The 68,895-nt window shown below is 50.2% G+C and overlaps 5 protein-coding genes across 6 annotated transcripts in view; 2 read left to right on the top strand and 3 right to left on the bottom strand.

The window, feature by feature from the left end:
- Nucleotides 1-7,331: 7,331 nt before the first annotated feature.
- NAT16 (N-acetyltransferase 16 (putative)) lies at nucleotides 7,332-12,383 on the top strand. The gene is given in 6 exon segments (XM_054589284.1): nucleotides 7,332-7,354; nucleotides 9,238-9,319; nucleotides 9,389-9,604; nucleotides 10,354-10,387; nucleotides 10,390-10,577; nucleotides 11,185-12,383. Coding segments are annotated over 6 exon segments (1,116 nt in total). The 3' UTR covers nucleotides 11,758-12,383.
- A 5,910-nt stretch (nucleotides 12,384-18,293) lies between these two features.
- Nucleotides 18,294-20,762, top strand: VGF (VGF nerve growth factor inducible). The gene is made up of 2 exons (XM_054589285.1): nucleotides 18,294-18,409; nucleotides 18,898-20,762. The coding sequence occupies exon 2, from the start codon at nucleotides 18,918-18,920 to the stop codon at nucleotides 20,760-20,762; it is 1,845 nt and encodes a 614-aa protein (XP_054445260.1). The 5' UTR covers nucleotides 18,294-18,409; nucleotides 18,898-18,917.
- A 1,291-nt stretch (nucleotides 20,763-22,053) lies between these two features.
- AP1S1 (adaptor related protein complex 1 subunit sigma 1) lies at nucleotides 22,054-27,919 on the bottom strand. Of its 2 annotated transcripts, none has more exons than XM_054589287.1 (5): nucleotides 26,890-26,993; nucleotides 25,763-25,941; nucleotides 24,806-24,914; nucleotides 24,055-24,192; nucleotides 22,054-22,797 (listed from the first exon to the last, which is right to left on the bottom strand). In XM_054589287.1, the coding sequence occupies exons 2-5, from the start codon at nucleotides 25,939-25,941 to the stop codon at nucleotides 22,750-22,752; spliced, it is 474 nt and encodes a 157-aa protein (XP_054445262.1). In that variant the 5' UTR covers nucleotides 26,890-26,993; the 3' UTR covers nucleotides 22,054-22,749. The 2 variants fall into 2 exon arrangements, with proteins under 2 accessions (XP_054445262.1, XP_054445261.1); XM_054589286.1 differs by lacking the exon at nucleotides 26,890-26,993 and adding an exon at nucleotides 27,819-27,919 and having other exon boundaries at nucleotides 22,055-22,797.
- Nucleotides 27,920-40,468: 12,549 nt separating this feature from the next.
- SERPINE1 (serpin family E member 1) lies at nucleotides 40,469-46,173 on the bottom strand. Its single transcript, XM_054589288.1, has 9 exons — nucleotides 46,138-46,173; nucleotides 45,538-45,809; nucleotides 44,449-44,682; nucleotides 43,724-43,918; nucleotides 42,948-43,146; nucleotides 41,736-41,836; nucleotides 41,534-41,620; nucleotides 40,877-40,960; nucleotides 40,469-40,573 (listed from the first exon to the last, which is right to left on the bottom strand). Exons 2-9 carry the CDS (start codon nucleotides 45,806-45,808, stop codon nucleotides 40,536-40,538), a joined length of 1,209 nt encoding a protein of 402 aa, XP_054445263.1. The 5' UTR covers nucleotide 45,809; nucleotides 46,138-46,173; the 3' UTR covers nucleotides 40,469-40,535.
- Nucleotides 46,174-68,801: 22,628 nt separating this feature from the next.
- TRIM56 (tripartite motif containing 56) overlaps nucleotides 68,802-68,895 on the bottom strand; it is a 3,372-nt gene continuing 3,278 nt past the window's right edge. The window contains exon 2 of the mRNA XM_054589774.1: nucleotides 68,802-68,895. This exon is cut by the window's right edge and continues 2,164 nt beyond it. Coding sequence (XP_054445749.1) covers nucleotides 68,821-68,895 — 75 coding nt within the window. The 3' untranslated portion in view covers nucleotides 68,802-68,820.

Raw genomic sequence — 68,895 nt, forward strand, 5'->3', positions numbered from 1 at the left:
ATCTTCCCTAGCAAAGGATAGTTAGGAGCAAATGGTCTGCACATTCCAGACTGTCTTGGGACAGAATGGCCTCAGTCCTCATCGGTTTTCAATGACATTCCTGATGAAATTCTTTAAAAATGAAACTAACCAGAAAATAACCTCTGGCCCTTCGGTACGCACATTTTGATAAATCAATATGTTGACGTACACACCTGAAAAGCTAATGAGTATTCTGTTAAGACCCTCCCCAAGACCTCCCCTAGGATTTCATTAGGCCAAAGAAAGATAAAAAGCCTCAGCACAAAGAATGACAGTGTGCTCTTGCTATAACACATCCACAGCTTATATCTCAGCTTTCTTTCTCCAAATTCTAAAGGACCCCACGAGACTTGGAACCAGTGGAGCAGTGGGCAGAAGCTTGTCCCAGGATTACCCCTTGAACCTGCCTCCAAGGCCTCCTTTTTCTCTGACTTTCCAGTGATCTCACTTCTTTTACTGTGACTTCTATTTCTTAGAGAGCCAAAGTAGCCCACCTAGCCTCTCTACTGTTTCTTCTTCTATCTTAACCTCTTCCTTTGTTTTGTTGTCCCCAGCTTTAGTAAACATACTCTCCCAATCACCCAGACTCATGCTGTAGAATCTTTCCTACTTGAGGTCAAGAACCCACACACTGCCACCTGACCTGAGAGAGACCCACTCTGGACCCAGTCCTAATCCAGTAACATCTCCAGCCCTTGCCCTGAAGCCACATAACTCAGTTTCTCCTTGTAGGTCTCTGCTGAGCCCCTCTACTCTCCCACACCTGGAGGCCAGGGTGAGTGTTTGCAAATGAGAGTTTGTGCATGGGCTCTCTAAGGAAACACTTGAGTTTCCAGCAGCCTTCTATTTCACATGGATGAATGAAATCTCCACTGATTTTTGCAGCCAGATGTTCTGTGGGCTCCTCTTTCTGGCACTGGTATTCTGGGCTGGGGAGCCTGGTATGGGGCTGAGATCCCTCATTCATCAGGGGAAACCTCTGTTCCTGAGATATCCCTCTGAGTTCTCAACTGCCACATGTGGGCGTGGGGCCAGCCTGTTTTGTGTCTCCACCCCTCCTACCAGCCTTGATGTGGCTTCTTATTTATATACTTAGTTACAGGACTTCTGTTCCACTAGTCTTCAGATTGTTATACAGGTTGATTGTTCCATAATTTAGTTTAATTGTGATGTGGTCATGGGAGGAGATGAGTACAGTGTCCTACTCTGACATCTTGGCCAGAACCCTGTAGCCCCAACTGAATTACTTTAATAAATAATGTCTGATATCACTCTCCCCAACTGCAGAAGTAAAGTGAAATCAATCATTCATTCATGAATTTGTTGATTCATTTATCCATAACATACTTATTAAGTATCTGCTATGTGCTAAGACCTGCACTAAGTACCAGATGTACGAAGATAACTGTGATGTCAACCCTGTTCTAAAAGGGTTTATGGTCAAGCTCAATGGTTTTCCATCTTTCTGTTTCCTGATTCATGAAGTTCCTAGAGTCTGACAGTCCTGGAAGAATAAGAAACAAGAGAGGCTTCAGTTACATGTGAAGTCCAGTGTACAACCTGTAATATGCCCCATTTAAAAGTTGCTTCTCCAGTTGGCTAGATCATAATACCTACCATTAATTGAATCTTTATGCTATGCTAAGCATTTTACAAACAGTATCTTATTTAATCCTTATTGGAAGTTAGGTACTATGCCCTCTTTACAGATAAGGAAAGCGTGAGTCACCAGTGAGTGTGTGGCATCTGTGATACCAGATGATTCTTCAGTGCTATAATCCTGAGTAAGGCTTTTAGGCACTCACTGGCTCTGTGACTGTGAGCCAATTATTTAACCTTTTGATCTTGATCTCCTTCCTATCTGCAAAATGAGCTTGTGTAGGTTGTGAATCTAGAAACATCAGCATTAGTTCTGCCTGGCACTACCAGAACCAGTAAGTAAAGACAAGGATTGAATCTTTATGGGGGCTTTATTCAGATGCCAGTGAGCTGAGAAGATAGAGGGTTATATACCCTTGAAAACCATCTTAGTTAGCCCTGGCTGGTGTGGCTCAGTGGGTGAGCGCCAGCCTGTGAACCAAAGGGTTGTCAGTTCAATTTCCAGTCAGGGCACATACCTGGGTTGCAGGCCAGGTCCCCAGTAAGGGGTGTTAGAGACAACCACACATTGATGTTCCTCTCCTTCTCTTCCTCCCTCCCTTTCCCTCTTTTGAAAAATAAATAAAATCTTAAAAAAAAAGAAAGAAAACCATCTCAACATCTCATCTCAAGTTGACCTTTTTGTAAGGATAAAAAAAGGGTAAATAAGGGGTTTGGAAAAAAGGTTAATTGGCTAAGAGTTGAAGTCTATTGGTGATTTTCCTAGTATTTCTTTATCTGCTGATCAACAATTCTTTATCTGTGTCAGGAATGTTCCTTCCCTGAAACACAATGGCTCAGATACCATCTCCATAACATGCTTGCAGATCCCTTGGGACACAAAGGTTGCACTGTTTGTCAACCTCCTGGCATCAAGTAAGTCATATATTCCAATTCCTGAAATAACAGCTTTCCACATGCATTAGTCACTTGTCTATAGTTGATATAGCCTATCAACTATAACTACAGCTAAAATCTTTAACTCTTGAGTTCCTCTCTCAGTTGTATGACAGAAAATATATGAGGTATCCAGCTCAGTTCCTGTAAAGCACTTTTGCGTCTTTTATTTCACTGGTCTCATCCAAGTGCTGATGTTCCGTAAATGGCATGACTTGTAGATTGGTGATTGCCCAGATAGAGGAGGGGTCACTATATCAGGAAGAGGGCAGAAGATTAAGCTTTGGGAAGAGAAGGGCCAGTGAGAACACTAAAAATTCACAAATCTGGAGGAGGAAGTCTCCAGAAACCCAAGAGGCACCAGTATTCAGAAGACCTGGAAAGAAGATCCAAGATTGTCCGTTGTAGGGAAAGGATGGGAGAGAAAAGGGAGGATGGGAAGGGCCCTGAAGTACAGAATGGACCCAACTGAAATAACCCAGATCAAAGGTAGCACCCTGCTGACAGCAACATATACCTGGTCCAGAAGGAAGACAAACAGTAAGTCCTCCCAAATAACAAGTCCAAATAAGCAAGCCCAGCATGAGGGTCAAAGCCAATACTCAGGACCCTGAGGTACAAGACAGTATGTACAAAATTCAAACTGACTAATGGAAATCTCCAGCATTAACAGTACTGACATTTATTTGTTTTGTGTTTGCAAAGTGTTTTCATACTTTCACAAGGTACATTTGTGAGTGGTCAGAAGGGTCTGAGTTTGCAGTCAGAGGACCTGATAGTGTTCCTTGACAGCTCTGGGACCCACCCCAAGTCATGGAACTTCTCAGGACTCACTTTCTTCATTTGTAAAGTGACAAACAATTCCACCCATCCTACAGTGTTGTGAGGATTAAGCCGCAGTGCTTTGCAAACATGCTAAGTGGTTCTGTGGCTCATACATATTAACACGAGTAGTGGGCACAGGGTGGCTCTGCAATCCAGGCCTTTCAACTAGCAAATCACCCTTCCATCCCCCACCGGCCTTGACCTTGGCTGATTTCAAAACAGGTAGCACAGGGTGATGGCTCTCCTCCCTGCACCCTCAGAGCACTGAAGAATGCTGAATGCCTCTGCTTCTCTCTTGCTCAGAGGGACAGCCAGGAGATTAGTTATCTTTCAACTTCTTACCACCACTGCCCTGAATCCTCCAGGTCAGCCAGAATGGAGAAGTCTGAACATGGTGATTTTAGAACCATATGGCTTTTGACTGGCCCAGTGAGCAGAGACACCTTGCTCTGAATAACATGAATATGAGGGGATTGGAACTTTGGGAAATTTTGGTCTGATTGAGGGAACTGGAAGTTGGTGAATGTTGGACCAATTCAAGAATATCTGATGGCTGAAGGTGAAGCTTCTGGTGAGAAGGGTGGGGTTAAAATGTGACTGCATCTTCCTTCTGCTACTAGTGACTATTTCCTTTAATACCTTTAACTTTTTGAGGTGCTTTCCCACTATTGAGTGTATTCCACCTTACCGGCAGTTTTTCGAGATGCACATCATGTTAGCAGTTTTAAAAATCGAAATGGTGAGAGGGGAGTTCTATTTTTAAAAAAAGATTGAGTGATTTGTCAGCTACTTTATTGGCCGAGTTGGACCTAAAATTCAAAAGATGATGCTAGTTCCTTTACCCACTTGGTGGGTGGAAGTCAAGGAACATGATCCCCTATCTTATCGCATTCAGCCAATGGGATCAGTTTACCAGGTTATGGAATCATCACCTTGGAAAGCATAAAAATGGAATGAGATAGCTGAGGGCAGTACAACTCTGGTGGTAAGTAGGGAGCAAGGGAGCTGGGCAGGCCACAGAAGGAGAGCCAGGGAGGGGGTCCCATCCTCAGCAGGGCTTTCACATCCATCACTTTCCTGGCTCTTTATAGTGTAGAAATGCAGGTGTATTTGTATCACTTTATGGGGGTATGGGGGGAGTCCTCCTCAGGGGTTAAGAGGCTGGGCCACCAGCTTATTAGAGTCAGAGACGGTGCTGCACCCTTTCGGATTCCAGGTGCACACTTTGCTTTTCCTGCCATCCTTCCTTCCACCCACCGGCTTGGCACGGGTGCTGAGCCCCGTGTGGTCAGATCCCCAGTTCCGTGCATGTGCACATGTGCACGGAGATCTGTGAGCATGTGCTTGGTGCACACTGTGTACCTGGAAGTCTTTCGTTCTGCAGACGCCTCGCTGCCTAATGGCCCGCGAGAAATGAGCGGCTCAGCGTGAGCTGAGCCAACTTGTGCATCTAGGGGAGGAGGCTGATCTGCGACGCCTGGGGACGGTGGCCCCTCTAACCCGTCTCGGCCCGCTCCGCTCCTTTCAGCCTCTCTGCTTCTTCCGTCTCTAGGTGTCTCTTCGCATCCCAGTCTTCATGGGTTTCCAGTGTCCTCTATCAGTTTCTCCGACCCGGTCTCCAGGGCCGCCAGCTCCCTTTCCTTTTCCAGCTGCTCTTACTTGGAGGCTGGAGGTCGGAGAACGCTGATTACGTTCCAAGGGTGGCCTCGCGGAGGGGGCCTGCGAGGCGGTAGTGACTCCTGGACCGAGCATAGGGGTGTCGTGTACAGGGGGCGATAACTAAATCAGTATCACCCCGTCCACCAAAACCCGAGACACCTCCCTACCCTCAGGGCTGCTCCCCGGCCAGGACAAGAGGTGGAGTCTCGTCAGCAAAACAAGGCCACCCGGCTGCGCCCGCCGCCAAGACCGCACCCCCAGGGGCAACTGCCCCTCTCCACCCCACCCCCCAGCGCCCCGCCCCGGTCAGCCCCCGGCCAGACCCCAGTCCGCTCCGAATCCGAGCCGGGTTTCCTCCTCGTCGCTGGGGTCTCCGCCCCTCAGAGCCGCACACCCAGGCCGAGCCGAGCGTCACCGCGGGAGCCACACGCACCGCCCGAACCCCCAGGACTAAGTGCCGAGCCCGCGGGCGCCCCGGAGCTGCGGCGCAGACCCCACCTGCGCCTTCGAACTCTGAGTCCGGACCGGTGCGGTGCCCGCGCGTCACCCGAATTCGATCTTCGGGACTCCGAAGTGACCTCTCCTCGGCACCGTTCTGTCTGCTCGGCCGCCCAGCTCGCTTCTCAGCGTCCCCGCCCGGGCTCTGACTTCGGCGAGGTGAGGGGGCCGTGGGGGCCTGAGGGGGCGGGCGCGCTCCTCTGCCGAGGAGTGGGGACAGTAGAGGCCACCGTCCCTCGGGGGAAGAAAGCCTCTGCACCCCTAGGCAGAAGCCCTCCAGTCCCGTGACCTAGATAACTGAGACTGCGATTCACCTCAGGTGTCCATTGTGCTCGCCTGTCATCCCTCCCCCACCCCGTCGCCATTTCGCTCCCGCCAGCCCCCAGGACCAGGTGCCTGGGGGCACCCCTGCCAAGTTAGACAGCTTCCTTGTAATCTCCCTCCCGCCTGCTCTCCCCGCCCCCACTCCGGAAAGAGGCCGAGGGAAGAGGGGAAACCCCCCCAGCACAGGCCCCGTCTTCCATGGCTGTGGCCCTCTGAGGCACCCCCTTTTCCCCACTCCTTGGTCCGTCTTCCTCATCCCTTGCCTCTATCCCACTTCTTCTTGCCTCTCCTGTCTCTTTTTTCCAGATCTCTGTTCTCTTCCAGCCTCTTTTCTGGCTTTCTCCTTTTCTTGACCCCTTCCCCCATCACACAGCCGGAAGAAGGGGGTGTGTCACGCTGCTTTCTATTTCTGGTCTCCCGGGGGGTTAGGGGGCGGGGTTCAGGGCTCCGACCTTTTTGGCGTCAGCTGGGCCCTGAGTCACAAGGTGTCATGTGTGTGATTCCGTATCCATGCCTCCTTCAGCTCCCCTCTCCCATCTTCACTCAACCTAACCTCCCTGTCTGCCTTTGTCTCCTTTCTGCCCCCCTTTATTGTCCTTTTTTGCTCAGTGTTTGGGTGCTTTGTGTAGCTGCCATCTGTCTCTGCCTCTCCGCTCTTTGCTCCCTCTTCTTCCTTTTCCAGGTCCCAAACGCTGGTACCTCAAGAGCGTCAGTATTTCAGGTGCGTGGAGTGCTGCGAAGGTGGAGGGAGGCTCTCAGTATGCCCAGCGATGACTTCAATCATCCTTCTCTCCCAAGAATGATCATTCATACTTACCAGATTGAAAGAACAGATACAAGGATGTAGGGATATGGATGGCAAGGGAAATGCTGCCCCTTTTCCTGGAGCTTGTTCGAACTACATTTCCCACAGTGCTCTGGACACACAGGGCTACCTCTGCCTAGACACTTCATGCGAGTTCAAAGAGCCAGGTTGGAGGGCACTATACGGGCGGGTGGGAAGTAATCAGAGTGTGGAGCGAAGATTGTGGAGCTGGCTAGTAGCTTTGGCTTGGCCTGGAACCCCTGACCTATTTTTTCCCAGCACCCACCTTCCCCAGAGCTGAAGAACCTTGCAACCTTTGTGTTCCCCCAAAAGAAAATGGAAGTAGAGGAGTGACTTAGAGAAAAACAGAGGTGATGAATTGGCAAGCCTTTCCTTTTTCCCTGTGACCCTGGGAAACTGCTCTCCTTCCCTTACAAACAACCTTATCTGAGATGTAGAGACTCCATTGGAAATAGTCTCCCCGTCTTGAAAGCAAGGGAGGGAAACAACATTGAATGTCTTAGATCTGTTTGGATGTGTTCCAGTTTACAAGTTGCTCACCTTCTGCCCTCTTTGGGAGCAGTGGGGAATTGCTGAGATTACCCGTAAACTACCAGTTTGTATTTTCCAGGGACCCATGAACAGCTGGTGAGGGTGCCTGGAGATGCAAATGGAGGCTACATGTTAGTTAACCTGCTTGTCTCTAGGACACATCATCCCCAGAGCTTGGTGCAAGGAGTCTGATGCTTGAGCTTGTTATTGGCCTAGAATTTGCTGACAGTAAGGGGAAGGCAGCGTGAGATTCCTCCCACAATCCCACCTCTGGTTCTGAGTCAGCTCAGCCCCAGGCTGGGTTTTGCCCCTAGCAAAAACCTAACGCTGGGTTTTTTCTTTTCTGCAGGGTAATGAAGCTGGAAGCATAGCCAAACTCAGCCTCTAACTCCTGCTAAGGACCCAATAATCCCTATCTTCACTCTTCAGGCTGAGTTTGGAGATCTAGATACTCACCCGCTGGTCTGGGAGCCAGGAAAACATAGTCTCATGTTTCAATTTCCTCACTGTGAAAGGAATGGATTGAACTGGGAGGTCTCTAGTGGCCCTAACAGGGACTCTAAGATTCTCTGGGCCTGTGCCTTTGATGATACTAGCTTGAGCTGTCTCACCTGGAGGAGCCTTAGGCATCAGCATCAGATTAAAAAGAAAGAGGAAGATGGTGCTCAGGTTTTGAAGCTTGTTTGTAGAGCAAGCACTCTGTGTTTATGTAAGCACTGTTTATGGAATGGAAGCTAATATCATCCCTACACCACCCTTTGGTACCCCTCCCAAGCCTAGATCATGTTCTTGTTTTAAAAAAAAAAAAAAAATCCAACCCAGCCAATATCACCCTCCACAAAGTAGCTTGTCTGTGTGTCCCCTGAGGTTGGTTAATGAGGCTTAATGCAGGTTACTCAAGGGAAGAATTACAGTTGGCTGAAAGAGAGAGGAGGGGGATTTGATTGGTTGATTTGGTTGGTCTGGAGGAGGGAGGTCTGGAAATAAAGACTCATCAGGACTTGGGGAGGGAGCTTCCTCTTTGGCCCTGTTTCTGGTCAGGGAAAAGAGAAAAGCTGGAGGCCAAAGAGGTTCAATATCCACAGGGGATTGACCCAAAAAGGAGACTTTGAGGAATAGAAAGGGCAGGGAAAGCCCTGTGTGGGAGATGGGACAAAGGTTACAGGGACAAATTTTAAAGGGAGGGAAAGGGGAGGATATAGAAGAAGAGGGACTTTATCTCTTGAGGGAAGGAAAACGAGGAGGGGGCATGGGTGATCTTGGTGGATATTTTGTTTGCTGAAGCTCCAATAGAACCCTTTTCAAAACGGTTACCTCACCCTGGAGTGGAGCCAAGTCTCGCTCAGAAGGAAGGAAAGGGCAGTTTTGATGAGCCTGGGAGGATCAGCTTGGAATTTTTTAATGGAGCTGTCCATCTGTCCACTCCTTTGGTTTATGTTTGAATATGTATGTTGGGGGTGAAGGGCACTGGGGCAGCAATATGAAGGAGATCTGGGGTCTACATCCCCCTCCCTTCATCCTGGTACGATAAGTGACAATGGCAGGAAAGGGGGGCTGGCAGTTGAATCCTTCACTTTTCCCAGAAAGCTTCCTGGAGGGGGAGTGGAGATGATGGAAATTTCTTTCTCACGCTGTTCTCAGAGAGGTGGTAGGGCCCTTGGAGAGGCATCTCTCCATTATTTACACCACCCACTTTCCCCCTAGAGTTCTTGGGCTAACTGCGGGGGGAGGGGGACAGAGGCTAGTCTCTGGGGAGATCACAGAGTCCTGAGTTTGTGAATGTTGAGGAGAGTCCTGGTTAAATGGAGCAGGATAGGATTGAGAGTTCTTGGAGCTGGTGGGAGAGGGTAGCTAGAGGCCTTCTATCCCTAGGGTCTGTGTGAAGAGCAGAATAGAAGCAGTGTTTGTGTAGGAAGGGGTTGTGGGGACTGTTTGTATGTAGGGGACCAGATGTGGAAACAGCAGGCTCTGACCCCACGCTGGGTTTTTTCTTTTCTGCAGGGTAATGAAGCTGGAAGCATGGCCACCTCAGAGGCCCCTAAGTCCCAAAAAGAGGCTAAGCCAGATGCAGAGCCACTCTCAGAAAACCTGCCGCAGGAGGCCAGGCCTGGATCAGGGTTTGAGGCTGAGGACAAGCCTCTGGGGGCTGAACCAGGGCCTGAGGCCAAGGCCAAGTTCTTGGGGGCCAAGCCCAGGTCCGGATCTGGGCCTGAGACCAAGGTTGAGTGGCTGGACTTCGTAGTGGCCACAGAAAGGGAGTTTCAGGAGGTACTGGCCATCTCAGGGGGCATCTATGGTGGCCTCGACTATCTTCCTAACCCCTGTTACAGCTGGCTCCAGGACCCCAGCCGCACCACGGTGCGGGCGAAGCGCCGTGGAGGAGTGGTGAGAACTGGGGCCCAAGTGAAAAGGGTGCTTGGATCCTAGGAAGGAGAGGAAGCCAGCCTCTCCCTCAGCCCATGTCACGTTGCTGAGGACATAGAGCAGCCTTTGGAACCAAAGAATAGAGACTTCAAGTCCAAGGGCCCAGCCAGTGAGCATGGGGTGGCGGACATGTAGAACTCTAGGAGAGGAACCAGAGGGACTGGTGAGAACTTCCATATTTGAGGATTTGTTTAGGGAGTTTCTGAGTGCAGGAGCACAAAAAGAGAGGAGCGGGTAAGTGGAGGTAGGCTGGGGGTGGAAGCAGGGAGAGTGGGGGCCAGGACCCCTGAGTAGACTGACCTGTCGCACAAAGAAGGCCTGGTTGTGTTGTGGGAGCAGGACCCCTGAGCGTGGGCTCCCGGGAAGAGCCAAGAGGAAAGAGGCGTGGTAGGTAACTGAGGGCGTGGCAAGCCCCCGGTGGTGGAGCCAAGGAAAAGGGCGTGGCGAGTGGCCAAGGACCTCTTGCACCCTGAATTACGAGCAGCTCAAGAGGTGGAAGCGACCCCAGGGGATGGCCGCTCTGCCAAGTCCGGAATCCAAGACCCAAGTGCTGAGGAGAGCGCCCTGAACCGGCTCCAGGTGTGGCCTGGCGCCAAGAGTGGTGACGAAGGAAAGGGCTCGAAGAAGGGCTCAATGTTTGGGAAAAGGCGAGCCTGTGAGCCGAAAGGGGTGGAGTCGGGGAAGGGCCCCCTAATGGCCTTGGTCCACAGATCGCGCTGGAGATGGTGCACTTGATTGACTCCGGAAGACTGCGCTGGTGGAGGGGCTGCACTGGGCGCCCTGGGAGTGCGGCAAGGGCGTGACCAGACTGCTGCAGCGCTTCTGCTTGCAGCTGGTCAAACGACAGTACCCGGGGCTTAAGGTGGCGCGGCTTGCCCGGGAGGAGCCGCTGCGCCTCCGGGAGCTGAAGAAATGCCTCCTAATCATCAAGCAGGTGAGGACAGAGGGCTCGGCGTCCTCCCCTAGGCCCAGCCACTCACCGGCTTTCTTACTCTGCCGGCTCTACCGAGTGGGGGCGCCCATGAGCCCAGCACTGGGACTCCCAGTCATTACCTTGGCCCTTTTGCCAACGGGAAGTGAAACAACTTCCGACTCCCAGCTGGGAGTCTCTCGGTAAGGACGACTATCATTCCTTACTTCGAGAGCCTGAAGAGCCCAGGAGTCTAGACTTCCGTGATTCAGCCTCCCTTACATCGATCCTGTCTCCCTTCAGGGACCCAAACATCTGAGCCTTTATTCCTTCCCTTCCTCCTCCCTCGTCCAACCAACTCAATTGATCTGCTTTCTCATTTCCACTTCTCTCGGAGACTCTGAGGCCAACACCCCCAGTTCCCTGGATACTTCTCACTGACCCCACCTCTCCTACTCGGAGGCTTTGCCCCTGGTTCATCCTTGCTACCCTTGGGGACCCGGGCTTTCACATATCGCACTTCACTCTGCACCCCTGCAGGGCTCAAGTGGGAGCCCGTGGGTGTGAATGTGAGAGTGAAGATGCCGAGAGGCGCGCTGGGCTCGTCAACCCTCCCGCCGCCAGTCCCGAGCTCATTTGTGTCCCCCGCAGGGTATGGTCAACGCTGCTGGCAGGTCTGGGCACGAGGCTGGCGGTGCTGCGGGCCTCTGGCACCTTCTCACTCCTGCTCACTGAGGCCCTGTCAGAGGCAGACAGTGACTTGACAAGCCTCCTGCTGTCGCCCTCCGTGCAGCGCAACATGCTGTCAGGCGGGACCTTCATCCAGGACTGGAAGCCCTACCAGACTAGCGAGAGCATCCTGTGCCAGCTGGCGGCCAAGGGCCTGGAGTGGCGCATGGACAGCCGCACCTGCCCAGGAGTCATCACACTGTGCACACACCCTTTTCCCTTTCTGCACGGCTGCAATGGCACGTGGTCCTGTCTCCGCATAGATGCCTTTGGCTGTGACTGTGCTCAGATGCAGAGCCAGTTTCTGTGGCATCTCCAACTCCAGGAACCGGGCCTCACCAGCCTCAACGTCATATGTCAGCTCTTCCTGGTGCTCCAATTGTGGTCACAGCTGGCTTTTTTCTGCCAGGCGGGCTTGGGACTTGAGCTGGTCAAGGGTTACACTGAGCCGTATCTGCTGGAGGCGGATGTCTAAGGCCTCTACTATCTGAGAAGCACTTTAGATTCTCCCCCGCCCAACTCTAGATCCCCAGAAATCCCTGCTGCCCTCATTTGCAAGCTCCACCCTCTACCCTGCTGCCTATCGTTATCTGCTCTAAGTCCCTCCTCCCCTGCCCCCCACCTCTCTGCCATCTTGCCTCTAACACCCCCAAACCTGTGCCCATGGCCTGATCTGTATTGCCCAGCTTGGGGGAGCCCTTTGCACTGCTATTGCTCACCCCTTGCCCTTCCCAGCCAAAGAACTGGTTCCTTCACAGGCTTCAGAGCTTTTTCTTGTCCATTGCGTGAGCCTGGGAGTGAACTCTGCCCTTCCTGGCTGTTCCTTTCTGCCTCCTCCTGGAGGGAAGTGGGCAGAAGTGTGTGCAACATCCAGCACCTCTCCTTGTGCACAGCTGCCCGACACATACTTTCCTCCTCCTGCTCCTTCCCAAGCCCTCAGAGCTTGCCCTGTGCTCCCTCACTGCTCTTTTGGCCTGTTGTGCCTTTAGAACTGCGACCTCTCCCTCCTTCTCTCTGTACCCCCATCTTCCTCCTCCCTGGACCTCCCAGCCACTTAGCTCTTCATTGTCTCTTTGTCCCCTTTCCCCATGAGCTCCTTATCACCCATCCTGTGTGCAGTATGGAGAGGGATGCTGTAAATGAAATGGAGTTACAATGCTGTCCCTATTTTGGCCCCCTGTTTATGCTCTGGTGTTGTACCTTTCTGAGCCTGCCCTTCTGATTAGAGTCTCCTCCAAGTTGCACGATGCTCTTATTTCACAGGGCCCCTCCTGATGTCCCCAAAACCAGTGGCAGAACCAGGAGGTTCAGTCTGGAGAGTTGTGTAGTGAATGAAGCACAGTTTCCTCAGCTAGTGTGGGGCTGTCTCCTGATTCTAGCCAGGCTGCATGCTAGTGAGTCTGGCACTCCTACCTCCAGGTTTTTCTGGACAGTCCTCCCTCCTCTTCTTTCTTTTTGGACTTTGACAGTCTTCTATTTAAATGCAAGCAGTAACAGCTGTATTTCCACAGTGCTGTCTTCTATACTGGATCTTCACATCTACTGCAGAGGGAGGAAACAGAGGCCCAGAAAAATCAAAGTGATTTTGCAGTCACTCACAGTAGCTGGGAGCCTTGCAGGGACTAGAACTCAGATGTCCCAAGGCCAACACATGCCTCAGAACCTCACTCTTCGACAGTAGTAACTTGAACTTCTTGTTGGGCAATGGAGACCTGCTAAGGACACATTCACAGCAAACACAGGGTTCGCTGGGATGGAATACAAGATGTGGGCAGAGGAGGGCACCAGAAGCTGGAAAGTGGGCAAAGAGAACCACTGCTGCTTCACCATGGTTCCAGTTCTGGCTTTGCTGATGTGCTCCTCTACCTCCTGTGCCTGGCCATGCTGCCACCCTTCCAGTTTCTTCAACCAAGGCTATGTTGCAATAAAATGAACTCAGCCCACCATCTATGTTTGTTTTACTTCTTAGTGGGGACGCATGAGATGCTTGATCCTTCCCCTTCCCAAGTAGCCTTTATTAGAGAGGATCTCTAAGCCTTGTGGCGATGGGGCTACTGACCTCTGGAGGGGATCTGGGAAAGGCTGCTTGCCCTTGCGCACCCCCACCCCTACGCCAGACAAGCGGCAGAAAGAAGCGATTGCACTAAACCGAGGCGGACAGCAGCGCTCCGCACTGACTAGACGCCGGCCTCACTTTCCCCTGAACCTGGGAGTAGGCTGCTGTCCAATTTCTGTGGATTCTTCCCCCAAGTTCCTCTTGGCATCCAGGATCAGCCTTCCTCAGCCCTGCGATCCAGGCGCCTAACTCCCAGCTCTCTGTTCTCTCGTGACCAGCTTCATTCCCGGGTGGGCACCGCGCAGCATCGGGAGGCGGTGGAGGGAGCCTGGGCGCCGCTTCCCCGGGAACCAAGCTCCGGAGCAGCGAAGACTGCGATCCCGAAAAGTAACACGCGGGGGCGCTAGGACGTGTCCGGACGCGGGCGAGGCAGCGCAAGGTGGTTTCGGTCCGTGTATGTCCATGGGCGTCTTTGTGTGTCTGCGTTTCTGTATATGTGTGTACGAGTAAGGGGATGTCTGGGTAAGATATGTTCGGGACAACGTGGCTGGTGTACCCAAGAATCAGGTACTCCAAGTGTCTTTTTGATGAGGACGATGCTTGATATGTTGCTATGTACGTGTGGATGGGGAGGCAGGGAACTGTGTGTGTGTCGTCGTGTGTGCAAGGCGTAGCCTCTGAGTCCCGGATCCGCCTCTTGGATTTTTGAAGTCACATACCTTTAGGCTGTTTTACCCCCTATCCCATGTAAGAAGAATGAAGGCTCTTTATGCCAATCTCTATTACCCCGGTCACATCTTTAGCATGGGTCTGCGTGACCCTGCTAGGCTAGGTGTGACATTGTTTGTGCAATGGGTGTGTCTCAGAATATCAGTGCAACTCTGAATGATAGTGTGTAGTATGTGTGTGACAGGTGGGTGTTGGGAGGAGGTTGATTCAAGCTTATGGAAGTAAACAGTTTCCTTTTTCTTGTTAGTTTGTGGATATCATCTTTATGGCATGTGTGTTTTTCTTTCTCTGTCTCTCCAGTAGTTGTCTCTCTTTGTGTCTCTCCTCATCTCTGTCTCTTTCTCCCTCTCTCTCTCCCTCTCTCTCACTCTCCCTTTCTTGGTGACTCATCTCTGCGGCTTTGCTCTCCCCCGGCTTCCTGGGTCTCCCCTCCCCCATTCAGGAGTGTGTGGGGGTAAGAAGGAATGGGACTGGGGTAATGAAAATTAGGGTGAGCACCCCCTTCCTATTATTTATAATTCCCAGACATGTCAGTGGCCCCCAGTCCTCTCCCAGTCCCCTTCCCAGGACTCCCCACCCTACTTGACTGGGGTGGCAGAGGTTAGGGCAACAATGCATTCTAATGGGGCCATTTTCAGGGGGGGGCCTCATCACCTTCTTTCTGTTCAAAGTGGAGACCCCTGTCCCTCTCATACAGTGCCCCCCGCCCTGCCTGTCCCCCACCCCCATCGCTGACGCAATGAGAGGCTGCAGAGGTGAGTCACCATTTGGGGGGAAGGGAGGGAAGGGGGACCGTAAGCTTCACGGGAAAGGGGGTGTTGGTGGGGATAGAGGTGGGGGAACAAGCCCCTGCTCACTCTCTCTCCCCCAAACTTCCTCAGTGAAAAGACCCAATGCTCTGCCCCCTCCCCTGGTTTTCCAAACCTTTAGCTTGGATCACTACTCTGCTGGACCCCATCTTCTCCTCCTACTCTACTGGAGAGTGGGGGATTCAGAAACAAAGACAAAGAGAGATAGATTTATACATACAACTCAGAGCAAACACCAGGATCTCCTCTGCATCCACTTCAGTTTTGCCTTTTCCATCTGTCTCTCCATTTCTCTTTCTTTTCTGCCATCTCCCTCTCTCCCTATCTTAGGAACCTATCTCCAGTCCAGCAGGGTATGAAGAGCACAGTACATCTTTGAGAGGTAGAGAGTGTATGAATAAACTGACCCAGGTAGGGAACTGGAAAGGAGAGAAACAGAAACAGACCCAGAGATTCAGAGACTATGCAGATAAGAGGCATCAAGATCCAGACTGGAATCACCAAGCCCGTTGCCATTGGTGCCTGGGGCTTCCATCTTGCTGCCCCCTCACCCACTCCCTGAAGACTGGGACTTTTGGGATGCTAATTTCTGAGGTGTTCCCCTGGGCTTCTGGGCTAGAGTGGAGAAAGGAGTGGGGAGTTGTAGAATGGAGAAATGGGGGAAACACTCTGAAAACAAGGGGCAAGGACTTGAGGGCTGCAAATGAGTAGCTTGGATACTGAGGGTTTATGGCATAGAGATCTAAAGAAAAATGTGACTGTGGGGGAGGGGCAGGAAAGAGCAAAGGCACATAGAAGTCCATGTAACCTCTAACATATACCATCAGGCATGAAATAATCCAGAGAAACAGACAAAAACACATATGTACATGCACACATTATTGACACACCAACCCAGGCACACTTTCCAGACACCAGCAGATGCCCAGGCTGGATACATGCAAAGACTTTTAACTACACAGGCATACTGGCACTCAGAAGGGACCAGAACCCACATACACTCACAGGCATCTGGAAACAGGCAAAAACACAGCCACACAGATTGGAAAAGACTACATATTTAAAATGGAACGCTACCTTGCCCATCTACTCTTGGTTCCCCCCAATTCCCTTTCTTTTTCTTTTTTCCTACGTTTCACTAATCCCTGTACATATATACACACACATGTTCATGCTCACACATGTGTCCACATAGATGAACCCGCATTAACACAGTTTCTCTAAGTGCATCTCCCCTCATCTCACACTTGGTCTCTCAGCCCCATCAGCCTACCAGTCTACCCCTTGGCTTCCTCCCCTCTTTCTCGCTCTTGGATGGCTTCCCTTCCCCCGCTCCAGATGTCAGAGCTGTCTCTCTGATTCATCCTCCTCAGGAAGGTAACGTGACCCCCTCCTCATTCCAATGCTCTCAGTAACCAGGCTGAGAAAAAAAAGGGGGAGGTGGGAAGGCAAAGTAAGAACGAGGGGAGCCTACAGGGACAGGAGGAGATCCTAGATTGTCGCATAGGGGTGGGGGTGAAGTAGTGCAGTGGAGTCTGTTGCCCCCTCCTCTCCCTCTTTTCCTTGGCATTTCCAAAATCACCTTGGCTTTCAATTTTTTCACTCCTTTAGTCTGTTCCCTCTACCTGTTCCAGATTCCCTCCTTCCTTCCTCCCTCTCCTGCTGCCTTCTCTTCTCTCTTTCCTCTCTATTCCTCCCCACCTCTTTCCTCGCAGAGCTTATGGGCTCTCTTCTGGGAAAGTCGAACCACTGATGGAACCGAGAATCTACTGTTGGCTATAGAGGGAAAACACGTGAGTGATTGTGTATGTGTGAGAGAAAGAGAGAGAAATGAGGGTCAGTGCTAAGAAGAGATGAGGAGGGGGTTGAGGACTGGCTCTGACAGTCCGAGCCTTGCGTGTGGCCATGGGCACCCGTGTCCGCAGTTCTTGTGTGTCTGGTGTGTGTCATTTTAACTCCCCCCTTTCTCTGCCCACGCCCCCGCACAGCTCGTTGCCTGCACTGCAGCCCCCCTCCCTCCCCTTCATTCCTGCAGTGGCTGCTCCCCTTGGCTACCTTCCCTCTACCCTGCCCCCTCCCCATTTCCGTCCCCCTCCTCCACCCCCGCCCACGGCTGGTCTCCCTTCACTGGACCCAGCTAGCTGATGGATTGATTCTCTTTGCGCAATCTGTGCGTCATCGTCCACCACCCCCCGGAACCTCTAGCTGTCCAAGCCCCCAGCCCCAACCCCTCAGGCTGGAGATACGGACGAGGGGCATGGTGGCTGTAAGGGGCGATCTCTGACGTTACACGCCCACCCCCACCTCCTGCATCACGTTCAAACCTTCCCTTTAAGCAGTGGAGAGAGCTGGAGTTGAGTCACCCCCCTACCTGCGCAACCCCCTCCCCACCTGGTTGCTCTTGCCCTCCAAACGTCCTTTGGGGGGAAATCAGCAGGAGAAAAAGAAGCTGAAGAGGGATGAGGAGTGGTGGGTTGGAAAGGGGCACAGCGGAGGCGCCAAGAGACGCTACAGAATCAGCTGGACAGAAGGACAGGCACACCTTTTTCTTCAGACATGCACCGACCGTGTACAGACATGACACAGTCACAAACATCCTCAGTCTTTCCCCTTTCTCTTCGGACTTGGACCTTTTCGGTGGAATTACCAAAACCGCAAGGTCTCTCTGCCCCGACCCAGGGCCGGCACCCCGCACCGCGGATCCGCAGACAGCGCCTGCAGGCGCGCAGATCTGTCCCTTCTTTCTCAGGTTCACGCCGTCCTTGGGCGTGTTCCCCATGGATCATGAGGCCGGGGGATGGGGAGTCTGCCCCCACCCCCTGCTTTGGATTATTATCCTCCTCCTTTCCAGTAGGATATCCTGTTGGTGCCCAGTCAGACCTGGGAATGCCCCCATCCTATTCCGTTTCACAACACGGGCTCCCGCCGCTGCAAGTTGCTGGATAACCCACCCTCTTGCCTTCCAGCGCCTCTGTATCCACCTTTCCATTCATTCTCCCATTCATTCATTCATCCTTTTCTCCTCATCCCTCCTTCATTCATTCATAGCCCCCAACTCCGCCCGACTCGGCATTTCATTCATTCGTTCATTCATTCATTCATTCATTCATTCATTCATTTCCCGGGTGCTCCACTAGCTCACGCCCCTTCAGTCGAGGGCCCCAGCGCACAGGCGCAGGCCGGGAGAGCACCGCAACCTCCAATCACTCGGCATTCTCCAGCCTCTAGGTACCCGCCCGCTTCCCCATGAATGAACATTGACGTCAATGGGGCGGGACCACCCCACGTGACACCGCGCGCTCCCCTTTATAAGACAGCAGCGGCGCGGGCGCTGTCCAGCGTGCTGAAGCCGGAGCGAGCAAGCAGCCCGGAGACGCGCGGACCCAGCTGAGTCCAGCCCACTGGACGCCAGACCTTGCCCGTCGCTCGTATCCTAGCCACCTCTTGGAGCCTAGGCGAACGCGTCCAGATCTTCCCCTGTCCCCACCCTGCCTCGACCCTCCTCTTCACCACCTGCGTCGTGACACCAGCTGGTAAATACTCCGCTGTCCGACCCTCTAACCCTGGCAGCAGTGGGCGTGATGGAGGGTTCTTTCTCTTCGCGGGTGGGGGTGTTAAAACCATATCAGGGAGCCACTCGTAAGGGTCTCTGGTAAATGGGGGGAGTTGCTGCTTTTCTCTTGCTGCTGAAGTCGCCCACGCACCATCCAGAGTCCTGTGGGGAGGGAGTAGAGATTTTTCCCTTATCCTCGCGGCTTAGTACGTGGGCGCTGGCAATGAGATGGCTCAGAGAAGGGGGAGAGGAGGCTCCGTGGGTGCGAGGGTTTTGGGCATTCTCCCATTTACACGACTCCAGAGATCTTCCTAATTTGTGCCTAAACATCCCTCTCCTGGGTAAGATTATAGGGATTGGGGAAGCCCTGATTTTCTGATTAAAGATGGGGGAAGGGAATATAGAGTCAGAAAGTGAAAAATTCTTATAGAAATCCTCCCCCCTCCTTTGCCCTCTTTTATTTTTCAGTCTCAGACAGTCTCTTGGTCATGAAATCGCTCAGGTTGCCGGCTTTCTCCCTCTTCTGCTTCCTTCTACTGCTTAAGGGGCTGGGAGGAGCGCCCCCCGGGCGCCCTGAGGCGAAGTCACCTCCTCTCAGCTCTGAGCATAAAGAGCCGGTAGCTGGGGACGCAATACCCTGGCCAAAGGATGGTCCCGCTCCAGAGGTCCGAGCCGCTCGAAATTCGGAGCCGCAGGACGACGGAGAGCTTTTCCAGGGGGTGGATCCCCGGGCGCTGGCCGCGGTGCTGCTACAGACACTCGATCGCCCGGCCTCGCCCCCGGCGCCAGGCGGCTCCCCGCGGGGGCCAGAGGAAGAAGCAGAAGAAGCCCTGCTAACCGAGACCGTGCGAAGCCAGACCCACAGCCTCCAAGCGCCAGAGACCCAAGCACCCGCGGCCCCGCCTCTCTCTCAGACTCAGGAGAATGGTCCCGATGCGGGCGACCCCTCCGAGGAGCTCGAGGCGCTAGCTTCTCTGCTCCAGGAACTGAGAGATTTCAGTCCGAGCAGCGCCAAGCGCCAGCAGGAGACCGCAGCAGCAGAGACGGAAACTCGCACCCACACGCTGACCCGAGTCAACCTGGAGAGCCCGGGGCCGGAGCGTGTGTGGCGCGCTTCCTGGGGAGAGTTCCAGGCGCGCGTCCCGGAGAGGGCGCCCCTGCTGCCCCCGGCTCCTCAACAATTCCAGGCTCATATACCCGAGAGTCGCCCCCTTCCCGAAGCCCACCAGTTCGGGGGAAAAGTGCCCTCCCCCAAAACACACCTAGGCGAGGCTTTGGCACCCCTGTCGAAGGCGTACCAAGGCCTGGGCGCCCCCTTCCCCAAGGTGCGCCGGCCGGAGAGCTCACTTCTGAGCGGCTCCGAGGCGGGGGAACGCCTTCTACAGCAAGGGCTAGCTCAGGTAGAGGCAGGGCGGCGGCAGGCCGAGGCCACCCGGCAGGCCGCGGCGCAAGAAGAGCGGCTGGCGGACCTTGCCTCGGACCTGCTGCTCCAGTATTTGCTGCAGGGCGGGGCCCGGCAACACGGCCTGGGGGGTCGGGGGCTGCAGCAAGAGAAGGAGCTGGAGAGCGAGAGGGAGGAGGCGGAGCAGGAGAGACGCGGCGGTGAGGGGAGGGTGGGGGAAGAGGACGAGGAGGCAGCGGAGGCGGAGGCGGAGGCGGAGGAGGCGGAGAGGGCGCGGCAGAACGCGTTACTGTTCGCTGAGGAGGACGGGGAAGCCGGAGCCGAGGACAAGCGCTCCCAGGAGGAGACGCCTGGTCACCATCGGAAGGACGCTGAGGGGGCAGAGGAGGGCGGGGAGGAGGAGGACGACGACGACGAAGAGATGGACCCACAGACGATCGATAGCCTCATTGAGCTGTCCACCAAACTCCACCTGCCAGCGGACGACGTGGTCAGCATCATCGAAGAGGTTGAGGAGAAGCGGAAGCGGAAGAAGAACGCCCCTCCGGAACCTGTGCCGCCCCCACGGGTTGCCCCCGCCCCCACCCACGTCCGCTCCCCTCAATCCCCGCCCCCCGCCCCCGCCCCCGCTCGAGAAGAGCTGCCAGATTGGAACGAGGTGCTCCCGCCGTGGGATCGGGAGGAGGATGAGGTGTTTCCCCCGGGGCCCTACCACCCTTCTTCCAACTACATCCGGCCTCGGACGCTGCACCCCCCCGCTGCCTCGCGCCGCCGCCACTACCACCACGCCCTGCCACCTTCGCGCCACTATCCTGGCGGCGAGGCCCAAGCAAGGCGAGCGCAGGAGGAGGCGGAGGCGGAGGAGCGCCGGCTGCAGGAGCAGGAGGAGTTGGAGAATTACATAGAGCACGTGCTGCTCCAACGTCCGTGACAGGCCCCGCCCCCGAGCGCCAACGCGGCGCGCGCAGTCACCCCCCTCCGTGTCTCTCCAGTCCCTCTTGGGTGTTTGCATGCGTCCTGACCCTGCCCTCGGGCCTCCCCCCCCCGCCCCCGCCCCTCGTCCTCACCCCGCTGGGCTGTGCGGGGACCTGTCAAGACCTCTTCCGGCGCCCAAAGCCCGAACTCCCCAAACTCACGGGTATTCCAGGGCCAGCCCAGGAGGGCGGGTGGTTTGTGCCAGCTCTCCCCTCACGGGGAGCTGCCCCTATTTAGTCTCCTAGTTCCACTCGTGTCTGTCTCCTGCCCTTTCGGCCTTCCACAAGCCTCTCCACCCTCTCTTGATCTCTGTGAATTTACCCGTTCTTTCCCTTCTCTCTTGTAAATACCCCTCACGGAGGAAATAGTTTTGCTAAGAAATAAAAGTGACTATTTTATTAGGACTTTGTTCTCGGTTCTTCACCCGTCCCCTTGGGCCTGCGCGGTCCCTCCCAAGGGGCGGTGAGGGAAACGCCAGCCACATTACCCACCGTCTCCTGCTCAAAAGCAAGGGTTAAGTGGCACCCACTTTATAGTGTATTTGGAGATAGTATAGGCTCACATCCATTTGGAACCCCCACATTCCATTTCCAGTTTGGGGGTGGTGGTGGTGAAGTCATGGGTTCCCAGGCCTGGCAGAAAGATGCAAAGTACACAAGGAGCCACGGCCCTGGGCTACATAGGAAGCTCTTCTCTCCCTGACCCTGAGGCCACACAGGCAGTGCTGGTGGCTCCCCACAGCCCCTATTCCACCTCACCATCCGGCCTCCCATAACTGTTCCCTAAATACCCTGGTCCTACATACTTCACAAGAAATATGGGGTTTGGGGACAGCAGCCACATAAACCACCTGGTTTTGGCCACTTCCCAACCCTTTCTAAGCATGGGTGCTGATATAGATGCTTGAACTCCTGAGTCTCCTTCCCAAATATAACTAAACCAGGCAAATGAAATCTTCCACGAAGAAATCTTGAAGTACAGGACATTCAGTTAAATTTGCATTTCAAAGAAACAATGGGTGTTTGCATAGGATACACTTAACTTTAAAAATTACTCTTATCATACAAACTGAACTGGGTATCTATCCCTTTTTTTAAAAAAAAAATTTTGGCCCTAACCCTGGCAACCCCAACTCCCGGGAAGAGTCCAATGTGGCGTTCCCTTCCCCTCCTGACTGATCCCAGCAGCCCTGCCTTCCCTCACAGATCCTCAGGCAGGCTAAGTCCAGAAATGTGTTTCCTTTTATTTCAGATGAAAGGAAATAGTCAGCCGCTTCCCCACCCCACCCTCTTAGGTCCTGCCTCACCCCGAACCTGGAGTGAAGAGGGACAGGGCCCAGTCTCCCATGAAGCCTGCCCTTCCCCCAACCCTCCCTCCCTCAAAGTGGCATGGTTAGAAAAAAAATTAACTGCGTTGTTCCTCCCACAGCACTGAACAGAGGCCCTACTGCAGCCAAGGAAGGGAAAAGGGCAGATGAGGGGAAAGGACGACCCACTCACTACAGATGCCCCCTTCCCAGGCAGAAAGGCTGCCCTCGTTGGCTGCAGGGGGGATGGAGGTAGGTTATGGGGCAGGGAGAAGAGAAGAGCCCTGAAAACCTTACCCTTTAACCTGACATATTTATATATTTACAGTTATAAGGGAGGGAAGTTTGGAGTAATAGATCTTCAAAGGCAGGGAATGAAAGCCAAATAGCACCCCCATCTTGGGTCTTGGTCATATTTTCTGCCTCCTAGCTCCCAAAACCTTCAGTAGGAAAAGGGAAAGAGGAGGTAGGGGGTGAAGGGAGGGACTGTTTGAGGGTCCTGAGCCTACAGCTCACTCCAAAAGAAGGCGAGGCAGCAGAGGAGGGGCAGCTGAGTCCCACCCAGGAAAGGGCTGCTTGTGGCTTGTGCCCTGCCTCTCCACCAGCTCCCCACGTTTCCATGCGGCCAAGGCGGGGGCTATGCCAGACCCATCTCCTCCAACACACTGCGCGGCGACTCATCCTCCTAAGGCAGAGACAAACAGGGTGACGCAGAGACACCAGGAGAGGCAGACAGGGAATGAGGGAGGTGGGTGGGCAAGACAACAGCATCACAAAGACAGAGGCAGAGTGGGGGAAGCACACAGAGAAACAGGGAGGAGAGAGAGAAGCCAATGTGAACCCAAGGCAGAACAGCTGGGGAACCCTCCAAGGGAGTTCCCCAGCCTCCTAGGACCACCTCCCAGAGCCAACTGTGACAAGGAGAAGGGTCTGGGTTGAGTCCACCGCCACCCAGAGAACCCAAAGCCAGGTTGGTGAGCAGGAGGCTCAGCCTTAGTATCTGAGGGGAAGGGGGGTGAAGCTGGGGCTGCGCAACGGGAAACATTTTCTGAGGACTGGGGATAGCAGATGGTTGGGTCCATTTTTTCAGGGGTAGAGAGGAGTAAAAGGCTGGCATCAGGTCCCTGAGGTAAGGTGAACCAGACTGCAGAGAGATGAGTCATTAGGGTCTGAGCAGAGCACTAGTAACAGGTGTGTGCATGTGTATCAGGGTGCATATGTGCTACAGTACATGTACATGCACATGCACACACGTGTGTAAGGGAACCTGTACCAGTGAGGTGACAAGTTCAATTCTGCTCTTTATCCTACTGCAGAGATGAGGCCCCTATCTCACCCCCTCCTCAGAGCCAGCTCAGGCCAGCTTGCTTGTCACTGCAGATTCCGGTGACTCATCTTCCTGCACCAAGTCTCAGCAGTGGCACAGCAGAGAGGGGGCAAGCAGTAATGGGGTGAGGGCAGGGGTGCTTGATAGCAAGGTGAACCAATAGCTAGATGTTCTCTACCCCAACCCCAAATCCCTACAGTCCTTTGCTTCTGAGAAGCAGAGGCTCATTTTCAGTGTATATAAAAAAGAGGGGGGGGGGGATTATCTACTATGTGCTCTCTCTCTCCAATTCTTTGAGCAACCCTTAAATGCTCAGATAAGCAAGGGACAAAGGAGATTCAGCTGAGGCGAGACACTTTGCGTCTTGTGGAAAGGAGGGGAGAATTGACACGGGGTGGGGGGCTGTCTACCACCCCCACCTTCCATCCCAGGCAATCAGGGCTTGAGGACAAGCTGGCCAACTGGGCGTGGGGGCCAGACGCCACAGGGAGGCGGGGCCCCTTGGAGGCGGTGGCGGGAAGAGGGCAGCTGTGGCTGGCAGGCAGGGTGTCCAGGGGAGGGACGGCACCTTCTACCATGATACTCTTCCTTCTCCTCACTGTTCTGGGCCCATACCTCCTGCAGCAGATCAGCCTGCTCAATAGCCTTTAGCACACTCTTCTTGGAGGTGTCCTGGACATCACCCCCCATCAAAAACTCATCCAAGATGAAGTAGGCCTTCTCAAAATTAAAGATGATGTCCAGCTCACACACCTAAGAGGAGGGGGGGGGAAAGGCAGAGTTGAGTGATGAAGTGCGTTCCCACCCAACCTGTTCCACCTCCTTTCTCATTATGGCTACCTGTCTTCTTCATGACTACTCTTCCCACCTTGGGTTCTTGCCCCAGGTCTATGCTCTCCCAACCCCTAGGCCCTCAGACGTGGTTCAGGTTTTCCTTCTCCTTTTCCTGCCTCTTTCTGTGATCATAAAATATAAGTTACCCTTGACTGAAGCTCTTGTTGCCCCCCCACCCCCAAATCTGTGACATTGTTTCCACCAGCATCTGGGCTAGCCTCCTTCCCTAGGATTGTGGGACAGGGAAGGAGTTAAGATCAGGAACTACTGATAAAGTCTAAATAGGGCTTCTGTCCTTTTGTGAGAAGTCTGAGTTGAGTGCTAGATGAATTTATTCTGATCCCCAGTCTCTTCCTTCAGCTGATTAAGGGGCATGGCTAGGTTTACGGCTTAAAGAGGGAGATTACTTACCATTTACACTGCTCCAACTTCAACTCTCCCAAGTACCCCAGGGCAGAATAGAAAGGCCCCACAGTTTGGAGGAAACAGAAGATTGCCAAGTATGGAAACAGGGGAGGGTGGGGAGACTTACGCTGCCAAAGTATTTGTCCAAGAGCTCCACATATCGGTGGATCAGTTCCAGAGTGATGAGTTCATTGTCTTGGCCCTCAATGGCGCAGCAGAAGTAGAGGCTGGCATATCTGCGGACAGGGGCACATGAGAGGTAGCTGGGAAGGCTACTGAGCATGCTCCAGGACCAGGCATTCAGCTCAAACCTCTCATTTTCCCTCATTCCCACCTCAGAGTCTATGCGGCTACTAGACACACGTGGCTTGGTCTCAGGATATACAAAGAATAACTCACTCAGTCTCTTGGTGCCTCTCACAAACAGGCAAATACCAAACTCCTCTTGCTCTCTGACCTGTTTAGTTTGACTCAGCAAAAACCTGAGCCAAGTAATTCACCTGCTCAGAAAAGGAACTGGAAAGGGTGTATGTGTATGTGTTGGGAAAAGTGGCACAGGATTTTTTAACAAGATTTTATTTATTTTCAGAGAGAGGGGAAGGGCAGAAGAGAGGGGAAGAAACATCAATGTGAGAGAGAAACATCGATCTGTTGCTTCGTGTATGGCCCTGACCAGGAACTGAACCTACAACCCAGGCAAGTGCCGTGACCAGGAACCGAATCGGTGACCTTTCACTTTGCAGGATGATGCCTAACCAACTGGGCCATACCCGTCAGGGCAGCACAGGATTTATGACTATTGAATGAGAGAGCAAGGGATGTGTGTAATGGGCAAGATAGAGCCTTTGGGATAGAGGTATGTGCATGAAGTAGGTATGAGGTAAGAGCAAAAGTAAGTGGGAAACAAGAATTTCTTCAAGGTTAGTTTGGAAAGCAAAGAAAGCTGTTCATCACTGCCCTTCAGATGTCCTTAGGTCCCAGTTTTCCCTGACCTATGGACTATTTATTACTTAGCCATTCAAACCCATTGCCAGGCGCCAATTAAGCAGGATCCAGGCGGGTCTGAAAGTAGGTGGGGAGTCACCTCTTATAGACAACTTTGAGGTCCCTCCACTCCAGGAAGCTGCACATCTTGGGCTTGCGAGCCAGAACAACCTGCATAAGCTCCCGAACCATCTTCTTTCTCTCCTTGTCTGATGTGGCCAGGTACCATTTTTGCAGCCTCAGCTTTCCCTGCCGGCTGAACAGCAGCATGAAGCGCATCTAGTGGGAGGAGAGGCAGAGCAGAGGGTCAGAGTCTTGATTCTCTGAGTTTCTTTCCACCATAAACACACAGCCCCAAACTCATCTCATCGAACTCTTCTCCACTAACAGTTTCTACTTCCTTTAAAGAATCAGCCCTTGCTGTCGACTCTGGGTGTTTCGTCAGCTGGTGGCTTTCCTTTTGGGGATGTCATAGCTTCTGAATATGTCATCTGGGTTCAAATTCTGACTTTACTAGTTGAGTAATTTGCTTTGGACAATTACTTTATGTCTCTGAGCCTCCATTTCCTGGTCTATAAAACAGAGATATTAAAAGTATCTACCTTACAGAGGTAGGAGGGTTTAAATGAGTTGATATAGGCAACAGTGCCTGGCACATGGTACATACTGTAACACATTAGATATAACTATTATTTTCCCCCCAACCTCCTGTTTCCTAACAGTTTCCTTCAGGTAAGTAAAATGCCTAGCACAGTGACAATCGGCCCATTGCTGATGTCAGAGATGTCTGCTTTCTTCCATGCTCCTTCTATCCACCACCACTCTGAACTTAGGTATTTTGTCCCTGGAGAAGCTGCTTCAATTCTCCACCCCATCCTAGTAGCCATCTGCTTTTGAAGATCTCCCTAACACACTGCCCTCCTGCGCCAGTCCTATGCCCAGGGGTATTCTTCATCTTAGCACATGGTATTGAGAACCATCCCCCTGCCCCCAAATCCCACCCTCCTCTATCCTCAGCCATCCAGGCATTTGGCCATTGATATTTCTCTCTTCTTCCTTTCAGGGTGCCTCCTGCTACATGCCCACTCATTCCCAGACACCACGGGACCAATTTCCCTTTCAGTTCTTTAGTTAGTACATGGCCATCCAGGACGGCTCTCCTAGGGAATGTTTATGGAACAGGGCTCAAACAGGGTAGATTAGGGAGGGATGCAGAGCATTCCCTACCAGGTGTGCCCCCAGGTACTCAGTTGCAGGAGGTCCAGGCCATATCCTGGAGTTATTGCTTTCTCCCTGCAGCTCTCCTCTCCTCGGACGTTACCAGGGCTGGAATCCTTGGGTGTGTGAAACAGTACTAGTTTAGTACTGTTTAGTAGGTTAAAGATTAAAATTACAGAGTTTTTGTTTGTTTGTTTATTTTTGTTTTGTTTTGGTGGTGAGGAAGGGGAAGCGCCGCTAGCACAGTGGGAAGGCAACAGAGGGGCGCAAGGGAGCCTTGGCACGACTAAGATAGGGGTGGAGGAACGAGCAGGAAGACGGAAGGCCTGGGTTCCGGAAAGAGAATGGGGTGGGGAGCCGAGCGCGAAGAGCATGGGAGCCGGGGTTAAAAGCCTCGGTCCTCAAGAGCAAGATCTCGGGCCCACTTGCCTTCCCACCTCACCAAACCTCTAGGAGAGCCGGGCGATAAACCGAAGCAGGATGTCCGCTCCTCGGACCCGGAAACTCTACCCTCCCATACAGTCCTAACTCCGCGGGCCACCGCTCCTATCAGGGCTGCGCGGGGACGGAGTGTGACCCGCGCCCCCGCTGCCTCCTTCCGCCAACAGGCCCTCGTGCCCCTATTCCTCGGGCGACTTCCCTGCGGCAGTGGTCGGGACCCCTCGGATCGCGACCCGTGCGCTTCCCGTGGCTCAGGACAGTCCCACTGACACCTCAATCAGCCCTCTCTCGCCCCACTCATGCGCCCTCTCCCCGCCCCTTCACCCTAAAGCCACTTCCAGCTTCTCTTCCTTCCGCTCGCCCACCCAGGAAAGTGAGGTTCTCTCAGAACCGGAGGAAGAAAGAGCGGCTCCCACAGAGGCCGGCCCCCAAGGACCCCCGCAGGTACAACCCTCGTCCCTCGGTTCCCCCTCCCCTCCCTCTTCGCACAAGCCTACCATCCTGCAGCCTCCGTCTTGGCACGTCCCTCTTCGGCCACCGTAGGCGCCAGCTCCACTCCCTTTCTTATCCTTTCTTCTCCTCCTCCCCCTCGGCTTGAAGCCCCGCCCCGCCCCTTCACGTAGAGTACTGCGCAGGCGCCAACGCTGCGGGGCGCGTGGGCAGGGATGGAGGCGGAGAAGTGGAAGTCATGGCAACCAGGTCTTTCACTTGAGCTTTCAGCAGCGCCGTCGTCATGGTAACAAGGCTGTCCTGTGGGCTGGTTGGAGGATGGGGGAGAAAGACAATGAGGTCCTCGCGCTTTAGAACCTTGGAAGGAAAAGGCGGGAAAACGGGTGCAAGGTGGATGGGAGGATCTTTGGAGTTTGTGAGGAAGAAGGGAGGATTAATGGAGGGACGTGGACAATTGAAAGGGAGCAGGGTAGGAACTGGAGTTGTAGAGAAAGAGGAATGACAGACGAGGAAGACCGGAAGACAAAGGGTGGTGGGGCAGAAATGAGTATAGATATCTACTGAGAACCAGCAACACCCTCTTGTTTTTGTATTTTTAAATCGAATTTATTGGAGTGACACTGGTTAATAAAATCATACAGTGTTCAGGTGTACAATTCTATAATATGTACATCATCTGCCCCGGCTGGTGTGGCTCAGTGGATTGAGTGCTGGCCTGCAAACCAAAGGGTAGCCGGTTTGATTCCCAGTCAGGGCACATGCCTGGGTTGCTGGCCAGGTCCCTGGTGGGGGGCGTGCAAGAGGCAACCACACTCTGATGTTTATCTCCCTTCCTTTCTCCCTCCTTTCCCCTCTGTCTAAAAATAAAAAATAAATATGTACATTTTCTGTATATTGTATGTTCATCTGTATATTATGTGTTCACCACCCCATTTGGATGGAAGGAAACCCCAAGTCAAGTCTCCTTCCATCACCATTTCTCCCCATACCCTCTTTTACCTCCACCCACCCCCTTTCCCTTTGGTAATCACCATGCTGTTGTCTGTGTCTAGGAGAATTTTTTTGTTTTTACTTAATCCCTTCACTTTTTTCACCCAGCTCTGCAACTCCCCTCCCCTCTGACCGTATGTTCTCTATGAGTCTATTTCTATTTTGTATGTTAGTTTATTTTTGTTCATTAGATTCCACATATTACTGAAATCACATGGCACTTATCCTCTTACTGGCTTATTTCACTGAGTATAATGCTATCCGGGTCCATCCATTTGGTAAGGAAGGGTAAGATTTCCTTCTCTCCCTTTTTTTTTTTTTTTTTTTTTTTACAACCAAGTAGTAGTCCATTGTGTACATGTACCATAGCTTTTTTATGGTACACTTGTCTACTGATGGCCACGTAGGCTGCTTCAAAATCTTGGCTATTATAAATAACACTGCAATGAACATAAGGGTGCATATATTCCTTTAAGTCACTGTTTCGGGTTTCTTTGGATATATTCCCAGAACTGGAATTGCTGGGTCATAAGGCAGTTCCATTTTTAACTTTTCAAGGTAACTCTGTATTGCTTTGCACAGTGGATGCACCTAAATGCATTCCCACTGACAGTACACAAGAACTCTCTTTTCTCCACATCCTGACCAATGCTTGTTGCTTGTTGATTTACTGATGATAGCCATTCAGACAGGTGTGAGATGGTATCTCATTGTGGTTTTCATTTGCATTTCTCTGATGATTAGTGGCATTGACCATCTTTTCATAAGTCTATTGGCCATCTGTATGTCCTCTTTGAGAAGCGTCTATATATGTCCTTTGCCCATTTTTAAATTGGATTGTTTATTTTTTTGGTGTTCTTCATAAATTTTGGATATTAACTCCTTATCAGATATATCATTGGTGAATATGTTCTCCCATTCAGTGGGTTGTATTTTCATTTTGCTGGTAGTTTCCTGGGCTGTGCAAAAACTTTTTAGTTTGATGTCGTCCAGTTTGTTTACTTCTTCTTTTGTTTTCCTTGCTCAAGGAGATATATCAGAAAAACTGCTATATGAAATGTTTGAGAGTTTACTGCCTATGTTTTCTTCTAGGATTTTTAACATGTAAGTTTTTAACCCATTTTGAGTTCATTCTTGTGTAAGATGTAAAAAGATGGCCTAGTTTCATTTTTTTTGCACATATCTGTCCAATTTTCCCAATACCATTTATTGAATAGACTATCTTCACCCCGTTGTATGTTTTTGCTGACTTTATTAAATATTAATTGACCATAAGGTGGGGGTTTATTTCTGGGCTCTCCATTCAGTTTCATTGATCTGTATGTCTGTTTTTTATGCCAGTACCATGCTGTTTTGACTACTATGGCCTTGTAGTATAGTTTGATATCAGGTAGCATCATTCTTCCAACTTTGTTCTTGTCTCTCAAGACTGCTGTGTCTACTCTCGGGCTTTTGTGGTTTCATATATATTTTTGGGATATTTGTTCTAGTTCTGTGAAATACACTACTGGTATTTTGATAGGAAATACATTGAATCTATAGATTGCTTTGGGTAATATGGACATTTTAATGATGTTAATCCTTCCCATCCATGAAAACAGTATATGTTTCCACTTATTTGTATCTTCAGTGCCTTATAATTTTCCAAGTACAGGTCTTTTACATCCTTTGTTAAATTTATTTTTAGGTATTTTATTTATTTATTCATTTATTTTGTGCAATTGTAAATGGAATTGCTTTCTTAGTTTCTCTTTCTGATAGTTCATTATTGGTGTATAACAATGCAACTGATTTCTCGCTATTTATTTTGTAGCCTGATACTTTAGTTAACTCATCAGTTCTAGTAGTTTTTTTTTTGTAATCCTTAGGGTTCTCTATATACAGTATCATGTCATCTGCAAATAATGACAGTTTTACTTCTTTTCCAATCTGTATTCCTTTTATTTCTTCTTGTTCGATTGCTGTGACTACGGACGGCTTCCTGTACTAACAATGTCCTCTTAAAGTAAGAGAAATGCATCGGCAATGAGGGAGATGAAAATAAGAGAGAAAAGGAGGTGCTGATTAAAAGTGATATAAGTAAAAGGGGGGAAACATGAAATAAGGTGAAAGGGGAGAAATAAAGAGAATCTTAAAAGATCAGCATTGGTCAAAACTAAAAAGGAAGAGATGCAAATGTAACCCAGAGACAAGTATAAAGATCAGGAGAACGTAAATTTTAATACAAGTTTTTTAGCTGAGGATGTGCATGTGTGAGTGTGTATGTTGGTGTATATGTCCATGTAGTAATATAGTAATGGGGTTTGCATATAAGAGAAAATCTTAAGTTTTGTCATGCTGAAAACTTAACGGTTATCTCTAGGTAACTGTTGGTAACTAATGGTGCTATTATTTTTTTTAGTAGCACTTGGAGCAATTGTTGGTAAGGTCTTACCTGTCTCCACTTTATATTCTTCTTTTCTTCTCTCTGTTTTAGAGATAATATTCTCTAGTTGCAAGAGAATGGGCATAATTCACCTGAGACGCAGTCTGGTTTCTGAGCCTCACCAGCCTCAGGTGAATCATTTAACTCTCCATTTCCTTGTTTTAAACATGAGGATAGGAGATCAAGATTGTTCTGAGGATATATAGAAAGTCTCTGGCACACTGTAAACACTTGATAATGACAGCAATTATTATTTCCCTTTCCCAAATTCTGTCTTCTACTATTTTTTTTTCCTTTCTTTTTCATTTTCCTTTCTCTTTTGCATATACCATAGGCTCGCCAATGGTATAGACATTGGCTGAACTATCTTGGTGTTGTTTTTTTATGTAAAGAATAATATCAATAAAGCAAGTTAGAGTTAGAAAGAGTAAATCACTATGGAGTGAAAAGAAGGAATGGGAGTGTGTAAGAAGGGTGGAAGGCAAAACAAATTAAAAGAGGCGTGTCCTCTCTCGTCGGGGAGAAGGTTGTATACGAAGGAGTAATGAGAAGCGAGCTAAGTAAAGCAGACAGCAAGGCTGCAGTCCACGGAGGTTTAGAGGCTCTAGAGGTATAAATTCCTGCACTCCTCAGAAAGCTGACACTTTCTAGAATTCCTTATCTCAGTGTGGTATTCCTACCCTCAGAAATGATAAGATTCTTGAAAGAATTGTTAGACATGTGGATTTTGCTCATGTGGAATCATAGAGTTCAAGTGGTTTAAACTGTTTAGAAAACATTGGACTAAATTTCTTTTCTCTTTTTTTTTTTTACATGCTTATTGACTTTAGAGAGAGGGGAAAGGAGGGAGAGAAACATGAATGTGAGAGAGAAACATCGACCATCTGCCTCTCACAGCTCCTGCCAGCCAGCACGAACCCCGAACTCAGGCATGTGCCCTGACCAGGAATTGAACCCACGACCTTTTGGCTGTGGGACAGTGCTCCAATCACCTAAGCCACACCAGTCAGGGCTGGACTGGATTTCTTTATTGTTAGTGACTGATGAATGTAAAAAAATCTATGAGTTGGCAGACCCAGTACAACCTGTGCCTGCCAATGAGTTCAGATTTGATGCAGTGGACAGTTGGAAATTGTTACAATTTTCTGAGCAAGTAAATACCTTGGTGAAAACAGTTTTAAGAAAATTAATCCTAAAGTAATGTCAGGGACAGTTTGAGAGGATAAATGGAAGGCTGGAAGATCATCTAGGAGGCAGTTTGGGGAATCCAGGTACAAGGAGGAAATGCAGAGGGACAAATTGGAGAGATACCTGTAAGGGGCCAACCATCTGAAATTGATCATTCATCTAAGTAGAAGAGAAGAAAGAAGGATCAAAGTAGTTGCATGTGTGAGTGGGCCTCATCTCTCCAGCTGCATTATAAACTCATTGGATGGTGTCTTATTCATCTTTCGTTTTTTCTTTTAAAAGATTTTATTTATATATTTATTTATTTTTAGAGAGGAAGGGAAGGAGAAAATGAGGGAGAGAAACATCGATGTGTGAGAGAAATACCAATCCATCGTTGTTTCTCGCATGTCCCCAACGGGGACAGACCCACAACTCAGGCATGTGCCCTGACCGGAAATCTAACCAGCAACCTTTCGCTTTGTGACTGAACCACACCAGTCAGGGTGAAACCTATATAATCTAATTAACCAGTGTCACCCCAATAAATTTAATAAAAAATAAAATAAATAAAAATCTTTTCATCCAAAATATGCTAAATTCTAGTTTCTTATAAGTGGAAAAATGGAAGAGGCGAGATTCTCTTTCATAGGTGTAGATGGTGTTTGTACTGTCACTCTGTAAAGCGTGCTGATCTCATCCTGTGCCTTCTCTCACCTGGTCCTCGAGGTGGTCCCTGCAGTGGCTGGGAGAGTGGCCCAGATAACCTCTGAAGCCGTTCATCTCTGTAAGTCTCTAATCTGAGTTTCTCTCTCTTGTTATACTCTCTGCACCTATTTTTTGTGCATTCTTCTTTTTTCAATCCTCACCCAAGGATACATTTATTGATTTCAGAAAGAGAGGAAGGGTAAGGGGGAAAGAGAGGGAGAGAGAGAGAGAGAAACATGGATATGAGAGAGAAACATCGATCAGTTGCCTGGTTGCCTCCACTAAGTGCCATCTGGGACTGCAACCCTTTGGTGTACGGGATGACGCTCCAGCCAACTGAGCCACCCGGCCAGGGTTGTGTATTCTTTAAGTAGTTCATAGTTCCCTGATGATGTCATTTGCAGTCTACTCTGTTTTTTTATATACCTTTTTTAAAACACTGAGTGATTGGGATCTTACCATATGATGTTCCTAGCAGTCCTGACAATTAAAATACTCTCTGTGGTAGATGCTTACCATTCTTTTTCACCTCCCAGGCTCTAAACCCGCTTCCTAGGGTTTAGAGATCTCCACCTTATGAGTGTTGGGGGGCTAGAACAACCTCCTAGTGTAGCATTTAAAATTTCCAGATACTGGCTCTTGCAGCCTTCTTTGCACCCGCAGCATGGGCGTGTCTGCTGGACTCGGGCAATCCATGTGTTCATCAGAACTTCGGTCCAGGAAGGAATGCGGTGAGGATAGGGTGATGGAGGGTAGGTAAGACTATAGCAGAGGGTCATAGGGTCAAATTCCTAAGGCAGCAGCGGAATAGCGCCAGATCACACCAACGTCCTCACTGGACATGACATTTCCATTGGTGCTCCTCATGCTACCTTTTTATCCATTGGCTGAATGTGTGAGTTTGCCTCAACTCTCCAGCTGGACTATAAGCTCCTTATTGGGAGGTGTCTTCTTTTGTTTGTTTGTTTATGGGTGGTATCTTATTCATATTTTTCTTCTTCACAGCACCCTGCACAGTGCTTATTGATTGGCGTCAATTATGATCATTGTCAAACCTATATATTTAAATCTTCTCATGCAAAATATGCTAAATGCTAATTTCATATTTAATAGTACATATTTAATATTTATTATTCCTGCTAGTTGATAAGCTATTTCTTTTGCTATTTCTACTGTGCCTACACAGCAGGCACCTGACCCTCGTTGAATAAATGTATATTGGATGGCCCATTTGAAAATTCCACTGTCTTCTCAAACTTGACTTGCCGAAAAGAGTTACTTCCTCCTGCCTTTCCCTGAAACTATCCCACCTCTAGGTTTCACCTTGTGATCAATGCCACTGCTCTTTCCTCCTCTCGCAGACTGTAAGTCTGGGACACTATGAGTAATGTGAAAGCATGGCTATTCAAGGGACGTAGATCAGACTTGCGTGACTAGAGTAAGGAAGGGTATATGGAAGAGGGGGAGAGACAACGGGCTAGGCTGTCAGAGGAGGGAGGCAGCCGTCTGAAACCCAACCTGGCGGCGTGGCATTTCATCCTCAGGTGTGCTCCTTGAAACTGTCTTGCTATTATTTTTACTTTGGGATTTTGTTCACACTGTTTTCTGGAATGCCCTGCTATTCCTTCCCCAAAGGACCTACATTCATCTTATTCATCCTTAAAGTTTCAGTCAAGCAGCCACTACTGATGAGCCTTTACGCTCCAATCTAGACGATAGTGATCATTTCTACAATGTTCCTTTCAATCATTTTTGCAGCGACTCACATAGTGTTTCAGCTTTTTGGTATCTATTCTCCTTAGGTACTTGATAGTCAAAAACATCACTTACACTTTTTAAAAAGTGCTTCACAGCACTGGGTGTAAAGTTAAGCTTTTAAATAAATACTTACTAAATTGAATGGAGTTCAAACTTGACATGATTTTCGTGGAAGCTACAGCTGCTTTGTTTCTGGAAAGGTTTACAAGGAAGACTGGAGTCAAAGCGACATCTGGTGGCTAAGGATCAAAGGCTACCTTCAGGACACTGGTGGTTCAGGCTAGTGAGGCAAAGGTGTAAATGCAGGATGCGCTGGTGACTGGCACAGGAGGCCAGCGCCTTTGCTCCTAGCTTCAGCTGAACTCTGCTTTGTGCTCATGGTGACCTGTGTTCGCAGATGCCACCGAGAAGGCATACAGATTGGGTGTATTGGTGAAGGGCACAGACATGCCCCACAGCCTGGGGCTAAGTAACAATAACAGCAGCAAGTTATTCAGCCTCCCTCTGTCTTAGTTTCCTTATCTCTACATAATGTTTGCTAGTATTAGTGCAATAAAACTCACTTGAGGAACCATCTTTTAAAAATGATTTGTAAACAGATGGTGTCTCCTTGACAAGGTTCACTCTGATAAAATACTTTTTTTGCCACCGAGGGATTTATAAAGTTCATACTCATTGTGCATACTTGGGGAGGCAGATAAGTAATTCCACTGTGTGAAGTTTATAAGAAATCTGTAGTAATGATGCTGAAAGCAGAGCTTGTTGGTTTTTTATCTTTAAAGAAATAGAGAGAGGAAAAGAGACTTGGAACGATGAAGGAGGGGTCCCGGTTAAAGCCTGTGAGGCTACATCATCATCTTTGTCCTCAGAATATCTGATAAAACAGAGGGCACTGTTAAATGGGATGCTTTCTGGAGCAAATGCTCTCTGCCATCATGAGGTCTTCTGAGACCCCTCAGCATGTATAGACAGTTTTTGAACTGTATCCTGTAGAATTAAGGCTCACTTGTTCTGCTTTTTGAAGCATCTTGTGGAAAAAGAGAGGCTCTTTTCGTTTCTAAGCAAATTTGTTACAGATGGGTAACTCCTCAGCCACTAGCCCAGTGCCTGGAATTGGTCATATTTTCAGGGTGTAAGAAGGAGGAAAGATATATCTGGGTCCTGTTGTCCCCAAGTTCTTGGACTATTGTCTTCATGACCCCAGCTACCCCTATGAACCCAAAGGGGGATCTGTACAAGAGGAAAGAATGATTTCTGCAGGGAGAGGGCTGCTTTAGTACCGGCTGAAGTTCTCACCACAGATCTCGGTGTAGAAGTGTCTTGTGAATTCAGTCAAGCCACATCTAGTTTTTGCGTCTATGGTCTAAGACAGAAGTAGGCCAAAGGTCCTCTTTGGCCCTTTTTCTCTACTTCTACAACCATATCTTTGTCCTACAAAGCTTGCCAGTGGTACAGGAAAAGAAAGATGAAAAACGCACTGAGGTGAAAAGAGCATTTCTCTCTAAATCTGAGAGTAATGTTAGTGAGCCACCCATTCTGGGCCTTCTTTCCTCTGGATCTTGCCCTGCATCCCACTGGCTTTCTAAGGACAGAGGGAAACCTTCTTTCCAGGCTTGAATGAGCTTTGGGTTCTTTCTGACTATATCAGCTTTTGGCAAAGAGAGAGCTTGAAGAAGGCAAACCTGAAGAGAGGAATTCGTTAGGAGGAGGTATCCGACAAGCACATCTCCTTTGAATACCTTAATGTAGCATTTTCAACCTTTTTCATCTCATGGCATATATAAACTAATAACTAAAATTCTGCAGCACATCAAAAAATGTAATTTATTTTTGCTGATCTGACAAAAAATAGATATAATTTTGATTCATTCACACCAGACAGCTATTATTGTGTTGGCTGTTGTCATTTTTTTAATGCGACAATCTAAGGGAAAAGAGATCAGTGCCCCTGACTAAATAGGTAATTCACATTTAAAAAATTCTGTGGCACCCTGGCTGGTGTGGCTCGGTGGATTGAGTGCAGGCCTGTGAACCAAGGGGTCACCAGTTCGATTCCCAGTCCGGGCGCATGCCTGGGTTGTGGGCCAGGTCCCCAGTAGTGAAGCGTGGGAGGCAACCACACAGTGATGTTTCTGTCCCTCTCTTTCTCCCTCCCTTCTCCTTTTTCTGAAGATAGATAAATACAATCATAAATAAATAAACAAAAATTCTGCAGCACATGGGTTGAAAACTGTTGTCTTAGTGTATCATGCGGAGACTCCCAAGAATGCCTCTGGTGAAGTTTGAGAGGAAACCAGGAATGCAAAGGGCAGAGAATTGGCCTCTAGTACATGTTGAATGATTGGGGAGTAAGTAAATGAATCAATGTTTTAGGATTTACATCATGATCAAAATTTGCTCCAAGGAAGTCTAACATAATTTTAGAGAGAATGAAAATAGGAAGGTTCCTTTTAGTTCAAGGTCTAAAGTTTACTTTTATTTACAGCAGTGAGCTTTTTTAGGAAGGTTGTGAGAGCTTATTTAAGCTTGAGTGAAGTTAAGATTCTAACCGAGCAAAGATCACCTTTTATTGTTTTGTACCATTTGAAAATGTTTATATTACCAAAATCACAGAATTGCAGGATTGGGAGGTCCTTAAAAGGTACTTAGTTCCATCTCTAGGAAGCTATTCTATGGATATACAAGCACATGTACAAGGGCTAAACATGCAAGAATATCCATCTCAGCATTGTTGGTAACAACAATGACAATTTTAAAAAGCCATGAAATCCAAAATATCCATCTTCAGTAGTTAAGGAATTATAGTACATCTATATATGCAGCTGGTGAAAAGAATTAGGAACAGTATATAGGATGTATCATTAAGTAAATAAAGCAAGCTGCAGAAATATATATGATATATGTATCTATATGTATATAATATATATAATGATCTTATGTAAAAATAACATATTTTAAATATTCTTATAAATGCTTAGCAAAGTTCTGAGGAAATACCCAAGAACCTGGGGCCTACTAAGTTCTCACTTTTACCCTGTTTGAATGTCTTTCAATATGCATGCGTTCTTTATCACTTAAAAAAAGTCGCCTTATCTTATACCCTGACTGCTGAGGCATCCCACCAAGCGGTCACCCTGGCTTTCCTAGAACACTTCCAGTGACTCATAATCTCTTAACCGTACATGTTTTGACCAATACCCCTCCCCCCCGCCCCGCAGACGATCATTATTTTCTATTTAGATATGATCTAGGATTCCAGGGGCTGAGTCCGTCAGTCTTGTCTTGCGGGTCCTGGAGATGGGTGGCACACGATTGTGACAGATAATTCTTGGTAATTTTTCAGTTTGGAAAATAGTTTTGAATATATAAACAAACTAATTGGAGAACATATGTCTTCTGGGGAAAGGCTTCAAGATACTAGAGGAAGAAAATAAAAGGCTTTTCAGAATGCCATTTTAAGGAGGATATGAAGAGTGTGGATAACAAAAGAGCCTTGTTTTCAAGGAACCTGATACGTAGATGGGGGTGGGGGTACATGCCCACTGAGCATAAATGAATGAAAGCCCTGTTAAACACAAGGAAAAGGAAAAACCAGCAAATGCCAACTGGAGTGCAGTGATGTTGACTGGATCCGTGGGAATGCTGGTTGGAGATAATGGACTTAGTCTGGGTTTTGAGAAACGGAGAGAGGGGTAGGTGCAGGGGAGGGGGCCGTTTGGTGGTAGAAGGAAATGGCACGAATGGAGATGGGAACCCACAGGGACAGGGGGTGTGAGCAGGCCTGTCTGATGGTGGAAAGTGTTTGGAGAACCCCCTTTCTTTTTCCAGGATGATGCCCGGAGGAAGACTCATGCCCATACAGCATGCACCTGGGGCCTTCTTGCTGAGCCCCAGCAGCCAGTCCTGGGGACTTACCTGTGGCAAGTCAACGTGCCTGGGCCCATGTGTTTGTTCCCTGAAGATCCCTTCCACCCAAGAGGGCTAGGAAGTGACAGAATTTTGATTTGGTACTGTGTAGAATGTGGAAAGTAAAGGCAGGGACAGTTTTAGGATATTCTTTTTATTTATTTATTGTTTAAAATTTTTTTTTACTTTCTATACATCAGAAGTGAGAAAAGCATATAATTCAACACAAGTTCAAGAACATTGGACTCCACATTTGGGTATCCTTGTGAGTACAGTGTGTGGATATCACTGTCCAGTGCATAAAGAAAAAAGGGAAAAAAACAAAGAAACAAGATGTTTCACTGAAGAGTGGGATGATTAGGATTCTATTAGATTGCATTCATTCAACATCTAGGTGCAATTCTTCAATAAACTGGTCTTCATGCCATACCCCTTAGCTTAGTTGCTTTTCAGAAAGATTATCTAACTAGGGTAGTTGAGCCTGAATTCACTTGCTCTCTCTCTCTCTCATTCCCTCTCAATTTCTCTCTCCCTCTATCTCACATATCCACTGCTCACACACAGCAGCCGGAAATGACACATTGAAGTGAGTCACCAGTGCAGCTGTGAGTCACCCTATAATTGGGGAAAGTTCTGTCCTGCTAGGTCGTGCATCCGTTTGCTCTCCTGCTCCTAAATACATTGGAAAATTTTGAAACCACTCTGTCCTCATGCTAATCTCTCTCACACACCACATCCTTTTGGTCCCTAAAAGGGGTGAAGTCGGAAAACCTTGGCAGGGGTCGTAATCCATCCTGTGGAAAGACAAGGAAAGAAGAGCGATGGGCTTCAGGCAGCCACAAGGTGGCAGTGTGAGCCCCTCGTGCTTGCCACCCAGAGGGGTATGGCAGTTACATGGCCAGACTCCTGAGGTGCAATGACACTGACCACAAAGGAACACTCTAAGCAAGTTTAAATAATATGCTTTTCTCCATAGTCCTCTTTCTCTCTAACAGGCACCCAAGAATGTGATAAATATTCAAGCACACTCCTGGCGTCCCACCCTCCCCACTAGGAGGTTGGAGCCAAGAGCCAGGCATACCTTCTTCCTCTATTCCTGCAAAATAAAGTTTGTGGGAAGCAGAAACCTGCTTCTATAAGTAAACAAGTCCCCTACACTCTGAAATAATATATGCTCACTGTTTCTGGGGAGGGAGACGACCAGCCCAGGTTGGATGGGCACTGGGTGGGCTGTTGCTCTGCTATTCCACTGCACCTCTGAGCTGCGAAGGACGGACCTTGCACTGAAAGAGCGTTTCTTCCATTGGTCTTCTCTGGCCTCCCGCCAGCCTCCTCAGCAGTGGCAGACAGTGCAGGAGTGATGGCAACGTGACCGGGACACAAATAGTTGCTACCGAGCACATGAAAGCTCCTGTGAGCCTTGTGGTGCCATCCTGCCAGGGCCTCAGTGGGATCCAGATCTGAGGACCCAAACAGGCAGAGCGATGGGCAGAAGCAGCTGCACAAGCGGCTCTGAGAGTTTTACAGTCTGGTTTGGAGACCTTCAGGGAGCCAGGCTTCAGAGGTCCGTCCCAGGGTCTCCACTGAGGAGTTTTACTGAGAGGTCCCCTCCCCCTCCCCTTGGGAGAGGCTGAGGTCTAGAAGGCAGATCTACCATTAAATTTTTTTAAAAAAGGCAAATGTCTTCTCTTTCTTCAGAAACATTAAATAAAATAAATGTTTCTTTTTTGAAACATTTCAAAAGTTCTTTTCTTCAGAGTTTCTTCTTCTCTGATACATCTCCAGTCTGTCCCAGATGAGGGCTTCATGGTCAGGGTTCCATGACTTGGCCCATGAAGAGGACCGTTCCTAAGAATGGAAGAATCATGTGAGGTGAGAATTGGAAGGGATGGCACAGCTCACCAAGCTTGACGTTTATGGCTGAACTAAGATGTGAGATGAGTGAGATGTCCAGAGTCACAGCTACTTTAGTGACCGAGCTAGGACTGGGGTCCCGGCACAGCCCTGTGTCTGTGATAGAGCACTGCCTCAGAGGAGAGGAAGAGGAACAGAGCTACGGACTCCTTGCCTAGAGTCCCGGGGTAAGAGTGGCGTCCACACCTGCCTGCACTGGTGCGCGAAGCGGTGGGGCACCGTGGGCCTCGGGCTCACCTGTGGGGTTGTGCCGCACCACAAAGAGGAAGGGCCTGTCCATGATGATCTCCTCGGGGGCCATTCGGGCTGAGACAGTAATGACTGGAAGAGAAGGGACAATGTCTTAGAGCAGAGGAATGTCGGCACTGGTTCCTGGATTGATCACAAGTGATCCATTGGCATCAGCCTTCCGTCTGGTGGCAGCACTGGGGGATGATTTTTAGGAGGCTCCATTGTTCTGTTGGACATGAACCCTAAAAGTTTAGGGTAGTCCTCTGAAGGCCTGGTTTTCTCCAGGAGTTTGGAAGAGATCAATCAGTTGTTCTGTTACAGACATTTTAAACCCTTTTAGGCCATATTGATAAGCAAGTTCCTTTGGTTGACTAGCCACTGTGAGGACAACATAGGGGCTTTCCTTTGGGAAGCTTTTCATATTCAGGGGACCTCAGGAGCCACTGGGTAAAGGAACAGAGTCCCAGGGAAAGCAGACCCATTTTCTAGGCTGGGAAACACTAGAGAGGAAAAGGCAATACGCCCTGCATAGGAAGTGCTGCTTTTGAGGAGAGACCTGGCAGAGTAGGGCAGAAGGGGTTCATCCTAGGTTTCGTTGCCATAGTGGTCCCTCCTGTAAGCCTTGGGCTGAGACTCGCCAGGCGACACCTGAGCCTGACTCACCTGTAGAGGAGGACGCCACCGTGCCCCTCTCGTTCACTTTGATCTTTACTTTTTGCAGCGCCTGCGACACGTAGAGAGGCTCTCGATCTGAAACGGGTGGATGGAAGAGTAGATCAGCCACGGTTTTCAGGGAAAAGCTTCTTTGTCTTCTAAGGGGCTGCACAGTCCACCAGGATAAGAGAGTGAAAAGAAAATCTCTTACCTGAAAAACTCGAGAAGTCCGCCTGGCTTGGACTAAACATGTTAGTCATCCCCAAGTTCTCCAAGGGCCTCTTAAGATTGACTTCACTCTCCAGGGAGAACCTAGAGAAAGAGCAAGAAACAGCTTAAGCTCAGTCTACCTCCAGCCACCTCTCCCAGTCCCTACCAGGTATCACCCCAGCAGCCTGACAGGATTGGAACTGATATGAAAGTAAAAGAGGAAGATTTGTTATTTCAAATATTTTTTGCATGGTCTCTCTGCTTGCTGGAGGTTCTAGGATTAATGAACATTCTTCTGCAACTTCCCAACCCTTTTGAGCTTATAGCTAATTACTTTTCTCAAATAAGGTAGTAGTTATTCAGTCTGGCTGATGTGGGGTAGGAGACAAGGGCAAATTCTCCTGCAAGGCCATTTGAACAAAATCTAGTCTGTAGATTGTATTTCTGAGAGTTAACTCTGAAGAGGACTTGAGCAGCGAGGCTTTGGGGTGCTCTCTGCTCCCCAAAGGCACAGCTAATTACCTCAGTTTTTGAGAGAGAATGGGAGGGAGGGAGGGAGGGAGGATGGGAGGGAGGGAGAGAATGGGAGGGAGGAAGAGGGAGAGAAAAAGAGAGAATGAGAACTAACCAATTAAATTTTTTTCTTCCCCAGAGCCTGACATAGTATATGGAAATTTGGGGTAAGCATGGCAGGAGGCTTCCCTCCAATTCTGGAATTACTCAGTCTCAGCCTTCTCCACCCTCTTTGCTTATGCAGAAAGATTTTACACATTTGCTTTGTTGGAAGCCAGCTAGATGCCGAAGTTCCAGCCACTCCATCTGCAGAAGTCATTCCTTTTGTCCCCATTGTTTGGATGTTGGCTTGAGAGATGGAGGTGGGAGTGAAGGACATTCATACAAAGGTGAAGGCATATTTAGCCTCCCATCTCTATTATTTCCCTGGCTCTTCCTTTGGCTGGCTTTTTCTGGATATTTGGAGAGAGGTACATGTGGGGGCATAGTCTAGAAAACTCCTTGCCCTCCAGCAGAAATGGGATGAGGAGAGAAATCATAATCAAACCCAGGCCAGAGTGTTTCCCATCAGCCTCCCACACATAACCCTGCCCTGCAAACATCACATTTGGGAAAATCAACATGGGAGTGGTGCTTTTAGGCAAGAGTGGAGGCGGGGAATAGAAGGGATTAGGACATTGGCAAGGGGGGTGTGGCTTACTTGGGCAGAACCAGGAGGCGGGGCAGACAGGTCATATTCCCTTTCCACTGGCTGATGAGCTGGGCATCCAGAACGTTGGTGAGGGCAGAGAGAGGCACCTCTTTTTCATAGGGAGCAGCAATGAACATGCTGAGAGTGTCCCCATGGTAGGGCAGTTCCAAGATGTCGTAGTAGTGGCCATCAGGGGTGGAAAACTCAGCTGTGAAGATACATTAAAATGGCTCCAGCTCTTGTTGATTTTAACCCAGCGCTGGGTTTTCAACTAGTTCTATCCCCTCCATTCTTTCTGGAAGCCAGCTCTCCATTCTGCCTTTTGGTGCTCCCGCAGCCACCACTCCCCTCTTCAATGTTTTCATTTCCATTTCCCACCAATTCAGTGTCTTCTGGTTTCTATTTCTTTCTGGCTTTCTTTATACTCACTTCCCCTCCCCCATACCCAGCCCCTAATTCATTCCAATCCTCATCTCCTGAATATCAACTTCTCCATAGCCTTCTCCCAGCAAGATTTGTGGGCCCTAGGTAATCACGTTAGAAACACAGGTGGATGAGAGACAGGGTTCAAGTGGTCAAATGTGGGCCTAAGGAATTGCTGGATTTCAGCTTCATCTTGTATAAGATAAAGCTACATTCTGCTGCTCCCATTATCCTCGGGTTTCTTATTTGGAAAGTCTTTGTTAAACCTGGGGTATATTCTAGGGTTTCTCCTCCCTTAGAGGGGGCACCCAGGGATGACTTCCAGTAGGTGTGGGACTTGGGGAAGGGAGTCTTGCACTTACTGTAGTTGAACTTGTTGGTCTGAACCATCATGGGCACCGAGACAGTGCTGCCATCAGACTTGTGGAAGAGGCGGTGGTGAGTGCCCTCTTCTTGGAAGGGTGTCTTCCAGTGGCCATTGAAGTACAAGGCATTCACCAGCATCAGGCGTGTCAGCTGGTCCACGGCCCCTTCACCAAGTAAGTCATTAATCATGCCTATGGGGAAACCAGGTGGTCAAGAGCTAGATATTTTTTTAATCCTCTTAGATGGACCCCCTTCAGCTCCCAGGCCTCAAATGGATGTGTATATATCGAAGCGATCCAGTCAGAAGATAGCCTGAGAGTTTAGGTAAACCAGTCTAGCTGTTTTCAACGTGTTCCAATATTCCTAGCTCACCACACTCTCTTCCGCCTGGGATCTTGTCCAGGATCAGATCTGGAAACTTAAGTCTTCCCTTCCTTTGCTCCCTAAGCTATAGTCTTGAAGGGTTTGGTGTGCTGTTCATTGTGGTTATTACCATTCTAATGAAAACTTACAGCACTTTTTAGGGATGCCTTTAGAGTTGGTTCATGAGAAGGCCTAATTTTGAAAACTATGACTGATTCTTAAAGCAGTTGACCTTTTGCCTACAAAGAAGAGAATACTGAAAGGGAGAGGTTGGGATGGTTGGGATATTTGGGATTTGTTTCCAAATCCCCCTTCTCGGTAGGCTCTTGGGACCAACCTCCTTTCCCTGCTTGCTTACCTTTCGTGTGTCTCTTCACCCAGTCATTGATGATGAACCTGGCTCTCTTCATCTCTGAAAAGTCCACCTGCTTGACTGTGGTCCGGAACAGCCTGAAGAAGTGAGGCATGAAGCCTTGAACCAGCTTTAGATCCCGCTGGACAAAGATGGCATCGGCGACGCTGATCTCATCCTTGTTCCATGGCCCCATGAGTTCCTTGTACAGTTGATGGAGGGCAGGGGCCACGCCCTTCTCTGTTACGGTGGGAGGAAAGGACACATCAGGCTCATGTTCAATCAGGAGTCCTGGCTGGGCAAACTTGCCCCATGAGACACCTCACCCTGCCCTCATGGAGGGGCTCTTCTCTTCTCCTAGGTGTCTCTGGAGGGGGAATTCATTCTAAACCTTAATCTCTTTTGCATTCCCTCTTTTTCACAAAAATCTAAGGCCCTAATCCTTTTGGGGGGTTAGAATATTTTTCTGTTTTTAAGTTACAAATCCTAGTTTTTTTCTCATAATAATAATAGCTATACAAAGCACTTCATATATACAATTCTATTTAATCCTTACACAGCTCTCTGTGCTAGGTACTCTTCTTTTAAAATGTTTTTTATTTATTCATTTATTTCTAGAGAGAGAGGAAAGGAGGGAGAAAGAGAAGAAGAGAAACATCAGTCACCTGCCCCTCGCACACCTTCAACGAGGAGGCTGGGCCTGCACCCCAGGCATGTGCCCTGATCAGGAGTTGAACCAGCGACCTTTCAGTTTGCAGGACAATGCCTGGCCCACTGAGCCACAGCAGTCAGGTCTGTGCTAGGTACTCTTATTATCCCCATTTTGTAAATAAGGACACTGAACCTCAGAGGGGTTAAAGCTATGCAGCTAATAAGTGGTGATGCAAGGCTATTTTACACCAAATTCACTGGCCTGTACATTCTGCGACTTGTCAAGGGCTAAGTGACACTGGGTATGATGGTCCCTATGACATGGTAGTACAGGTGTTGGCTCCACTAAGCCGGAGTCAGCCTTTCCTCTGCTTCTGGTTGGTCACACCCCAGTTCTGTGAAGGATGCATGAGTGCCTGCCTCCTACTTTGCCCCATCTCTCACCTTCAACCTCGAATTGCATTGCCGCATGGATCTGCTGCCTGGTTTCTCCTCTTGTTGTCACCTGCAGCATGGCCAGGACTGAGGCCACCCCATAGGGTGAGAAAACCACATTGCGGTCCTTGGAGGCCTGTGCCACCTGCTGAAACACCTTCACTCCAAAGTCTGTGGCGAGTTGGGCCACCTGGGACTGGCGATGGTATGAGGCAGATCCTTCGCCAAAGATGAGGGCCAGGCCCAGAGCTAGGCTGGCAAAGACTGGAGCCATTTGCATCCTAGGGCAAGTGGGGAACGAATCTGATGAGGGAATAATTCTAGAAGAATGGCGAATGGGGAGGGGAGACAACATCCCAGCCATGGGCCAGGCTTCCCATGTTTGCTGCTGACAGATGCTAAATAAACACAAGGGTAAAATTCATTAAGAAACCATGACAGGTTCAGATTCTGCAAACTCTGCTAGGGCGGGGGCAACTTAGGGCTGCAGGCCTTGGCGTGGGGGATGGACAGAGGCAAAGTGGGGGTCTTGGACTGGGAGATTCTGTGGAGGGACATTCTCTATCTTAACCCAAGGGAAGAGATAGAGAGGGTTTGTTTTTCTCTTACCTGAAGTTCTCAAGGTGCCTTGTGCCTAGCGGTTTGCCCTGCTGCTGCTGCTGCTGCTGCTGATTGTGGTGATTCTGCTGCTGGAAAGGATGTGTGTCTCTCTTGACAGTACCCTTCGCCCTGCAGCCAGATGCAGCTGTGCAGCTAAGGAGGCAGCTGCCTCCCTTTATACCAGAAGAGGGCAGGAAATAGATTAACTCATGCTTTAGCCCCACCCACTTTCTGGCTCTGGAAGTCTGACTTGCTGAGGCATGTGCGTGTGTGCATGTGTGTGAGAGGGCTCAGGAGCAATTGAGCAAACCCTGACAGCCTTGGCCCAAGGACCTCCCCTGACTTTGCTGCCTTCTGCCTGTGTCCCTCTCTCTTTGGACGTTATGTGTCAGCCTGACCTCCGGCAGTGCCAGACAGCCAGAAATGCCCAGTGTTTGAGATTACCTTCCCCAGTGCTCAGCTTGGGGAAGAACAGTTTACATTTCCTCCTTTTTCTTTGGGGAAATGTGTCACCACAGAGTTATCAAAGAAGCTAATGATCCTGTGAACTTTTGTCTGCCTCCATAGTCCACTCGCTGCACATGCCAGCGGAGGAAGAATTCCTTCCCTCCTCTTGGCCACATCCCAGCGGCCACAAGGCACGGAGCATGCCATGTGATTGTCTGGATTTTGACTGTCTAAGACATGGGCCTGGCAGAGGACTCCCTCCTGTCTTTCCCTTTTCCCTTTCAAGTGTGGGATGATGCATGGCTGACTCTCCCACGTGTCCAGACTCTGAGGTGCCCCTGAGCGCTCTCTTTTGTGTTAGCAGCCCAGTCTGGCAAGGGTTTGAGGTGTGCTGGGTGGGGTGATGGAGAGACCAGGGGTTACTGGGGTGAAGTCTTGCCAAGGAATTAGGTGTCCAACAAGTACGTTTTGTTTCTCTGAGCTGCCTGCTGGGACTGGGGAAAATGAAGCCTTATCCTTTTCCTTCAGATGCAGACACTTGGAGGGCTGGAGCAGTGCTAGCAGGGACAGAAGTGAGCGTGCCAGTTCCCGGCTGGTTTGTGGGGTGTGCTCCCAGGGCACTGAGGTAGAAGTGGAAGAGCGACCCAAGAATCTTTAGAGTGTCGAAATTGGCTAGAAGTGGGTATGTGGGACTGGGCTAGTGCATTTGGGGGTCTGGCAGGGTCAGGTACCCTTGGCTGTGAGGCCTGGATGTTGTGGACAGAGGGGCTGGATGCCAAGGAGTCCTGAAGGATAGAAATGGTGCATGTGACCTGGGGTCCACACACTGTCGTGATTTGTGTAGGTGGTTGGGTTCAAGTGGGAGTATCCATGGAGACAGTCTACATGGAGCAGATCCACAGCAAGTTTAAGTGGGTGGAAGCGTCGAGATATTTGTTTTGGATTTTTTCAGTAAACAGATACAGAGCAACCACAGCTGGACAGCTTTCCCACACTTACTCTGACTCCGTCTTTGTTTTCCCTGTTGCCTCTGGGAGTCAGGTGGGGATGCAGGACGACAGGGAAAAAAGGACAACCTCCTTTGGAAAGTTAGGATCACTGACCCCTTACATGACTGTTCCCATGTAGCTGCTTTTTGTTTATTCCTTTTCATTTTCTTAGTTGTGGTTTGGAGTCCCTGAGAGAGCGGTTAGCCATGAGGAGGAAGCAGTCACGCCTGACTTCTCTCAGGTGGGGAGGACAGAGGTCCAGCCCAGCACCCCCACCCATCTTCTATCCCCAGAAATGCCCCCAATGCCTTGCCTTCCACCCTTGGGGTTCCCAGGGAAACAGGGGCTTGGGAAGCCAGGTTGGGTGTGCCAAGTCCCAAGCTGGAAGAGTAGTGGGTTGAGACTCAGCTGGAAAGTGCTCCCTCCTTGCCCCTCACTGCCTGGCCTCTCCAGCTGCTTCAGCTGAGCCTCCTTCCTGTGCTACATTGGTTATTCCGGTAGCCCTTGTCCATTGCCTTGCCAGGCTTCAGCTGTAAAAGCCCCTGCTATTTTCTGTGGATGGCCTGGGCCCTGCCAGGGCTCTGAACAATTCTGTCCCCACCCCTGGACCTGATGGATGATCCCGATGCCATTCCAGGAAAGACACTCCATTCCCAGGCACAGGAGCTTGGGAGTAGCTCCGTGTCCTGTTGGAGAGAGAGGGGGCACTCTACATTGGGAACAGAAAGGGCTGACTTGCAAAGGGGCTTTTCCTAAACTGGAGGGACTTGTAAGCATCTGGTGTGTGTATATTAGAAAATGAGGCAAAGCCTGGGATAACTAAGCCCCACGCCAGAGTTTCTGATGAGCTGAAGCCACTAGATGATCTAAAACCAAACTTGACTGTGGTCCCTACTGCTTCTCTCTGTGAAATGGCATTGCTTCAACCCTGTCTGTCCTCTGGAGACCTTCCACACATTATGGTGCTGCCCAACCACCTAGACGCCCTGACCCCCAGGAGAACTGCCTGCAATGCCTTTCTCAGAATCTAGCCTGACTCAGGGGGCTGTCACTTTCCCTCCTTTCCCTGAACCCAAACATCCTCGGACCCAATCACCTCTTTCAAGCCTTTGTTCCTTTATTACGGGGTCAAATGGCAGACAGAGAAAAGTCCCTGCTGTCGAAATAGCTGAATCTCTGATTTCGGGAGAGTCAGAGATAAGAGGATGAGTTACAGGGCTGTGGATTTCAGGGGAAGTTTCAGTTCCAGCCAGCCGGGAAAGGTCCCCATCTGTCCCTCAGCAGGTGGTTCTGACTAGACCACCCTCACACTTTCCATGACTGACCTCCCCCGCCCCCCCCCCCGCCACACCCCCGTGTCCCAGGAAGCCCTGGTTCCGCCTGGGCCTCAGCCAGCCTCCAGCCCCTCGCCTCCTGCCCTCCAGCTGTCCTCTTGCTTGCACCTGGCTCTCCCCCTTTGCTTCTGCATTGCTCTCCCAATACCAGCCACCTGCCCTTTTTCACTTTCCCTTTCTTTTTTAAAAAATATTTTATTTATTTATTTTTTAGAGAGGGGAAGGAAGGAGAAAGCGAGGGAGAGAAACATCAATGTGTGGCTGCCCTTCACACGCCCCCAACTGGGGACCAGGCCTGCACCCCAGGCCTGCACCCCAGACTGGGAATCTAACCAGCGACCTCCTGGTTCGCAGGCCAACACTCAATCCACGGAGCCACACCAGCCAGGGTGTCACCTTCCCTTTCTTGATCTCTTTTGTTCATCCCCCCCATCTATGGGGTTATTGCCCCTTCCTTTCTCAGGTCTCCTCAAGTCTTAGCCACATAAGCTCTCTTCCCATTTCCCCACTCTTTCTTTTCCACTCTTTATGACTCAGCCCCTCTTTCCCTCTCTTCCCCTCTTCCAGAATCCCTTTTACAGTCAAACACTCTGTCCCAAGCCTTCCTGTGAGGAGGAGAGTACTGCCTCCTATCAGTTACACAGGCTCCTTGGAATGTTGGAGCAGGCCTCCTGATTCTTGGTGATTTCACTGGGAGAGCTGGGGGTGGAAGGACAGGGTCCTACTAACTCACAGCACTATTTCTGGCCTGGTTGCTCTCCAAACAACACAGCACCAAAAATAGCCTATGTTTGGGCTGGGCTAGCTCTGCCCCATTCCCAGGAGTGAGCCAGGGGGAGGGCTATGTGTCTCAGCCTCTTAAGATCATGGCCTCGGGACAGCCTGAAGAACCTTGACCTGTCCAGGCTTCTTGCCTGCACTGGTGCCGCACCTGACTTCACCCTCCTCTGCCTCCACAGCCCCCTCCTTCCTGTCTTTTCCAGCTGCTACCAGCCACGTCTCCCACAACTCTCATAACACTGAAACCCGCGTTGCCCCACAGTATAACCCTTGCTTTCCACAGTTGCTTTTTTCTTCATTTATGCCTAGAGTTCCAGGCACAGGGAAGGCTCTCAGAACCACTTAATCCAGTCCTTTGAATGTGCAGGTGAAGGCTCTGAGGTCCAGAGGGGCTGAGCAATGTGTTTGAAGTCACACAGTGATGTACTGCAAACGGGAGCACAGTGCCCTTTGAAGCAGATAGACCCAGCCTGGTCAGGCATCTGACACTTCATGGGCTATGTGTCTGTAGCAAAACTTTTGTGGGTCTTAGTTTCCTTATTTGTGGATAAGTATGTAATAGGGATTTGTAGACAAGTAACTAATGATTTCCATCCTTCAGGAAATGAGAATTAAATGAAATATTGTCTGTCAATGTCCAGCCTATTCTAGACTTTCTCTAAGTGGTTGCCATTCTCGGTTGTGGCAGGGCCAGCACAGGAACCCAGACAGCTTGAGCTGTTAATTTGGATACAACCCAAGCTCCTTGTTTTAGGCAATGGTTTTTTACTTCCCTCAGCAATTAATGATGTAGATTAAATGCCTGGGAAGCGGATTGACTGGTTTACCTGAAAGAATGGCTGCCTGTCCATTTCAGGCCAGATCTTCCTGTTTCCACCCTGGCCCTGACATGCTCCCGCTGGCCGCCTTTGCAGGTTTTAGATCTCCAGAAGATCTTCCTCTCTGACCGTGGGGCCGTATGACACATGGCCTGGTCCCTTCGAGGTACTAGGAAGTTGGAGGTGAGGGAGGCTTGCTTTACCAAATGTGAAAATAGAGCTGAGCTTGGTTGGCCTTCTCTTCTAGGCCCGGTCCTTTTGATCCATCTTCTGCCGCCCATGTCTGCTATCTCTTGTTGAGTCCTCTGTAACACCCCATAACCCTTTAACCACTTTTATGCACGTCCCCGTGTCTTACAGTCATTTCTTTACTTTTCCTTAAATTTACTGCAGCCATTGCCATGTCTTATTTATATTTATTTCCAAGGGGAGGTAAGGGGGCAGTATCTGCTTGTGGGGCCTCACATAGTGTTGGTGTTCGATGAGCACCAGACACCCACACAGCCTCACGGCCTGGGCCCCCAGCTGGCAAGAATGAGCCTCCTCCCTCAAGAGAAAGAGACAGAGGAAGCAAATGGGGCTCACAGGGGAATTCTGGGCCAGGGACGGGTGGAGTGTGTGATTCCTGGGGTAGATATTACCACAGAGCACGATGGTGTCAGCCAGAAGGAAGCAACGCCGGCCTCAGGGTTCCCCGGGCTCCCCTGGTCAGTCTGTCTCTTGCTCCACTTCTTGTTATCTCTGTGCCTGATTCTAACTCTGATTCACTTCTTTCTTCTTTACCAGAACTGGTTCCTCATTCTTTACATTCCTGAATCTCCCTTTATAACTTTCCCTGGACGTCCTGTTTTATTTTACCCTGGCTGTTGTGTGAATCTTGGCTTTCCCAAAATGGTCAAATGTTTGTTGACAATCAATGCCCAATGGTGCAATTCAGAGAAATATGAACTTCTTCCTTTATTGACCGTATACTCTTACTGACAAAGAAGATTATGTACATATAATAACTAGATTAAAATGTAAAGCTGTCTGTACACTACACTGTAAGACTTAGGCTGTCAGGGTGTCGGCGGAGGGTAGGCTCCCCGGAGGAAGAGGGGCTGATGATGGACTAGGAGGGTGAGGCGGGGCGGCCTCAGCAGAGCAGCAGAGGGTAATGTGGGTGGGGGGTGCGGGAGGCACAGAGCCCAGGAGAGGAAGGGGAGAAAAGGCTCCTGCCCTCGCTCTGCCCTCACCTCTGGGGAGCAATCTTTCCCTTTCTGCCCAAGGCATCCCTTCTGGGGCTTGCTCTCTTTGTGTGCTTTTTTGTCACAGTTCTCCGCTCTGTCTGTATCTTCCTCTTATCTCCTTGAAATATTCTAGTCTGGATTCTGGCTCTGGATACAACCAGAGCTGGGCAGATACGCAGGCAGACGATGACCCTGGGTCAGTGGGGAAGCTGTGGGTGGCGGAGGTCCCAGGGATGAAGCACCTTGGTCATGTAGCCTGGATGGCATTTGCCACTGGAGAGCAGGGAAGTCCCTGACCATTCCTTCTCTCTTACTTCCTCACCATGTGGAAGCAGACCCATTCTGCATATCTCTTCCTCTGAGTCACCCAGAGCTACTGGCTGGCTTGGCCAGCAGTAACACGGTTGGACTACTGGCTTGCTTGGTTCAAGTGGGTCCCAGAACCCTTCCCATACCCCTCATGGGTATGGGCTGTAAAGGCCGGGGAAAGTGGTGGAAGGTGTGAAGGAAAGGGAACAGGAAGACCTTAGCCTGGTCAGGGAGGTCATGGTGACAGCTGCCTTCCCTTTGTCCTCCAGCACAGCTGTTCCTGAAGCAGCTCCTCTGGATCTCTTCTGGGCCGGGTTTGATGTGACATTCAGAGATGCGAAGGGTAGGCATGTCCCGTCTTCAAGGAGTTTGCACTTTCCTACGCAGACTCTCTACCCCCAGGCAGGCTGGGGGCCACATGAAAGACCTTTCCCAGCTTTCCTCACTCTGGCTCCCTCATCTCCTGTTTCTGTGCCCACTCCTTTCTCTGGAGCAACCCAGGTCCCCCTTGCCATTGCCCTCCGCCCCGTATGTCCCCACGGCTGCCTCCTCCTCCTGACCTTGTAGAGCCTGCCCTGATTAGGAGAGGCAGCCCAAAGAGACCCAGCACCACAGAAGACTGCCCTCCCCTTCCAGCCAGGCCTTCGGTCGGACCTGGCTTCTTCGGAGCCGGATGGCTTCGCCCTCTACACAGGATTCTCTGATGGTCATCCCTGCGACCACACTGTCCTGGCTCTAGCTCCCAGGGTCACTGTGGACAAATCATTTTATCTTCTTAGAGCCTCAGTCTCCTCAGACAGAAACCATGGGTCTGAAGAGGTTTTCCTGAGGAAAGAGGCAGATGCGGCCTGAGGACCAGGAGGAAGCTCTGGGAGACTTCCTTCATACCGCTGAGCCTCAATTTTCTCTTCTGCAAAGTGAGAACTGTGCCATGTCCATAGCAGTGTTAGGTTTTAAAGGATGGCATGAATGAAATGATCAGCTGTATGTATCCATAGAGGGGAAGTGGTCAGCGAGTTTCAGCTAACTTTAACAGTTGTGGGTTGTTTTTTTTTTCTTCTTGTGTGTCCTCTCTTGAGCATCTTGATTTCCTGAGGGGAGAGACAGGGACTCCTGTGCTAGAGAAGCGTTAACTAATCAGGTCCTCTGGTAAGGAATCCCAGACATTCATCGGGTGGGGCTAACGGGGCCTACCCTGGGGCCAGGAAGGCCACCAAGGGCTCTGGTCCATGTCTGGCGTGGGCAGAGGAGGACCAGGTCCTGTGGATGCCTGACAAAAGCATTATTACTATGTTAAAACTTCTGTCTGAAGCAGACGCTCGAGGCTGGCAATGCCTGCTGCTCCTCCTGTTCCCACGACGCACAGTTATAACATGACTGACTTATTGAGAGGGGGCTTGCTGTGCACCTGCTTCTGTGTCAGGAACTAATAGGACTGTATGAGTAAAGGCTGATGCAGGCAGAACGAGTGTTATTCACATCACAGCTCTGCCTTGAGGGGCAAATGAGAGAGGGGGCTGGGGCTGTTGGGGCGAGGGGAGCTGAGGTGGCGGATGTGAGGCTGTTCAGACCTGACGAAGGGCTCCAGGGCTGGCCGGGCAGGCTGACCTGGCTGCATCTAACAGCCCAGGGAGCAGACTCGGGCTCTTCCCTGGAGCTGATGTGTAGGCCAGGGTCTAGGACAGGAGAGGGAGGCATGAACCGCCCCCTCCACGCTTGCCTCTTCTCTCCGCTTTGCACAGCTCTACAGAAAGTGCCATGGGCAGGGAGGTTAGCACAGAGTGGGCAGTCCTGTCCCCTACCCCCTGTCCTGTGACTACAGGAGATTGGCTTCAACCGTGGGCTGTCTGTCTGGGCTCCTTGCCTTCCTTAGTGCAAGGAGTGTCTTGCGCCAAATATAGGGAGAAACTGACTGGGGAGTGTGAATTCCAAGGCTGTAGGGTGTGTCCCCATCCAAATGGAACCTCCTCATATGTTCACACTGGGCTGGCTCCCCTGGGCTCACACTACCCCACTGCAAACACTGCAGGCCCCACAGGAAGAGGCCCCGAGACTCTGACCAAGGAGTAACAATAGCTTCCCACTTCCTACTTCTACGCTTTGCTGTCCTCAGCCCTGTCTCTCCATGAACCAGTCGAGGCCCTGGCTGGTAGCCAGCACTGTCTGGACAGGAAGAAACTGGGATGTGAGGAATGGCAGTGGCGGCGGCAGCAGGAGTAACACAGAACACTCAGTTCTCAAGAGCAGAAATTCCACCGGAAAGAAAACAATGCACAAGGGACAGAGTCACCGTCCAAGGAGTAAGGGGGCAAAGAAAAGCACAGGGCTTTCCTGCCCCAAGCAGATAAACAACCCTGGCCCGGGGAATCCCTACCATGAACTGTCTTGCAGGTATGGACACTGTAGTGGCAAGTTGGGGGTCTGGGTCACACCTGGAACAACTGGGAGAAATGGTCCCCTACACCTGGGACTTCTTAGGTAGAGGAGCCCCTAGGAAGGAAAAACCAAGTCCTCTGCCAAAGTCAGGAGGGTCCCAGGGAAGCTAAGGGCAGAAGTGAAAGAACATCTGAGAAGAAACCTAGCTGTGCCAAGGCTAGGATAGCCACAGCCTCCAAAGGGCCAGTCGGCTGCCGGAGACCCCTAAGACAACGCTAGGTTCCAGGGCAGGATTTTCAGAAGCTGGAATCTGTAGGAGCTCCATTAAGGATGGAGGAGGTCTGGCCGAGTCGGAGCGGAGGACTGTACAGGGCTTCCCACTGTGTGTGGTGCCAGAGGGGGACGTTCCTTCCTCTTTCAGGGCCCAGAAGAAGCCTGCACTGGGGAGGACAGGAAGAAGTGCCCCTGCAGGCATGCGGGGCTCCTAGGACCCCTTTCAGCCCCCCACGTGGTAAGGCTGGTGGAAAGATAGATGCCCAGCACCTGAAAACTTGTGCTAGGCACACTGGATTTGTAGTTGCCCCTGTTAATTTCTTTTATTTAGGTGGTTTCTGATCTGCAAATTCATTTATTTCTAGGGTGTTACAGTCTACATGCCTTTTCTTTAAGCTTTAGGTAGAGCTCCCTTTCCCAAACTGCAGCAGTAACGATGGCTAACATGTGCAGAGCAGCTGCTGTCTGCCAGGTCCTGTAAAATAATCCACTCATGACATTAGTTCGTTCTCATATGGCTCAGAGACATTGAGTGGCACTGTCCCCATTCTATAGACGAGGAAACCGGCATACAGATGAGTTTGGGTCTCTTGCTCAGGGTCACTCAGCTAAGGAGAGGAGCTGGCTCCAGTGCCCCCAGCTCTTAACCAGCCTCTACTCTGTTTTCCAGCCCCTCAGTTGCCCCCTAGCTGCTCCCCCCACCTCCCCAGTGCCTGTTCCCCTACCCCCCAACCCAGGAAAGGTCCAGATCCCTCCCCCACTGTGTGTCCCCTGCTCCCCTTCCCATCCTGACTCCTCCTTTCAGAACTCTTCTGATCAAAGCGTTGTTCCCTCCTTCCCCCAAAATCTGCTGCTAAGCAAGGAATGGATTCCAACTCAGACCTTGATGATTTACTGTTTTAAACCCTCCCAAATCATACTCGCTTTAGAATTGTGACATTCGGTGCCTTGATCCTGTGGTTCTCAACCCAAGTGCACATTAGACTCCCCGAGGAGCTTTTGAAAAGTCTTGAGACCCAGGCCTACCTCTGATGATTTGAATCTTGAATCAGAATTCTGGGATTCTGGTTTGGTTTGGTTTTACTAGCTCTTCAAGTGCCTTGAGAGCTGAGACCACCTGAGCAAGTGATGTGGACTCTCAGGCATCCGCTGCCCTGGGGTGGCTACTGGAGGCACAGGTTGACTTCCCGCACTAGGAGTCACGTGACCGGCAGAGGCTGGTCAGTCTTCCCTGAGGCCTGGAATGTGGGGCATCTGCTGACCGGAAGCTAGCTGCAGCCTATGGAGGTGGGAAGGGAGGAGGGCTTGCCTTGCTGCCCTTTGACCCATTTGCTCAGTAAACAGTTTTTTGCCCTTTTCAGGTCGGTGCGATGGTTTACTGCTAACCTTGGGCTTCAGGCGTGGCTCTGAGATGGGTGGAGAAGGCACAGAGGAACTGTCTTCACCTTCAGGGCTAGAGAAGCCAGAACCTGCCCGAATGCCTGCTCCAAGGCAAGAGCTGCAGTGGAATGTGCAGGAATGCTTCCTCCAGGAGCTGACCTGTGACAGGGACCTGAAAGAATGAGGTCGCTCTGAAAATTATCATCTGCAAGCATTCCTGAAGGGCTGCTTTCATTGCGTTTTCTACCCGTGGGACATGGGAGTGTCCTGAGAGAAAGGCAAAGGTTGATAATGATAAAGAGTTCCAAGAAGGGTTGTGCCTAATGCCTCTTGAGTGACACGTGAGACCAGACATCCAACCAAGGGACTCTGAGCTCTGGGGCAGGTGGGGAAAAGTCCAGGGATGTGACTTCTGGAGCGGGGCAGAGTGGTGTGGGGTGGGGGTGTGGGACATGTCAGCCCGGAGGAGCAGTCCTAGAGGGAGAACTCATATGGGGAAGTGGGCCTGGAAATGTAGAACAGCATAGAGCAGGCCTGGGGATTTGCTCTGTGTGTGGGAGGCTGGTGGAGCCTCCCGGCTCATCACCCACCCACCCGCCCCGACCTGCTCTCTTAGTCAGTCCCTGTGCCGGCTGCTCCTGCCCCTGCAGCTCTGGGGTGGTGATGAGGCCCCCGTTATTCACAGCCTGGATCGACATCTGGCTCCCTCGGGCCCACTCCCTCTTTCCTAGGGCGCAGCCTGGCCTGCCAGCTCACCACCCTACGGGCCTGGCCTCAGACCCAGACAGCCTCCTTAGTGCCAGGGTCGGCAGGAGCTCGGGGCCCCGGCAGGCAGATGCCTCCCCCTCCTGAGTCTTGAGCTCCACACTGGCCAGCTGTCTCAAGGGACTGGGTGGTCTCGGAAAGCAGAGGGGCAGTTGTTTTATTTCCAAGGTCTAGCTCCTGCGGAGGGGAGGGAATGAGCTCCTGCTTTAGATGAGTGTTCATGCTTTGGCTGCATCAACTGTTTGGGTCCTGATCTAAACTCCAAGAATGAGCTCAGGGGAACTTGGTCCTCAAGTTCTTATTCGTTCAGGAATTGGCATGGCAAACTCCATTTTGTCCTTGTTTGCCAGTGGTGGTAAGCTTACTCGAGGGAATGGGGGCGGAGGTGGGAGGCAGCGGCTGAGCCCAGATGGAAAGCCCCTGCCGTGGGAACTCCCTGTTATCACTTTAGAGAATATGGAGGTGAGGGGAAGAGGCTGTGTTGTGTCTAGCACACTTGGCTGGTTTCCGGGCTGAATCAGGCTTACAGTCAGCCCAGCAGGTGGAAGTGGAGGGCAGTCCCTCCGGGTGTGGGTGGGAGGCTCCCTGCCCTCCTTCTCTGAAAGGGCTTTCCTGCCTGGCAGACTGTTAGCTCTGCTGCTGGACAGGAGTGTGTGTTTGTGCATTTGGGGATGCGGAGGGACAATGCCCCAGGCTCCCTGAGTTTCTCGGCAAGCCCAGTGCACAAATGGGAAAATCAGAAGGAGCAGTGTGGGTGAAAGAGTGAACTGGGAAGGCGTTCATACAGGGCTGGGGTCTTGATCTGCCACATCTGTCTCCCCTTCCTCTTCACCATTTGAATTCCATTTTTCCCTCCTGTCGCTGGTCCCTGGAACTGCTACCTCCCCTGTTTTTCTTATATAAATCAGCCATCTGCAGAGCCTACCTAGGCAGCTTAGATTTCACCTCCCCACCCTCAAAACCTCTCCAGACTCCTCCCAATGCCTCCCCAGACTCCTCCAGGCCCCCCTAAGCTGTCTGTCCTTTAAACTTGAACACTCACAATCAGACCCACACACGTTTTGTTTTCCTATGGGGTTGCATACTATTTAGGGGTAGGAGCTGTTTGGGTCTACACTTTCCTCCTATCCATTAATACTGCCCCACGTGGGTAAGACTCAGGGCCTGATAACTATGTACCTTGAAGTTAACATTGCCGTCTGAGAATTCAATTAGGAAGAAACCCAGTTTAGGAGAGGATGTGAGTCCTCTGTAAAAATTACCTAGGAGACTGACTGTCTGTGAACATCCCAAATCTAATTAAGGAGACCTGGGTGAAACCTCAGAGGACAGATAAGATTGCGATTGCATTTTAGCAAAGTAACTGCATTATCTATTCCTCCTCTTTGTAACGGGGGACCCAGGGATACCCAGCTCGGTGCTGTGCAGGAAAGTCGGCACCCTGTCCTGCAAACGTCAAGGGGCCAGGCCCTGCAGAAGGTGTGGCCCGAGGTGCAATAGATGCCTCAGGCTGTTGTCCTCCAGCCATTAGATCATCTAAGGTCCTAGCCTTGTTCTGATTCCATGCTCAATCATTACATTCTGACGTCCCCAGAAGAGCAGGGTCTCAGTGCCTGGGGACTGTGGTTCTGTAAATTATTAAGCTGTCGTTTGCTCTTGTTTGTCCAGTTCATGTTAGTAAGTCCTGAGACTGGTTTGTCTGTGGTGTGCACACAGTGGAGAATCAGGTGCTGGGTTGTGACAAAGCACCACAATAAAGCCACCATGTCTGGGTGACTAGACACCTTCTCCAGCTGGCCATGTCTTTCCTCAGTACTTTTACACTTGCTGTTTGCATTGGTTACTCAAAAGCAGGGCCCCATAAATACTTTGTGTGGTAGGCTGATTGAGTGCATAGGGTGGAAGGAGACAGCCTAGCCCATGTGTTTGGACTCCAAAAGGTATGGGGAGAAGGCCCATGGTCCCAGGGGCGAGAAGAGGAATAAATGAGTGGGTGTAGACTGAACACCCCCATGGGCCAAGCACTGGCTGAGTGCATTTATATTCTTTATCTCATTTATTTATCCCAGAAGCCCTGTGGTGTATCTTACTGCATCCATTTCACAGACGAAGAATGGAGGTTCAGAAAGGTTAAGTAATCTATGCAGACGTCACCTGGTGAGTGAGTGGTAGAGCGGGGATTAAATGCAGATCTTCTCATCCTGAGTCCCTATCAGGAGGGTCAGTGGAGAACGTCCAAAAGGGAAGGCATATATACCTTCTGTGTTAGAAGAGGGACTTCTGGGAGGAGAGGCAGACAGGGAATGGAGGCCCTCCTGGAGGTCTCTGCTCCTTGCCCACGCCCAGCATGTGCTCTTCAGGGACAAACTTGGCAGCTGTGGCCCTTGGTTGAAGGAAATGAGCTTCAGGGAAATTTGAGTCTTGATTCTTTGAGGAGGTGAAGGTTGGCATGATGTGATTCTTTGAGGAGGTGAAGGTTGGCATGATGCCTGCTTGAGAACACACTGACAGCATGTCCCCTCCCCCCACATGCTTACAGATCACAGACATACTCATCCTTCCCTCATCTAAACACTAGCACCAGTGCCCAGCCCCAGACACAGGCAGAAACCCCATGAATGACACGTGGCACTGCTTTTTCAACATTTGGACACAGAGTCTCCCTGACAAACCCCAATCCAGCTCTGCCTCCCCTGATGACCCACTTGTGGCTATTACTCCGACACGTCTCAGTTCCATTCCCTTCCTCTCTTGCTGCCTCCCCAAGCTCTTGGATGGAGACAATGCGGTGTTGTATGTCTTTTGCACGAGTGTGAGTGGGCTTCCAGACTGCAGCCTTCTTCCTGCTCCTGATGCTCTAAGGTCTCCATTATTTGCTACAGGGATTGCCTAGGAGCAAGTGGCTGGATAGAGGTCAATGCCAGCTATTGCTGGCCTGCAGCTACCTCCTCACCATTCCTTGGCAAGACACTCTACATGAGGCCTCCCTGGGAAGCCATATACCACAACATCTCTGTTGGTGAATACTTTTCTGTATCTCCCTTCCTACCAATGTCCCATATGACCTCATTCGACTCCCCAAAAGATACCTGTGCCTCAAAGTGAGGCTTCTTTTAAGTTGGAAAGGCTTTTCCTGGCAGAAGAACCATGGAGGCCTGGGGGCAGAAAAGGATTCTGGGGAGCCTGGCCTGGCTGTCTACGCTCTGGCCCTGCAGAGCCAGCCTGGGGAGGAAAGAGCATCTTGGAGCCCTGGTGCGTTGGGGTGGGCAGGACTTCCCTATGTTCTAGCTTAGCTCCAAGCATCAGGAAACCCACAGAAAGGTGATCTGAGGGTTCATCCATCCCCCGGCTTGGGCCTGGCAGCCTCTCAAGCTGTCTGTGGGGTGGCAGAGAGGGGTGTGTTAGAGAGTGGGCTGCAGGAACAGCCCAGCCCCACCCCAGCTCTGCCGGAGCCCAGGCAGGGAGAGCCAGGCCCAGGCTCTTCTCTGTCCCCAGACTTCCAGGCTTCTCCCACCAGGAAATGTCTTTCCACCCGAAGAGGGGAGCAGAGCTTCAGGGCAGACATATCTTTTGGGGGTGTAATGGGGTCATGTGGAAAGTTGGTGGGGAGAGAAATTAAGAAAAACATCAATCAGCAAAGATGATGTGGGGTGTGGTTTCACCGGCTGGCCTCAAGGGCAGCTCCTGCCAGGGAGCGGTGAGGAGCTGGCCCCAGGCCGGCAATAGTTGGTGCTGGCCTCTGTCCAGCCACTTGCCCAGCTCCTGGTGATCTTGTTCATGTTACATAATCTCTCTAACCTCACCTTCCTCCCCTTTAAACCAGGGGTGAGTGTAGTATCTGCCTCTTAGAGCTGCTGAGGGCACTGAGATGATACATGTAAAGGGCATAGCAGCAAGTAGAGGGGGCCTGGCTTAGGGTAAGTGTCCGATAGATACCCTTCATTCATTTATGAATTCATTCATTCTCTCCCTCACTCAGTGTCTACCTTATCTCAGCCACTATTCTAAGGGCATAGGATGTGTCGGTGCAAAAACAAGCCAAGTGTCCTGTCCTTCTGGGGTGTGCATTCCACCCAGGGTGAATCCTCAGGGAGGAGACAAACAGCAAACAAGAAGCAGGATAAATAATTAAATGAAAGAGTATGTTAGAAAGTTAGAATATTATGGAAAAAGGAAAAAGTACAGCAGAGTGAGATTACTACCTTTTCCCCCTAGAATATGGGTACTTCACTCTTATTCCTGTCTCCTTTCTAAGGAAAAGGATGAACCTCTTTTGCCTCAGGCCACACCTAGCAACAGAGTTGCCATATCCTCCCACTGTTGTACCTGAAATGAATGATGGTGAGTATGTTTTAGCACAGATTCACTCATTTTTGCCGTCGACCAGCAGATATTTATGGAACACCTGATTATGGAATGCTCAGCATGAATCATTAAGTCCTTGTCCTGAAGGGTTTTGCAGGTGAGGAAAGAACTGTGTGTGAATAATCTAAGTGAGAAAGTGATCAGGCTTCAGAGAGGACAGGCAGGCGCTGGTGGAGAAGCGGGCAGTGTGTGCCCACCCATGGTGCCGGCCCTCCCCTGGACTCCGGACTGTTCCATCGCGGTTTGCTTTGGCAGCTTTCTTCTGGTAAGTTGGCACACTGTCCCTAAGTTAGTGTTGAAGGGAAGGAAAATACTCATTGTTATTTTGTTAGGTAGGATAGAGAGCAAACCAAGGACGGGAGGAGGAGGAAGACACGTCTCACCCACTACTCAGCAGTCCTGGGCCTGGTCCAGTAATGTTGCCAGGTGCTCTGACACCACAGGAAACACCAGGCTAACACGGGAGGAGGGCAGTCCTTGAAATTCTGTGGATCGTTTCCACTGTCTGAGAAAGAAAACGTTTGAAACTGTGCTTTCATCCCAAGGCCTGAAAGGCTGGAAAGGGCCCATAGTGTCCAAAGGAAGCAGCCCATTAACACTCTTGGGTATTCACACCACCCCAGCCCCCCTACCAAAAGCTGGCTCCACCTTTACCTGTCAATCAATATGTAACCTCTTCACCGCCATCCTGCCAACTATAAATCCTCAGAATGGAGGATTCTCGGGCTTGGTGCTCTTGGCTCTCTTGGCCGCCTGGCCTCCGGCTTTGCGCACTTCCCCTGCCCTGCCTGCCCCCGCCCCCCCCCCCCCCCCGCTGCGCCTTTGGCCGGGCTTACTTCCGCCACCCTTACCCTGCTTTGCCCTGAACCTATGCCTTTCACCACCACCCCGCCTTAATTAGGCCCATTCTCTTTCATGAGAACGGATCACCAGTAAACCCTGCTTGCATGCTAATAGGCTCGCTGATTTCTAATTCTTTACTGCACTGGCAAAAAGAACTGAGTTTCCGGGAGTTTCTCCTATAACAACCTCTGAAGGGGAAGAGATATTTTCTATGTTGGCCTTTGAGGAAAATGAAGACCTGAGGTCCCCATCTTGCCCCACCCCCTCAGGAATGAGAAAGGATACTGTAACCATTTGTCCAGTCGTGTGCCCAGCCTGTGACGCGGGTCTGCCTCCCCACCCCTGTAGTGTGTGGCCTCTGCTGCTCTTATTTAAAGGCCAGTCCGATCCTGGCAGAGCAGTGAAGGGGGGAAGAGGCCCATATTGTCTGTGGCCATGGCATCTTGTGGCAGATCCCAAGGCTGTGGGGAACGGAAGTGGCCCTAATGCCTCTGGGGCTCTGACTTCTTGAATGCAAAGGAGAAGAGACCCAAGTCTGAGGAGGGTGTCTTGGCCACGTGGCGAGCAAACCAAGGCTGTGTGTGTCTGACCACAGTAGCAGACGTGCCGCCTTGGGGTATGGGGCTGGGAACAGGCTGTTCTCCCCACAGTCACCACTCACATGGACCACGGTGATGTCTCCTGCACCTGGCCCCCTCAGCTGCTGAGTCACGCTCCCTGGGGTTCGCAGAGGCGCAGCTCCAAAGCCGGGCTGAGTCATTAAATGATGAATTGTGGAATTCTTATTCAGGCTGTCACCACAGCAGCAGTGGGCCCTGATCCCCACCCCCTGGTCCCCCACCAAGCCTCTCAAAACATTCTCTCCTCACTTGTCATTCCTTCTTCATCTTGGGAGGCCCTGACAGTGAGCACGAGACAGCAGTGGCATGCGTGGGGGTATCTCTGAGCTTCCCTTCTTGTGTCTGGATTCTGGACGTGTCATAGGGACAGGGGCCTGGTCTGCTGGCTCAGGAAAGAACTTCAGATCTTATTTCATTCAACTCATAATGAACAAGGAAACAGAGACACAAGCTCAGGATTTAGAGCTGGTTGGAAGACAACCTTGGAGTCAGACTCTAAATCTTCCTACCATGAGCAAGCCTCCCCAGGCTTTGGTGTCCTTGTCTGTCAAATGATGTTAATATTCCTACTTTGTAGGAGCTGAGGTGGCCGGAAGTCATGGGAGAAAAGCACAGGGAGGTGAATGCTCAGTAGCTGCTATTTGATCTGTATTTGATGCGGAGCCAGAGGCTGTGTGAATTAAAAATAAGGACCTGAGGTCTTTTTTCTTCCTGCTCAGCACACTCAGAGGGGAGGGGCAGGAGCTCCTGGAGGAGCTTTGGAGACAGACCAGAGCGAGTGCGTTGGCCCAGTAGGCAGGTATTCCTGTAGCCAGATACCTCCCAGCCCTGCAGGGCCACTGTGACCTTGTGAATGCAGTATGCTAGGTGTTCACAGATATCCATTTGGTTCCCCCCAAAACAGAAAACAAGCAGAGACCAGTGGTGGGCCCGGCCACCTGGACCTGGGCTCCTCGCCCACACAGCCATGCCCCCCCTGAGCATGGGGTCCTGCTGGGCCAGGTCACCTGCTGGCTCCTATCGAGGATTAGCCCGGAGGTACACATCTCTGCTCAAGGGTCCCTCTGTCTCCTGCAGGCAGTAGTGGCCTGGGACAAGGGTGGGACCACAGATGGTGACTGTACTATCCACCCTGCTCCTGCAGAGTCCCCCAACATAGGGTCCCCCTATGTTGACATCTTTGGAGCTACCACAGGGGTGGCCATGTTTTCTTCTTCCCTTTGCCCACGTGGGCCTGGGTGTTGACAGTTCCCATACCCATGAACCATTGGAGAAAACATTCAAATTTTTAATAAGACTTTATTAAGAAACAGAAGTTTCAAAGTACATAATTGAAGGAATGAGCATTTACAACAGATTTTTCAGCCCGTTGCAACTAAGAGAAATTTGCTGGGCTGACACCATGGATACCAAGACCCCAATTCCATTTTCAACCCTGTCTCTCTTGGCTCCTTAGCCAACCAGTTCTAACTTTCTCCTGAAACAAGTCAGGCTGCCTTCTAAAACCTCCCCAAACCTACTTCCTGTTTGCCTCTTTACGCACAGGCCCCTTCTCTATTTGGTCCCAAAGATCCCTCACCTAAAGCTTCAAGTAAGGTCCACCCCAACCCTGCTGCAAAAAATGTCCCCCAACCAAGGCATCTGTGGTCCCTCAAAGACATTTTTTTGCTCTTGTCCTGATCCATTTAATTAAACTATATTTACGAACCAGTTGGGTAGGATGGTTCTGCTACCTCTGGTCAAGTTACCAATCTTTCTATGCCTGCATTGGAACTTGGTCTTTCTCTTGCTAGGAACATTTTCTTGAGTGCTCTCTGGCAGCTCTCTGCCCCAGCTAGTCCAAGACTGAATTCTCCCCAAAACAGAACTCTGTGTCTCTGTCCAATCTCCCACTTAATTTACAGGGTAACTCTAGTTCCCAGCTGATTCACCAACCTCACCAATTTCCTAGGAAGACTTCTGACTTCCCTCTTGGACTTCTGCCCCTGTGAAATCTTATCTCTGTAGATTTATTATACAGCATGGCTTTATAGACACAGTAATAAGACTACAATGAAAGGAGAGCTATTCCCTCCCGAATTATATTTTCTCTAAATTATCAAGAGATTTGGCCACTCTCACCATTTTGAACTTCTAAAAGTCTATGGTTATCAGTCCTTCATTAGTACAGTCTGATCCTCAGCTGGCTTTTAGGAATAGCATTGCGTCTTAGCAAGCTGGCTATCGGTTCCCTCTCCTCCAACAGTCACGGTTGTGTCATAGTATATGGTGTCTTCAAATAACAGCTGGAATGCAAAATAAAACAGTCTTCTCCAAAGGAGAAGCAGGTAACAGCTCTACCCAGATGTTCTTGAGCTTTTACCTTGCAATATGTGCACATAACATCCCATTCAAGCCTATACTGACGTAACAGCATTAAGTTAGTACAAGTCAGTTGAACTTTTTCCCAACCAATACCTAGGATTTGAGCTTTACGGCATATAAAATACAAAATACTTTTTTTCTACTTCTCACCCAGTTCTCACAACCCTGTGAGGTGGGCATGGTGGATAGTATTATCCCTATTTTATTGATGTAGAAACTGCACTTCAGGGAGGTTAGGGAGCTAGACCAAGAGTACATTAAGTGGAAGAGCCAGCACTCAAGCCAGGTCTCTGCTTCCTCATTCACTTTTTTAAGTGCAAAGGATATGAAAGAGGCTTTCTACTCCCTTTCTCCCTACCTGAACGAATGGCATTCTCCTTTCACCAGTACGTGCACAACCTAGAAAGTTCCAAACAGGAAAAGGAATAATTGATCAAGTTAATTGTCACAGTCCAACACAAGGTGGGGGTGGTGGCGTGTATCTTTCACAATGTCCCTGACTTCTATAGATCTGTAGTTTAACCAAGAACTCTCTCTCTTGGTGCTGAGTGGTGCTTTCTGTGGGTTTCATTATGATTCCCGGGTCACACTTATGATGCTGGGGATTTTACGTCTAAATTGGCTCAGTAACTATACTTCCCATCCATTTTGTATTTTGCCAGTGTTCTGTGCCTTCCCACCCCTACCCCTTAATGAGGAAAATTTAGAATTTCTGTCAATCTTCCAATGCCTGGCTCCTGTAGTCCTGGAGCATCGGAAAGATTTTCTTCTTGCTGTCAGGTGACATTCCCTTTCTAAAGGTCTCGATCCCTGCTCTGCCTCCGGGTGAGCCACTTGACCGGAGCTATTTCACCAGCCAGGGCCTTGGCACATGGTTCCTGTACCGCTCTGCAGAGCTGCTGTTTCAGCCCGAAGGTATGTGATCCCTCAGGTCCCCCTCCACATACATAAGCAGGACACCCCAATCACATCTCTTTTGTGACTTGGAGCCAGGCCCCCCGCTGGGAAGCATATGGTGGACTGTGTCCACAGTGCCTCCCTGAAGATTTCCCATAAAGCAAGGTTTTGGACAACTTGGTTGGATGGGGCTATGGCATTTAAGGTGGCAAATCTCTGGAGTCTTACCACTGTCCCATCCCTTGCCACAGATATTCATTTCACACACGTTTCACCGAGAACCAGCTATGAGCCATCATTCTGTTAACTCTTCAGATGGGGCTGCAAAGGCAGACCCTCCCCACCAGTGCAACTCATCCTGTAATTGTTGGTTCCTTAGAACCGCTGCCTGGTTTCCAGTTGGTCAGGATTAGTTGGTGAACTCAGTAAGACCTTCCCCTGCCTTCTAAACACTACACGACGATCCCACCACCTTAGGAGACCACCTGACCTCTGTAAACCTTCCCAGGGTGAGACGATCCTTCCCAGAATCCTTCCCAGCTAGATCCTTCCCTCCGGTTTCTACTCTCCCATCACCCCGGCCCCACTACCAACCTCTTAGGTTTTCCAGCTGTTTTGTCTCTCAGTCCCCTACTGGCCTCCAGGGTGAGTTCCTTGCTCAGTCACCAGATAGACCGCTGCAAATCCAGTAGCTGTTCTTAAATATCATTTATAGAGTTGTATTTTTTTAAGTAAATATTCAAGCATATATGTTACTTAATGGGCAATAATAACTAAGTAAAAATGTGCATATATAAATAATAGCACAAAATAACGCAGAAAGGACCCAATCTCCCAAATCACTGACTATTTACACGTTTTGAACCTATTTCCACTTAGTAACGAATCAAACATACTTTCACCTCGTTGCTATCATCATGTGATCATAATCCAAATTCTCTTCATTTTGCTTTATGATTGCATCACGTAACATATTCTTGTAAATAGTTTTCATAGTTATCATACATGAAGGCAGTAGCTCATTTTCCTAACAGACCACAATCTACTTAGCTGTCCCCCCACAGCTGAGCAGTTTCCAGTCAAGACTATCATTTATAGGGTGGCCACAAATTCTGAGTAACCACTTTTTTCTTTTGAATTATTTTCCCAGAATGTATTCCCCAAAGTGAGATAACGGAGTCTTAGTCTTTTTTTTTGTTTGTTTGTTTTTTTGGCTCTTGTCAAGTATTGCCAAATTTCTCTCCAGGAAGCAACATTTTATAGTGCCAGGAGTCTATTTCTCCATTATATATTTTAAAAATGTATTTTTGACACATGAAAGTGACTGACTTGTTAAAATTGTTTTCCTTAGTAGTCCTGGCCTGTGAGCATGTCCCCCTGGGTGCACAGCTTATTTGGTTCTTTGACTAAGATATCTCGATCACTGCATATAGGGAGGCTCAGCTCTTCCTCAGATCAGTTCTACATATGTGGTTTTTTCATCTTATTAGTTTTAAAAATCTTCAGTATTCCTTGCTGTGTATACATATCAAACTTTTATATATTGAATCTGTCCACTTGACATTAATGATTCCCCCTATCGCTTCAATAAACAAGCAATAACCTCCCCAGAAAAAAAGATTTTCTCTTCCCCACCCCTAATGCCCTGCGCCTTCCCTCTAGACTTGTCCAAAATCACTCTGGTTCCCATGAACACTCCATTGCCCATGATCCCCACGTTACAATTCCCTTAGGTCACCTCTCGACAGCCCTGGCTAAACATGTCCACCTCGGTTCCACCGCTGCGATGGTCTGTGCAAAGGACCAGGGTGGTAGCTCACCTCAGCTAGAACCTTCTCTCCGGTTTCTACTCCTTCACCATCCCGGCCCCACTACCAACCTCTTAGGTTTCCCAGCCGTTTTGTGTCTCAGTCCCATACTGGCCTCCAGGGTGAGGTTTTCCGCAGTGGTGGGGCCTCCTGAAGGACACATTCTTCCACCCCTTAGTTCAGCCAAATGAGAGCCAAAATTTCTCAAAAGGAACTCTGTTGGAAAACTAAGAGGAAACTAAAAATAGGCTCCAGGAAATGTAAAGATATCAATACAAAAAAGATTTTACATCCTACATAGATCTTGGCTTGGAGGTAGCAGGGGCTCCTGGGGGTACCCTTTCTCTCATGCTCAGAACCCTGTGTGTTAGACGCTGACCCTGCCAGGTTCAGTGTTCTAGCAGCATGTTCTCTTCACAGACCTTGAGGACCTTGGCCTCAGCTGGCGTCTGTACTTGGTCCCCCACCCCATACTGCACTGGGGGCACCATTATCAGAGAAGACTTCGTACTTCCTGGCTGCAGCTGGTGGAAAACGCCATTAACTGCCGTTTCAAAATCCCAGGCCTCTTCTGACCTGGCGTGTGTCCCTGTTCCAATCTGAGGAAAGCCAGTTCTCAGCTCTCCCAAAGGGCATGTGCCCGACATTCCCTGAGCCCTTCTGGGCTCGGGGGACTTCTGCCCACCCACCTCCCCAAGACTCTCTCCAAGTTCCTCCACCAGGAATGGTTTTGAAGAATGCAAATTAGGGCCAGCTTACAAATCTCAGAGACTTAAACTATAATGACAGTAGCAGAGCGACGGGCGGTAATGGTGGGGGCAATCGCGCACAAAAAGCAAGAGGTGTGGTTAACTCCCAGCGCCCAGCCAGCCCTCCTCCTCTGCCTCTGAGAGCTATGGTCATGCCACAACCCTTGGTCCCTACCGCTGCCCTCCCAAAAAAGGGGTTGGCAGTGTGGCACGCACACTGAAAGGTTGCCAACACCTGCCCTCTGGGAAAATGCCCTAGTCTACCACATCCCATGGCAACCCTGCCTCCCTCCTCCTGCCCCACTCCCTCCCCAGTCCCACCCAGTTCCACCCCAATCCTGGCCCTTTAACTGTCCGGAGAACGGACCCGAAAGATGTGGATGGTCCCGTTACTGAGGGACACGACCAGGTACCTGCCGTC

This window comes from Pteronotus mesoamericanus, unplaced genomic scaffold, assembly GCF_021234165.1.
Source record: "Pteronotus mesoamericanus isolate MK-2021 breed Mesoamerican mustached bat unplaced genomic scaffold, CSHL_Meso_final scaffold_167, whole genome shotgun sequence".
Taxonomy (NCBI): domain Eukaryota; kingdom Metazoa; phylum Chordata; class Mammalia; order Chiroptera; family Mormoopidae; genus Pteronotus; species Pteronotus mesoamericanus.

What these genes read in the sequence shown, in the direction of transcription:
- VGF (XM_054589285.1), top strand. Translation starts at nt 18,918, where the DNA reads ATGAAATCGCTCAGGTTGCCGGCTTTCTCCCTCTTCTGCTTCCTTCTA.
- AP1S1 (XM_054589286.1), bottom strand. An exon ending in CTCAAAGTTGTCTATAAGAG is followed by an intron (nt 24,915 to 25,762) that starts GTGACTCCCCAC and finishes CCCTGTCCGCAG; the next exon opens with ATATGCCAGCCTCTACTTCT. An exon ending in TGGACAAATACTTTGGCAGC is followed by an intron (nt 24,193 to 24,805) that starts GTAAGTCTCCCC and finishes CCCTCCTCTTAG; the next exon opens with GTGTGTGAGCTGGACATCAT.
- SERPINE1 (XM_054589288.1), bottom strand. Translation starts at nt 45,808, where the DNA reads ATGCAAATGGCTCCAGTCTTTGCCAGCCTAGCTCTGGGCCTGGCCCTC. An exon ending in GGTGAAGAGACACACGAAAG is followed by an intron (nt 43,919 to 44,448) that starts GTAAGCAAGCAG and finishes GTTTCCCCATAG; the next exon opens with GCATGATTAATGACTTACTT. An exon ending in GACCAACAAGTTCAACTACA is followed by an intron (nt 43,147 to 43,723) that starts GTAAGTGCAAGA and finishes GTATCTTCACAG; the next exon opens with CTGAGTTTTCCACCCCTGAT.